The 60,948-nt window shown below is 32.5% G+C and overlaps 8 protein-coding genes and 1 long non-coding RNA gene across 9 annotated transcripts; 4 read left to right on the top strand and 5 right to left on the bottom strand.

The window, feature by feature from the left end:
- Positions 1-4,590: 4,590 nt before the first annotated feature.
- On the bottom strand, positions 4,591-7,060 carry LOC140880898 (sedoheptulose-1,7-bisphosphatase, chloroplastic). The gene is made up of 8 exons (XM_073285754.1): positions 6,808-7,060; positions 6,607-6,726; positions 6,332-6,517; positions 5,915-5,996; positions 5,608-5,829; positions 5,289-5,389; positions 5,125-5,196; positions 4,591-5,017 (listed from the first exon to the last, which is right to left on the bottom strand). The coding sequence occupies exons 1-8, from the start codon at positions 6,922-6,924 to the stop codon at positions 4,733-4,735; spliced, it is 1,185 nt and encodes a 394-aa protein (XP_073141855.1). The 5' UTR covers positions 6,925-7,060; the 3' UTR covers positions 4,591-4,732.
- Positions 7,061-7,229: 169 nt separating this feature from the next.
- On the bottom strand, positions 7,230-11,548 carry LOC140880897 (uncharacterized protein At2g39910). Its single transcript, XM_073285753.1, has 9 exons — positions 11,481-11,548; positions 10,821-11,340; positions 10,624-10,710; positions 9,838-10,028; positions 9,394-9,589; positions 9,081-9,145; positions 8,417-8,518; positions 8,221-8,320; positions 7,230-7,519 (listed from the first exon to the last, which is right to left on the bottom strand). Exons 1-9 carry the CDS (start codon positions 11,522-11,524, stop codon positions 7,511-7,513), a joined length of 1,314 nt encoding a protein of 437 aa, XP_073141854.1. The 5' UTR covers positions 11,525-11,548; the 3' UTR covers positions 7,230-7,510.
- Positions 11,549-11,962: 414 nt separating this feature from the next.
- On the bottom strand, positions 11,963-14,905 carry LOC140880861 (probable sugar phosphate/phosphate translocator At3g11320). Its single transcript, XM_073285703.1, has 4 exons — positions 14,178-14,905; positions 13,605-13,708; positions 13,267-13,495; positions 11,963-12,412 (listed from the first exon to the last, which is right to left on the bottom strand). Exons 1-4 carry the CDS (start codon positions 14,625-14,627, stop codon positions 12,266-12,268), a joined length of 930 nt encoding a protein of 309 aa, XP_073141804.1. The 5' UTR covers positions 14,628-14,905; the 3' UTR covers positions 11,963-12,265.
- A 13,978-nt stretch (positions 14,906-28,883) lies between these two features.
- On the bottom strand, positions 28,884-31,671 carry LOC140885296 (uncharacterized). Its single transcript, XR_012150863.1, has 5 exons — positions 31,582-31,671; positions 30,243-30,779; positions 29,949-30,174; positions 29,477-29,862; positions 28,884-29,158 (listed from the first exon to the last, which is right to left on the bottom strand). It is a non-coding gene; the product is annotated as an uncharacterized lncRNA (long non-coding RNA).
- A 7,520-nt stretch (positions 31,672-39,191) lies between these two features.
- LOC140883871 (uncharacterized) lies at positions 39,192-40,861 on the top strand. Its single transcript, XM_073290481.1, has 2 exons — positions 39,192-39,786; positions 40,296-40,861. Exons 1-2 carry the CDS (start codon positions 39,440-39,442, stop codon positions 40,528-40,530), a joined length of 582 nt encoding a protein of 193 aa, XP_073146582.1. The 5' UTR covers positions 39,192-39,439; the 3' UTR covers positions 40,531-40,861.
- A 1,380-nt stretch (positions 40,862-42,241) lies between these two features.
- Positions 42,242-42,967, top strand: LOC140880696 (17.3 kDa class I heat shock protein-like). The gene has a single exon (XM_073285354.1). The coding sequence runs from the start codon at positions 42,336-42,338 to the stop codon at positions 42,816-42,818; it is 483 nt and encodes a 160-aa protein (XP_073141455.1). The 5' UTR covers positions 42,242-42,335; the 3' UTR covers positions 42,819-42,967.
- A 6,303-nt stretch (positions 42,968-49,270) lies between these two features.
- Positions 49,271-50,034, top strand: LOC140881016 (17.8 kDa class I heat shock protein-like). The gene has a single exon (XM_073285964.1). The coding sequence runs from the start codon at positions 49,350-49,352 to the stop codon at positions 49,830-49,832; it is 483 nt and encodes a 160-aa protein (XP_073142065.1). The 5' UTR covers positions 49,271-49,349; the 3' UTR covers positions 49,833-50,034.
- A 2,090-nt stretch (positions 50,035-52,124) lies between these two features.
- Positions 52,125-52,451, bottom strand: LOC140878041 (uncharacterized). Its single transcript, XM_073281642.1, has one exon. The coding sequence runs from the start codon at positions 52,449-52,451 to the stop codon at positions 52,125-52,127; it is 327 nt and encodes a 108-aa protein (XP_073137743.1).
- A 1,038-nt stretch (positions 52,452-53,489) lies between these two features.
- Positions 53,490-54,468, top strand: LOC140878040 (uncharacterized). The gene is made up of 4 exons (XM_073281641.1): positions 53,490-53,551; positions 53,642-53,783; positions 53,851-54,040; positions 54,332-54,468. Exons 1-4 carry the CDS (start codon positions 53,490-53,492, stop codon positions 54,466-54,468), a joined length of 531 nt encoding a protein of 176 aa, XP_073137742.1.
- Positions 54,469-60,948: the final 6,480 nt, after the last annotated feature.

The following is a 60,948-nucleotide window of genomic DNA, read 5'->3' as shown; positions in this document are numbered from 1 at the left end:
CCTCGTAATTAGTAGTGTCTTTGTATCTAAAATAAGTGTTTGTATTAAGCTCAATGTAACGCTGTAAAAAAAAAAAAGGGAAAATTAGCGTTTTAGTTCTGTATGTTGGCTTTTTTTTTGTTTTGGTCCTGTATGTTGGCTTGTTTTGGAAAAGATCCTGTAACTCGGTTTTTGTTTTGGATTTAGTCCTATATGTTGGCTTATTTTGGTTTTGGTCCTGTAAGTTGGTTTGTTTTTTGGTTTTTGTCCTGTAAGTTATCATGTTTTGGAATTTAAAATTTGATCTCTAATTATTTTTATAAAAAAATATTTTTTATTCTTTCATGTTTTATTTGTTTATTGGTTTGAGATAATTACAACTAACTAATAAAAAATATATTTTTTACGCTTAAATTTTATTTAATCTAAATAATTTAATAAAATCTAAAATATGTTAATTTAATGTATTAAATGTAACATACTTTTGTTCATTTAAAAAGTAACAAACAAATATTCATTTGTATCGTTCTCACTGTAACTTCAATTTTTTTATTTATTTGGCAATAAGTGTCGCCCACTTAGCACCTATTAATGATCATATGACATAAATAAGTTCCAACCTAAATTAACAAAATTAGCTAAAAAACTAAAAATATATTTAAAACATACTTTCGTTATTTTAAAAAGTAACACACTAATATTTTTTTATCGTTTCAACTATGGTTGACTGTTTTTGTTCCGCTTTTCTCGAAAGCAAAGCTTTTTAGGTATGTTTCACGTTTATCACGCTTAATCGTCGTTTAAGCGTGCTTTTTAGAACACTGCAAATAAATAAAATCTTGTTGCTCCCTCTAGGCGACGGAGGAAAAATACAAAAAAAAAAAAAAAACCAAGTTATTGTACCTTTTAGAAAATAATTATTATGTTAAAAAATAATTAGAAGGTCAACATCTAAATTTTAAACTTAATTAATTAATTTATAAAATCATAAAAAAATATTTATTATAAAAACTTAAGCGGTGAAGTTGGAAAGTCAACATTTAAATTCTAAATTTAATTTATTATTTTAAAATAAAAAACATAGACGCTTATTCTAACTTAACCGGACTTAATTTGGTCAAAATCGTATCTTTTCAATGACCAAAATAAAAAAAACAAGTCAACTATTAGAACCAAATTAAAAAAATCCAAATTAATGTGTTTTTTTTTCAAAACATGACTTTGTATAGGACCAAAACCAAAAAAATAAGCCAACTTATAGGACCAAAACCAAAACAATCAACATAAAGGACTAAATCCAAAGAAAAAACAGAGTTACAGGATCTTTTCCAAAACAAGCCAATATACAGGACCAAAACCAAAAGAAAGCCAAGATACAGGACTAAAACGCTAATTTCCCAAAAAAAAAACCTCAATGTAATTTGTGTATTTGACATTTATTTTTATATAAATTTTAATTTTGATGGAGTAATTAGTAAGTGTCGAAGACATTGAAAGTTGAAACCATTCCATAAGAGATTTATTTAAAAAAAATGGAAGATGATAGGGGTGATTATTATGAATTTAAAGCCATGGTCCTAATCAGGTTTATTCTAAATTTTTTTTTTATAGATTTTAAAAGCAAATATTTATCGAGATGAGGCAACAGATTCAAGATAATTTCATCGTCTCCTTTATGTAACTTTCAAATTTAAATTCAAACTCGACTGAAAATTCAAAACCTAACCTTATCTCTAGACTATCGGTAGGTTCGAAATTTGGATAGGCTGATTTAGAGTGTACTCGAAATCTTGAAATTTCTTAAAAAGTAATCCACCATTTGAAATTTTGAATACAATTAATATATATTTGAGATAAATAGATAAAGAAATTCAACACATCTAGGTATTAAATTCAAAACATATATCTAGGTGTTAAATTCACAATTTATCTTCTTAAAATATTTAAATGTTCCAAAATTTTGGATTAAAAGCGAATAATTTCATTTTCGAATCGCTTTAAACACAGATTCATTATTCACAAAATATGTAATTTTGATTTCCAATTATTAAAATATGACCATTCTAGAATTGGGCTTCTTTTTCTGGTACCGAAATTCGAATCACGCTTTATTTTCTCAATTACAATCAAGCTCATGAATTGGGTTTTCATTTAAGCCCAAAATCCGTTGAACTCCAATGATAAAGCCCACATTTCAAAACGTGAGTCATTTTGTTAAATGGGCTCGGAATTTTTTTTTCTTTTTTTTTCCTTTTTCTTTTTTTTTCCCCTTCAAATTTGTCCTTTCCCATTGTATTTGATTCATTTAATCTTATCTCTTGATGCTCAACAACTTGCTTCTCACTTTCAAGAAATTCCACTTGATTCTCATGTGTTTGATCCGGCGGGGCGGATCCCGGATGCAGATATCTTCCGACTTTGTGACTCGAGAGATTTCAATTTAGCTTGTACATGAATTATTTGTCTCATTGTGGTTCACATGGCATTACTAGAAACACAACTCAACTAATGGCCTAAATGCCAAACCAAAACGGAAAAAGATGGTTGTGGAGCAATTTTCTTTGGAATGTTTAACCTTTACTAAAAATTATGAAGAGTGAATTATCATAACTTAATTGAAAAATTAATTAATCTTTTGTGATAGTGAAAACTAAAACTAAAATACTAAATAAATTTTCCGACTACTTAAGGTGAAATGACCGATGGATTGTTTGTAGCAACCACACATTAAAATTGGGGAGTATTAAACTTTCTGGTTTTATGCATACTTTGCAAAATAAAGAAAGAAAAATTTCTTACATGTGCTTTCAGGTTTAGGGTCTAACTTAAAATTTTGGGCCCTTTTTTTTTTTTTTTTTTTACTGGTAAAATTTTGGGCTCTTAAACAATAGTGTGTATTTTATTTTTATTTTTTTGGGTGAGGACAATGTATTTAAAGGTAGATATTTATTAATATTGATGAGGTCTACTGAAAAAATAATTGATCTCACATATATTGATAAATCTCAACTGTGTCTGAACAAGTAAGATCTTATTTGCCTTACAGAAGACTGAGGCGATTGACTCGTTTTGACTGATATAAGATGTGGGTTTAATTTTAGATATTGTTTGACGATCTAAACGACAACTTGGACAAATTCTTCAAAAAAAAATTTGTTGAGAGCAATATTTCACGTCCTTTTTTTTATAGATAAACGAAAGAATGTCTTTACTTTCACATTTCGATAAAATTTATTATTTATTATGACTTATCATCTTTCACATTTATTTTTTTCTCAATTTAAAAAAATAATTAATTTATTTTGAATAATAATTTACATAAAAAAATAAATATTAACATAAATTAAAGGGAAATGCTACATGTACACATTGAGTTACACATTGGGTTACACACAACACATGAAATTACAAAATTATTTCTCCACTTGATTTGGAAAAAAAAATTTCAAAATACATTAGAAATATTTATGTAATTTCAAATGCAACGTGTAACCCAACGTGTAAAAAAAAAAAAGAAAAAAGAAAAGACGACAAATTTATGCAAAAGTGGTATCTTTCGTAAAAGTATTTCCTTTCCTGAAAACTCTTCGATACCATCCAATAAACAATTACCATATCAAGAGTTCTATAACAAAAAGGAAAAAGATTTTGTTAGATTTTGTTTTTTTGACCCCTTTTTGATTTTGATAAAAAGAGTCAAATTAATTCAAGAGAAGTATAAATACAAAGAAAGAAGAAACAAAACCTCAAACACATGGTTCCGCTACCAATGGCACCGATCTGCAGAGAAGATGAACTCGATGATTCCGATGAACCGCTCACCAATGTTCTGACGAATTCGGATTTCCGCAGGATTTGCAACGGGAAAGAGAAGGTGAGCGGGGAAAGCACTCGATTCAGGATTTGCTACGTTCTCGAACTTTTCGTCCAGAAAGCGACTAACATCGACAATTCCAACGGCGCCTTCTTGCCGACGAAAAGGATGATGAGAGGGTTGTACAGAGTGATCTTGAGTAACCCGACTGGATCAGAGTGTAGAACTAGGGTTACGGTTGGCGATTTCGAGCCCGTTTGGGACCAAGTATTCTGCATGCTGCTCGATGAATCCACGATTTCCGGGTTTGTCAATTTGGAACTCATCGATGAAAACCACGGCGAGGACGCCAGGACGTCGCAGGGCCGTGTGGTGGTGGGCCGCGCGCGGATACGGCTGCCGGAGGATTTCGGAAGGCTGGAGAAGAGAAAAGTAGAGCTTGTCAAGGATCAGGCGGGATTGGGAAACACCGTGGTGGGCTACATTCACTTGAATTTGCAGTTGTATCGAACACATGCACGAAATTTTGCTCGTTTCCGTTGAAAGAGAAACTGGGATTTCCTTCTTCTAATCTGCCAATTTTGTATAGAATTTGGGTTTTGGATTCCAAAAGAGAATGTTTGTTTTTGGGTAAGAATTCTTCAGGCCAATGTTAAATAGTCTATTTTTATATTTCTTATAACCAACTTTGAAAATATATTACATTTTGCGCTGCTAAAGCTATAAAATATTATTTTTGCATCTTTTGTCATATGCTTTTGTATTGATTATGATTGTTAGATTTCTTCACTCTACTGTTCATGAATTTCTTTATATTTCACTTTTTTTTTTACCACACGGGCCATGAAGATCCATCAATTTGTGTACAATTCAAATGCATGAAACTATAATATTAAAAAAAGGAGATGTGAAAAATTTTCCCCAAGGCATGATCAGGGATCAAGCCGTGGCTCCAACTGGTTGAGCAGCGGCCTTCAGTCTTGAAGATCCGTACAAGGTTTCTTCGAATCGGATGATTTCGTTTTTTGATCCGTAGGCTACTTGGGTCCTCTCGTCTAGATTACCGACCACCTTGTCTAAGACGGACTGTTTGCCGTCGCTGCTGTATCCACCGGCCTTTTCGATCAAGAATCCCAGAGGTGCCACTTCGAATAGCAACCTTAGCTTGGCCTTTGCAGATGGAGATATCACGTTTGTGAAGATCCCCTTCTCTTTCACAATGATCTACAAAAATCAATGAAACCAATAAGAAACTTGTGATACCAAGTTTCACTCGATTGGTTTTTCTGTGTATTTTTTTGGTTACAGTAACAAGAGGTAGAAAGTAGTACCTGGTTAACATCAGGCACCATTCCTCCGGTGTATCGCAAAGTGTATTTCTCCCGGACATAGTAATCGATCAGCTGAATGTGAGTAAGCAACACCACCCTATCTTTAGTAAATATTCTTATGATCATATATTTTATATCGAAATTTAATTTTACGACCAAGATACCTTGGCATAATCAGGGTTGTCAGTAGTAGCCCTCAAATTTCCAGGGGAAAACATTTTCCCTTCTCCAATTGATGTTGTATCTTTCACATGTTGCCATTTCCCTGGCCATAGAAAGAGAAAACATGAGAGCATGATAAACGAAATAGATATTGATTTCGAGTTTAAATGAGCCGATTTTCATGGGTGATTATGGTCCAGTAAACTAGGTTGAAGTAGTGGTTGTATTCAATGTATACTCAATCGGCCATGTAATTTAATCCTTTCAAATAGTCAAATGTCACAATGGTGTTCCACTGAAAACTTAAAAAATGAAGCAAACCTTCATCGAGTAGAAGGAATTCATGTGTTCCAGGAGAATCCTTGAGAGCAAGAACATAAGTGGTTCGGGGACCGAAAATCCCCATTGCAGCAGCAACTTGATCAGCTCCGGTTACTCCAGTAAGCTTGTCTCCAGGCCACACTCCGAAGATGGTGCCCACTGTGAAATTTGTGTCGACAATGCTAGAGCCATCGAGCGGATCAAATGCAACGCTGAATCCTCCTGTTTGTGATGCGTAAACGATTGTGATGATCTTGAAAAGGGGTGTGATAGTTCAATGCAAAATGATATGAAAAGATAAAAAGACCTTCCACTGGTCCTCCCATGTCTTGGAGCTCGGGCACCTCCTCAGAGCAAGCGTATTTGCAGAAGTGGGAGTATTGCAAGGCCTATAAGCATAAATAACCAATAATAACATTGTTACTTCTTCAAAGAATCTTCACCGCTCAATGATGGAAGAATGCATGTGCATACAACTAAACTGTAAATAGTAAAACATACTCACAAAGCTAGAACATGAGCAAGAAACAACAACAGATTAACATTTAAAATTCCAAAATTTCACAGATAATTTGTCAAGGGTTGATTGTGAATCCCCAAAAAAACGCATACAAAGCGATGATCGATTGGGGATGTACGATAAACACGAAGGGCCATTTCATCATATAGAGATAGAAAGAACACCAAAAAAATGGCTCGTCTTTCTTTTTCTTTCAATTCTGACCTCAAAAAGAAGCTTGTTAGCGAGCATATCAACTGCTAGTTGCTCATCTCCAAATGAGTTGACACAAGCTGTTCCTCCACAAGAAGCTGTTCTCACTTTGAAGGCGATGGTACGCAGAGCTTCTCCCATGCACATCATCAGCCTAATCAGTCCCTTATCCGGTGTCGCCTTCGTGAGAAATTCTTCCTGCAATCAATCAATCACCAATATAAACAACCACCAAGAATCCGTCAGCAGTCATCAAACTTTTTTTCCCATTACAGCAATCAACTCACCAGACTATCGCCAATCTCGCACTTGGTCACAAGCGAAGGATTCTTGGCCTTTGAAAGCTTGATTGATGACTTTGGCGCAAAACGCAAAGAGTCTCCAAACAATGAGCTTGCTTTTGAGCTCTGAAGCACAGTTCCAACACAAAGTCTTCAATATATATAAATAAATAAACACATAAAAAGAAAAGCGATGAAAACACACACCTTGGAACTAAACGACTGTGAAACAGAACGTGGAGATGCAAGAGAAGGGGAATATTGCTGCGACGAGATGCCGGGGAGGAGTGTTCTATGAGCACAGCTTGTGATGCTAGTCTCCATGTTTGATCGATTCAAGAATTTGGATTCTTCTTGCTTTTCTTATCTAAATTCTTGCAAGCTGCTCTTACAAGAAGAAGGGAATGGGTGTTGCAGCCACTTGACTGATATTATTTGTGTGCATGGACAATGGAGTGAGTGAGTGAGTGAAGAGGGAAGCTATAAGATAAGCAATTCACTATGGAATGCCACGTGGCGTTTGCTTTATAGATAGAGTGATTAATTTTTGTGGCTTAGAAATTTGTGGACGAGACCTTATAGTAAACGGCAGGGCTCCCAAATGGCCCCCATCACTTGAAAAATAATAATAAAGTACAAAGAACAATTGTATATATAAAATTTTTATGCCATTAGTTCGTTGAAATATATCAATAATCAAATACACGAATCGATTACTACAAGTCTCTGCAAAGGCAATTCCAAGTTAACAGAGTACAATTTCCCCGTTAATTTAGATATTGGGCAAAACACATTCCACAGACCAGTCTATACAATTTAAAATCTCTCCGTCGGGCTCAAGTTCTTCGGGACTAGTTGAGAATGATGAAGGTGTCATCGCAACGTTTCCTTCTTCAAACACTCGCCATCTTCAAGCAACCTAAAACCAGGAAACCACATAAGCAAGTTATTCAATGAAGAACACAGAATGTTTGCGAAATCTGGACCGCTAACGTAAAGAAAGTGTATCATTAACCCAAACGAACACATTCTCATAAGACAAGTTAATTATGCTTTGGTTTCACTCTGTTTCTTTCTGTCAATCCTTTTGGTTTCCCTACTTTATCAAAATTTGCTGCTTTATGGTCTTAGTTACCCGTGCCTTCTGAGCCACTACAGTATGTGACTGGCAAAATCATTTAGAAAGCGTGTGCAGACTCATTTGTTCCGAGGTATTTCAAATTGTACCAGTTTTCGATTTCAAATTATAGTCCTAGTAATTTTGGGCAGTATTAGCCTATTTCTAAGCTGCATAAAGTGTGCATGAGTCACCTTTGGATGTTGCAGGACATCCACAAGAATCACATATTCCAAACGTCATAAAACTAATGCATGTGGTTGTATATCACGAACAGAACGATAGATATCTATCGAATACCATAAAGATAGAAGAATCAACAAGTTTGCAAATATTCATAGATTTCATTATATCTTTCAATATTGTCTCAAAATATGACGTGTTGGATGCAAAAAAGAATTAACAGAGAGAGAGATAGAGGAGTGTGACATAATTAAAGCATTAGGGGCCATTAGATAATATTGCCAAGTAGTTTTCAAGGGATGAAGAATAGAAATCTGCACCGCTGAAGCATCTCCTTCAGTTAGGGATGGCTGGAGGGCTGTCAAGTTTGGATCATCCTTGTACTTGACCCAACTTGTGTTGAATTGTGAACTTTTGGATCTTCAATAAATTCAATATATGGGTCAGGCTCTAGGCAAAAATTTCCAAGCTCATATGCATCAACTAGGATTACAACAGAAATAGAAATGTACTTACTGCCTTATCATGGTTAGTACTTGTAAAATGTGTGATCTGATATCTTCGCGAGAAACTTTCATTGCTGCGTCTTTATACAAGGTGACAAGCTCATCCACCAACCTGAGAGCCATCATAAACATCAACGAAGGCCGGGAAATGATAAGAAGAAAACCTGATGTCATTAAGATGATGACCGAATAATTGATGGTTTGGTTCAATCACTAACAATTTCCTATCAATCCAACTATTATCTCTTTTGTGAACACCCGATAAAAAATTGACAGCTGATAAAAGGATAGAGTTGATCACACACATAATTATTAACAAGAGAACAAAACAAATCACATCACAGAACCAGAAATGTTTTATTTCCTGTAAGATGATAACAATACCAATATTGACATTTTAATACTTAGGTAGTGTTTGGAAGAGTTTCTAAGAAGCACTTCTCAGCTTTTTCTTCACAAAATTTTAAAATTCCTTCACAAAATTTCACAAATTTTAAAATTTTGTGAAGAAAAAGCTGAGAAGTGCTTCCTAGTTGCTCTCCCAAACACTACCTTAGTATATCTTTCATTCTTTCTGTTTATAGATCAACAAATTTATTTTGACCCTGGAAGTAATGCTGATGTTAGAGTGCTCCAAACATCTCGAGAAGTGTAAAAATTCCCAATACATTTACCTTTCAACATGTGGTGTATTACGCAGCCAAGTAAGTCTTAAAATGGTTGTGATCCTTTCCAGAACCTGAAATATACAATAAAATGACCAAGAGTTCACATTCTTAGGGTGCAATCCATTTTATAATTAAAAAATAAGCATCATGCAGACCTGTAAATTGAAAAGGCTATGAAATAATATGGTTTCATTTGGAGTGCTGGCAAATCATTAAGATATATAAGGTTAGGCTCTCAATTTGTTAGCATATCTACAATTAACATTACTGTTGAAAACAGTAGTCACTGAAAATGCCTAGACGCTTAATATTGTTTTACCATTAAAATTGTATCATCATCATCTGCATGCATCCACTTAAAGAACAGGGGGAAAAGACGTCTGAAATGAGCAACCAATATGAGACCCAGAGCACTGAACATTGGCTCAATATGGGCCAACCATGCAGTACGGCGCTGCTTGTTTCTAGGTTGCCTTTCTAGGTGGTTTAGCATTTCACTAAGCAGCTTTTCGAACCTGTGTGGATAGGATTACAATTAAAGAACAGCGAGAAAATGAATCCACTAATGATAGCAGGACAAGGGTTTCCAATCAATAAAGAGAGACACTCAGAATCATATCTCATAAACAAAAGTCAATAAAACTTATGGTCCACAAGACTCGGGGTTATAAAAATATTTACAGAAGATAATTAACATGACTTAATGTCGAGCATATCTGCATGCACCGATAGTTATAAACATTTTAATTACAAAAATCAATACCATAAACTACGAGGATTACTTCGCTGTGTTGAAGTAACGAGAAGCACTGACATCTCTACCAGATAGTGCCATATCTCATCATCACAAGCAACATTTTGGCAGCAAGCATCAAGAACTACATCTGTGTACCCACCAATCTCAGCAGCATTTACATTTTTTGCAAGATGTATAAAGCTGATCATACCCTGGCCCTGAGCAGAGAAACCAGATAATAAGGCTGCATCATACAGCACGGTGAACATAATCACAAACTGCATTTCTAGCTAGCAGGTTCACACATGAAACAAAAATAGTGAAGTGTAATAAATCAGTAACACGTCACGTCAGATAACCTTCACGAGCCAGAGAAAAATCTCCAAGACAAGTCAACTTGCAACAAGTTAGGCAAACAAAAAAGGTTATAACTTTAAAAGTTCATATTTCAAAAATTCTAATACATCATCCTAACAACTAATCCTCGACTGGGCATTAAAATGGATTCGCTTACACCACCAAATTCCACGTCTAGAGCTAAAGAAATAAAACGATATGTGTCAATACGTAAAGGATTTGTAAATTAAACAAGTTTATGCAAAAACAACTTCGCAAAGAACAAAATTCGCAGTTCTACAGAATGGGGAAAAGATAGGACCTAGCTGAATTAGAGGATTACTAGAATCCATAACTACATACTCAATCCAAAGTTCGTAATACAACTGTATTTGATGACAGCAAAGTGCTGGCATCAACAATTCAATAAAATAAATTTAGTTGATCCAAGAAAATGAGTATTGACACGCTACTCACTTTTACTTCAGGAGACCAGTGATCAAGAGCTGTGAGAGCACATGGAATCACCGAAGGAGTCAACTTCCCTAAGTGAGGAGAATCCACCTATATAATAACGTGATATCATTATCTTCAATCAAATTTAATGCAACAAAACAAACAGTTTTTTTTAATAATTTACACTAACAAAGCCACCACGCAGCAAGCACCCTAACCTGAGTAACAAACCATCTAAACTGATACGCTGCCACAATAGCATAAGCAACCGGAACACTTGCACTCGCAGCCGAAATCCCATCGTCCTCGTTACTCGTATCGATTGCACTTTCCTTGATTTTACCTTTGAGAAAAGGCAAAACTTCCGGAATCAACATAATCACCAACTTTTTCTCATTGTTCAAACCTCTACAATCCAACTCCTGCCCACCAACTTCCAACGAACAATTATCATTACCATGACAGTAAGTGTCGGAAAATTCTTGAAATACGGATAGAGCCAAAGTCGAAAGCGAATTGGGAACCCACGACAAATGCTTGGTCGTGGATTCAAATGCAGAAGCTAAAGCAGCGCAACATAAGGCGAAACCCCTGATTTCAAGGTTCAGGATTTGAGGATTCAGAGTGTCGAGGTTAGGTAGTAGAGATTGTAGTTCTGATTTGATGGAGATTTTGGCGTTGGATTCCGGTGGATCGTAAGGGGCTTTAGCGAGCGCTCCATTTAGGGTTTCACACAATCTGCAAGTGAAAAATAATCATACAACAAATTTCACACGCAATATCATATGCACACAGCTTTAAAACACATGTAATAAATAATAAGCATGCACATGTAAGATACACGCATACGCAGAGAGGGCTTGAGACTGAGAATTTACCGGACGAGATTTTGCGGGAAAGTGGTGGCAGGAGAATTCGCCATTGGAGCTTGATTGGAAGAGCTTCTGATTATATAATGATTTTAAAGTTTTATGGAGTATAATGGCTTTATTTAGTTAATTTTTTTGCTTTTGATTGCTTTTTTTTTTAAAAAAAAACCGTGAACCATTTATATTTTATACATCAATGGTGAGAATGATTCATAATTAAATTAAAATATAAATCCGTGACATAACTTTTTTTTTTTTTTTTTTTTTGAGGAATGTCATAACTTATATTTGCACTATTTATTTTGGCATACATGAAAGAATAGTAATATGTAATAGTAATGAAATTGCTCTCAAGCTAATATAAAAATTTCAAAATAAAAAACAATCAATTCAAACGACCATAGAAATTAGGAAGTACTCCAAGAAATTTATCCTTAACAGAGATGCACAATTGCTCAACTTTCGTTACATCGTCCATGTAAAAAAAGAAATAATAATAATAAAAACACGTATAAAGATTTAAATAGTATTCTGGTACAATGTAAGGTAAAAAATAAATAAAGAAAACATTTTTTGGTCACTCTTATTGAACCTACTTTCTTAACTAGGTGTTTCGTTTACCAGTACAGGTTGAAGCCGCTGTCCCCGGCTTCCGGGGGGAAAAAATATAGGTTGGAGGGCAAAATGGATGCACGAACCATGCAGTCGTCAAGCAAATTTGCCTTGATAACGGGGTGGAGAACATTCGATACTACAAATAGATAGAAGTTGCAATTGTTGTTCTTGGTGTTCTTTCATTTAGTACGCTTCTTAGCTTCGCTGTATAGGATAACACCAAACACTGTCAGTGTATACCCGAGCATCCCGGTCACGGAGACAGGATTCCTAAATATCAAAATGGAGACTACCACTGCCACTGCTCCTTTAGCATTTCCTAGGACCTGAAAAGAAACAAGACAATTAGCAAAGCAAAAATTCTACTTCAATGTAAAGTGAAATCAAGCATAACTTGTTGTGTTGTTTAGATAGTTCTGGCTATGTGCACTATACTAAACTTTCAAGCTAAGATATTTTCATAAAACTATGATGGTTTACAAGGCGTTAAGACAACATGTTTCAAGCTCCCCAATCAAGATCAGCAACCCATGTGCATCAACCAATGTGAAAGGAACTAAATGACCAGTAAAATCAGTACAAGGACATTATTATAGATGAAGCATTAACTCTAAGCAGAACAAACAACAGATTTTGGGTGAACCAAAGAATGAAACATGGTTGATCAGCACCTTTTTCACCAACAAATATCATATATATCTTTCAAAACAATCACATGCGACTTAAAGCTACCTCATATTTGGCTCAAATTACTGATATTGATGCCAACATATTTTTATGTGGCTCGTGGACATGAGGATTCCTTTCAGCAATATGTTCAAGACTTCTTTCTAAAATGATGCTTTAGATGGCTTCTCTTTAACTAGTAGTGCAGATTTAAGTTGAGGCACGCAAAAGGGAAAAAAAAAACATGGTTTTACGCTTCAGAATGTAATTCTCAGAAACCACGGTCACATCTTCCCAAGGAAAAAAAAGCAGCTCATAAGTATTGCATTAAAGCTAAATTGTTGTGTCCTGTTTATAAACCAGCACAAATATAATGCAACCTCATTCTTGAGGTGAAGCGGAGCACTTACTTTGGTTGCTAAACATTTCCGCTCAATGGAAGTATTCATTCAAGTTCAAATTCAATGAATCATTAAAAAAAATTATTTGAATTGGACGAAGAAGCATCAAATACCTGAAGAGTTAGAGCACTAGTGTGCTTTGTGACCAAAAAATTGGTCAAATTTACAAAATATGCCAGCGCTGAGTTGAATAAAAGTAACCAAATAATTCTTCTATCCTCTCTTGCAAGTGCCAATGTGATACCAACAACGTTTTCTTCCATAAAGAGTGTTGCAGGAAGTAGAAGCACGACAGCTATAGGAGCCATGTAGAGGAGCAAATTCATAGAATTCAGCTTCTCCCTTCAACATTTAAAAACTTTCAGCATACATATCGAATATTCCATGGGGAAAAAAGCATAACACTCCAGTAATTGTCAGAAGAATATATGCATATTAAAATAAAGATTACCCTTCCGACGAAAGTAAAATCCCCTGAACCACAGATTTTAGTGCCCTTGCAGCTGTTGCACCAATGCACATGATAAACCCAAACATATGAAAACTCGGCTCACCCTAAAACGAATAAAATTGGCAGAGAGCATCAACACCAATTTTTTCAAAAATCCCATAGAAACAGAAACTCAGCTGTAACAGCAAAAGCATAACTGAGAATATGAACAAATATGATGTGCTGCATACATATTTGCCATGACTTAAAGTGCTCATCTCGAAAATCAACATTGTCCATGAAATTCCAATATAGAAAAAATAAAATAAATTGATGATTGCTACTCCCCATATTTTCTAAAAACAGCACCAAATTCTTTTCACAGCAAAACAAAAACATGGCGATCAAAACATTCTTAAAGCCACATAAACTAAAATGCATATAAATACAAATCAAACCAAAACCCGTGAGAGATAAAAGCATGATACTTGGATCAATGTAAGTGAAAAAGCATCACCGTAATGTAGCTACTAAATCAGTAAATCCACACCAATCAATTATCGATTACAATCAAATAAAAGAATGAACACATACCCCACTAGCAATAATAACCCCTGTAACAACTGGAATCAACGTGACGTAAGTCAACCACGCCTCTCGCTTCAGAATCATTACATACGCAAACACCGCCGTGAAGAAAGGCGTGGTAGCCCCAATTGCCTGATTGAAGCTAACAGGTAAATACTTGAGGGAAACATTCCCACTGACAACCGACGCACAGAAAATCAAGCTCAAAGCTGAAATCTTCATGAACTGAACCCTAGATCTTATCGACTGCATCGGCACCATCTTCATCCACGTGATGGCGATGTAGCTAAGCAATGAGCAAGCAGTCATGTGACACATGGTCAAGAAAATCGGGTACCTGAATCCGTAATTGCTCAACAAATACTTGTTCAACAGCAAAACCCCAATGTTCGATGAGTACCATGCTGCCACCAACCCGATCGTGAAATATCGGCCGGAGGATTTCGTCCCCGACATCTCTCCGGATCTACCAAATACACTTGAACAAATCGAAAAAAAGGGTTAAATCACATCAAAATAAACAAAACTTTTACAACGAATTCTGGGTGGATCGATCTATTAGGGTTAGAAGAGAGTGCGTGGGAATGGGACGAAGAAAAGGTTGGATCTTTGATGCATTTGTGAAGAGAATGAGAAAAGGCAAGTTTGTGTTGAATTGGAAATGCAACTGTTCATGTCGACTGGAGCATTAGCCTCTCTTGCGCTTAATAATGAAGATTAACATGGGAATTATGACTAATTGGTTAGTTAATTAACATAATTAAACGATATTGCTTTCAAAGTCAAAAACAAAAATAATATAGTAATAAATGAGTAAATGAATATATTTTCAATTCAATGACAGAAACAGGGGGGGTCTGTATTCAGCAAGGATATTCGTTATTATGTATTATTTTGACAATCATTATTCTTCAAAAATAAAGGCGACAATAATTAAATATCGTACAGAGTGTTCGTGTTTCGTATTAATATAATTAAAATAATTATTTAAATATGATTTTTTTATTTTTTTATTGATAATTTTTTCATATGTTTTTGTTAAAAGTGTATAGTAATCTAAAAATTTAAAACATTAAAAAAAATGGCATTGAATTTTTTTAAAAAAAATGTTGGTAGCAAACTTACTATTATGTCAAATTGTCAACATAGTCCCGATTTGATCCACTCCTGTAGCATGCATTGGTATCGATTTTTTTTTTTTTTTTTCATTTTATCCCTTATATTTGTAGTTTTTAGCGTTTACATCTTATAATTTTATTTTATTATGTTGAAAACTTGAAATATTGATGGAATAGAAATAGATTCTGGATTTCTTTTTATTATCCAAAAGTAATTAAAAAGTGAAGTATATTATTCAATTTTGTATCTGTATTAAATTTGTGTAGAGGCCAGTCTTATAATGTGTTTTCAATGTTAGACATGGAATCAGAATTACAAGGCTATGCATGTTTGAACAAATATTTTCATAAAAATATTTTATAAAATGATTTAAAATTTATTTTAAAAATAAATACGTATTTTACTTACTAGACCTGCTAAACTAAAATTGATTTGTTATGTACTTATATTATTTTTTTTTTGGTTACTTATTCGCTTGTAAATATGATTAAAATATTACTCCAGTGATGATGTGTTAGATTTATGTTGCCCTCATATCATTAAATTTCACATGTAAAATCGTGTCATGATTAGCAAATTCGGTATATAAAGAAGGAAGCGTACATTTCAAGTAATCAATCATTCAATATCGTTTAATTGGCTGAAGAAATTTCTGATCTGGTCCAGCCAATTTATGCTTCATTATTATTTTATGATTTTTTTTTCCAAGGCTTTACACAATGCTAGAGTCAGATGTCAAATTCACTCTTGTTATAATTTTTTAACCAGAAATAAATAATGCATAACAATTAAAATAATAAGTAAAATACTTGTTCGTAGTAGTTTTAAAAAACTTTTCAATAACAAGTTCTTCAATCATTTTTTTATGGAACTTCTAAGATTTGAAAACCTTCGGATAAAACTTTGATTAGAAATATATATATATATTTTCAACACAACATCATGCAAAATATACTAAAAAAAGAAACTTGAACGAAACAAATAATTAAATTTTTTTACGGAATCGATCATTGTAGCTCTAAAAAAATCATCTCGTTGCAAATATAATCACATTTAAAACAAACAATATCACAAATAAAAAAAAATCACGAGAACAGATCTACCCTGTTAGAGTGAAATATTTTGAAAAAATCTGAGATTGATAGTGAAGAAAGTGATATTCAATCAAATCTCGTCAGAAGACCAAGGAGAAAGGCTTTGTTTTGAGATATGTGAGCTACTTAATTTTTTTAAAATTTAACTACACAAACTAGTATTACATTGGTCCAAAAATAACAAAATAAAGTTATTTAAAAAAATATATATGACACGTAAATTTAAAAAAAAAAAATCAAAAAACAATTAGGTCACCGGAGGTTCGGCCTAAATGGCCCGAGAGGTGCCTCCACCCTTGGTTCCACATGAAAACTTGATTGGATAAAACTGTGACACGTATTTTTCAATTGAATTGAATATGAAAATTAAGTTTAACTAGAGTATATTAGTATGAATGAGGGCATCTCCAGTCATGAGCCTCTATAAAAGGTTTATGTTATGTCAAATCATGAGCCTCTATAAAAGGTTTATGATATGTCACGTCACTGTCATATCAAAATTTAAAAACCTCATATCATTTAAAATCTTTTTTCGTTATCATAAACATCTTCAACAATCTTTTTTATGACCCCATTTTCAAATTTCAATTCTCTTATTTTTATTCCAAATTTCATTTTTTATTTATTTATAATTTAATTTACCATATATTCTTAATTCATATTTTCAATTAAAAAAAATTAATAGTATTTAAATTTTATCACATTGATTTTTATGATATTAATAATTTGACAAAAATAAACTAAAAAACTATAAAAATTAGTATGTACGGGCCATTTTGGATCATTTGAAATTTATTTTAATGAAAATTAAATTACATAAATTAAGAAAATAACATTACATAAAATGGTTAAATGAAATCAATATACAAAAACCAGAAAAATAAAAGTACAAGTACAAATCTAAATACAAATACAACTATAAATACAAAAAGAGGTGTCAAAACGGGCTAGTGGAATGGAGCGGCCCACAACCCGTCGCAACCCACCATTAGGCAGGACGGGCCGACCCACTTTTTAATCGGGTTGAGAAAACACTAACCTAACCTATCTATTTTAGGTGGCGGGGCGGGCCAACCCGCAACCCACCACTAGGCGGGGCGAGACGGGCCCACCCACCTTATATATGGATTGAGAAATTGACAACCTAACCCACCTATTTTATATAGAAGGTTGAGCCAATTCGACGAGTCTAGACCATTTTGACACATCTAAATACAAACAAAAACACAAATACAAACAAAAGTACATCTACAAATTCAAATATACTACATACCCCATTTTTTTAATCATTTCACAAGCATGAAAATGCACACGAAGTTGTTCCTCTGTCATTTTTGTGGTAACTTTCATGAGGATGTCATACTCATGTTGGAAGACATCAGATTTTTTGTTTTCATTAGCAGCATCTAAACCCTCCAATTTATCCAGTTTTCGGTTAAAGAACGCTGTAAATTTTTTCAATACCTTAGCCATGATTTCTTTGATCACCTCTTCCAACATTGTAAATTTTGCTTTACCCTTCTTCTTAGCTGTCTTTTGGCCAATTGGACGAGTGCGGACTTCATATTCATCCATATCAACACTCGTGTCCGGATTAGAAGATAATGTGTGTGCTCTTGATTCAGATGTCCTTGACTTCTTCTTGAAGTGATGATCTCCTGATTGTGGAGCGTACTCCTCATTCTCTGAGAATTCTCTAAAGATGTTCGTACTTAAAAGACTTGTTCTTTTTATTACTCATCAACTCTTCATGTGCTTTGGTTAGTATATCATCGTCACTCCAACAGCTTGCACGGTTGCTATGCCACTTGTTATAAATTTCACTAAACTCACTCACCAACATTTGAAAGTTAATGAAATGTGATTTTACATGCTTCAATTGTCTCTTTGCAGTTTCAACAAAACGATGTCCGTTGTACTCCATTGTAATACGCTTTCGGAGAGCTTTCTCTTTTTGTGCATTTCCAATCACTGGATCGGTGCTTACAGAAATCTATGACCTCGCGATCACCTTATCTTCTTCCAGTGACCAAGCAGTCTTCTTCTTTTTTCAATCATATTCTTCGTAGCCCATTTCTGTATTCCTATCGAGGGCAATGTTATCAAGCCTAAATTAAGACAAATGTGGCGGAAAGTGAGACTCCGGTACATAAGTTGGTGTTGCAGTCTTTAAACTAGTCCTTCTTGATTCTTCTGAAGGAAATGTGGATGTTGTTGGCTTATGAAATCCATAAGGAGGAGGAAGCCCCATGTAAAGTGAGTTGCTCATCATCGAAAAATACTCATGAGGATACATATTATTTGGAGCCCAGTGGACATTATTCAGATTAATTGGAAAATTTGGAGAAATCTGAAAATTATGAGGATGTTGTGGTACGTATGGAATGTTTGAGAAATTTTGATAGTATTGAGTAGGACGAACATTGGAATTTTGAGAAGATGGATTTTTTTTAGTATTTGAAGAGTTCAAGTAATTCATAAAATCTCTGTTATAATTTCATCCATATTGGATAAATTACGAAAATATGGTAAAAATGAAGAAATATGTAAAGAGGGATATTATGAATGGGATAAAAAAATGAAGAATTGAGAGGGGTCTTTATAGGAGAAAAAAAAATAGATGTTGTAATTTAAATTTAAAGTTGCAGGCAGAATTCAGAATGGGCTGAAAAGAACGGTCACAACTTTGTGCAGAAACTGATACAAAAAAACAAAAAAAAAAAGGAAAAACTGCAACAGACAATAAGATTGCTGCTGACGCGCGCATCGTCCCAAGAGGGGAGTACATGCAATTGAAACATTCCTTTTTTAAAAAATATATATATAATACGAATCTTGGGCCGTTTTTTTTTTAAAAATAAAAAAAACCCCACCCCTACAGTGGGTGTGTGGTTTTTAGTGGGAGCTATGGATGCCCTGATTCATAAATTTAGCATATGATAAAAATAATAAACAAAACCAAATGTGAACTTTTTAAAGCCCTGATCATGTCCGAGTTGGTGACCTATTGACCAGTAGTCATTAATTTGTTTTCTCCTAAGTTCTATCAAAATCTTCTCGAATGAGTATGTCAAATAAGGTTTACTCAATACGATTTACTTAATTAACATTATTTTTAAGTTATTGTGTTTGTCCGAAAGTGTACCTGTTATACACATTAGGTTAGTCGTCACGGGTTTCATCGACATAAAATAACATGTCAACCTTTTGTATTTATTATATATGTATTAGACTCAAAATCATAATAAAAAAGTTAAATTCTATCACGTTACACAAGTTTCATTTCATTTCATTTTTTTTTAACTTTATTTCAAATCCACCGTTGAACCTAGTCATCATGGAATTTGAAATCCTTGTATTCGAACACTACATTAGTCAATTTGTAATTCACCTACGATGTGTATAGCCCATTTTATTTATTTTGATTTAATGATGAAAATTAGGTAATCCTAATTAGGTAAAAAGAGAAAAAAAAATCAATTGTAACATTTATTTCTCAAAGGTCATAATCGATCATTTTAGCTTTCCAAAGGTCTTTTTTGCATTTTGACCATTCAACTCTCTGTAGTATTCTCTCCAAAAGAAAATTAACTTTTAATTCAAAAAATTAGATATCTACTTTTGATTATTTCACGAGTTGATCGCTGACTCGAACATCGAATAGTTTTTGCCAGATGAACACTCAATGCCTCTAACGTCTGTTCGTGAAACAGACGACTGCCCCAGGGAGATCAAGAATTGGATTTCGAATCATTTATATGCAATATTAGAATAGGAAAACGATCGAATTTTGGACCTCCTGATTTGATTGACCACGGGAATCCCACTAATTCAGATAGTCAATTTATTGTCTGCATCAACCTACAACTCGCACAAACCACTATTTTTCAAAACTTTTAAAATTATCAATATTTTTTATATTTTTAAATTAAATAAATATATCACACATGGCATATTAAAAAACACGAGTGCTGCTGCGACCAAACCAAAAGGCGAAAACCAATCAGTCCGCAAACGAAAAGATTATTGGGCCACATGTCACAAAATATAGGCCCATTTTGTCAATAAGTAGACTCAAAACTATCACAGCTAATTTGGCTGCCCATAAATAAGCCCACTAGCCACTATGTCAAGTAATTGTTATTCAAAATGTAAAGCCCACTATATTTTTTAAATTATTATTATTATATTATAATAATAAAAAAGGTGTTAAACAAATTATATTGTTCCATGCAACATCAACGCACATATACAGTAACTAACAGTAGCATTGCTTACTTTTCAGGTTTTTTTAATGTTACATGATGATTATGCCCATCCACAATTGACTTTTCAATTTCACATGCTTTTGCATGTATAACTTGTTATACATATACAAACGCATGTATTGTAATCGGTATTTCGAACCCGTCAAGGACTAGGATCGAGGTGTTTATCGCCGTCGTGTAGCGATTTTTGGAAAATGTTACTAGATGTTACATAATATAGATTATAGAGTTGGAAATTAGGGTGGAAATGGGATTATTTGAAAGTGAGGGGTAAAAGGTAGTGGGGAGTAAAAGGTTGAAGAAATGGGGGTGGGAAAAAGGGTTAGAAATTTATATAGTTGCATATATAGTAGGTCTAGTAGGGCCATATTATCCTGCCTATGTTTGAATAAATAACAATATATTCGACACTTTTCTTTGTCCTATACAACATAAAGTGTAGTCCACGTGGGAGACATGTGGCCTACTTATTTTCCCGAATTTATAGACACACCTGTCCAAAATTCTTCTACTGACAACACACAACTCATACACAAGATTTAGCAATCTTGTTCAATTTTTTACTTTTGGATTTGTTGAATTTTAGGCACTGACCATCATCTATATATATATATATATTCTCCCTAACAATAAAGACATGGAATCTATAGAGTCAATGTGTAAAAGCTTCATCGTGAAATCTAGTAGATAAATTAAAAAAAAAAAAAGAAAATCAGAACATTTATAAAGGGGAAAATTCAAGAAATATTTTCTAAAATTTGTTCGAGTTAGATTGAATATCGCTTTGACGACAGTAGAATGAAAGATGTTAGTTGTGTTTGGATAAAATGATTTGAAGAAAAATGATTTGAATGAAAATTGTTCCGCTCAATCCAAATTCACGACCTAAATCAAAATTTGCGAAGGGTACTTTCAAGATTAGGGCAATGTTTTAAAGAATAACTTTGAATAAGGTCTCACCACATGTAATATGATTCCTTTGCCTTTGGGACACTCAAAGTAGGATAAAAGACACCCTTAATTATATTTTCTTTTTTTTCCCCCTCCCTACCTTGGATTCCAATTAAATAAAGTCTCAACTCTCAACCCATGTGCTCTTGACAATTGGAGTGAAAATCTTATTTCCATTCTATGGTACATCTTCTATTTTATAATCAATTCTTTCATTTTCACGTCATTTATTTCGCAAATGTTGATGTGTTATGAGTAATTTTCACTCATTAATCCACGAGCATCAAATTATAGTCGATGTATATTTGGAGTGGAAGAAATATATAAAGTTTCAAAGGTAAGCTTCTACATTAATTAGAATTAGATGATAATTCCTATTTTATTTATCTTTACTTTATTTTATATAATATTATATATATATCCATATGTTCTACATAATGTAGTATTAAACACACACGAAACGTGAAGGCCTTACACGTACTTCGAATCCAAGTGCAATAGCAAATTGAAATAGGGTACGTTCCAATACAAAATTAATATATATATATTTAGAATATGCAACACAATTAACTTAATGTTACACTTAAAATCCAAGACACGGATTCTTGAAATTTACCAAGAAAAATACAAGTGTTACACTTATACTGGCAAGTGCGAATGTACGTAAATCTTTTCTGGAAATTAAGGTTTCCACAAAACAATGAACATAATCCAATAAATTAAGAGAAATTAACTAATTTTCTATCAATACCATAAATTTATTTAATTAAACTGGTGACTATTTTACATATTTTCAGCAGTTGAAACATTGTTGGGGTTGGAGAATATTATACAATAACATCAAAGAGTGTCAATTTGCAAACCGAAAAACAAAAAAAACAACAGTGAGCATGGAAGTGTGTAGATTTGCAATCATTCTATGCACTATATGCGTGCGAAATGAAAACATCATTGCCAATTAAAAGATTTAAATCCCAAACCGTAAAAAAAAAATAAAAATAAAATCAAAACAAATCGATAGCCCACTTAAGATTTAAGATAAGATAAGAAATATGCCCTAAATATTTCATGTGCAAGAAATAATACTAGCTAGTGTGTTATCAATCATGCACCGATACACTAATTCACTCGACGAATTAATAAAATAAAAATAAAAATAAATTTTTTTTCTTCATCAAATCGGCGTGAAACTGGTTAATTAATGCACACAATTAATAATTCCAACTCATTGATATATTATATTAACAATAATTCTCTTGAAAGTAAAACCTTATCTCTTCTCATCCACGAAAATACATCAATTTGGGAAATAAAAACCATTTTTCCATTTTAAAAAATCCATCAAAAGCGCACACATGAGCAATGAAATCATATAAATTAAGAAGATATGAACTTACTTGCAAAGTTAAATATTAATCCATTTGTGGAGCTAGCTTTGCATGAACTTTCAAGATCTTTCAGCAGATCTTCATATATGTCGTAGGATTGAAGCTACCAAAGGAAGAATCCGAAGGGATAGCATGATCCAAAAAATCAATACATAGATAGTGAAAATGTAAGCATGTAAATAATTCATATTGAAATGGGATCAATGCGATCCCTTTGGACTCCTCCTTTAGATACTGTGAATATCAAGAAAATATTATAACCTCTCGCTGTGTGTGAGTGAGGGGGGGAAGAGAGAAAGAAGTTATCTAAGAGCTTTTCAATATATAAAACAAACTGCTCCAATGAAAGAAATCCAGGCCTTAAATTTAGTCTTTTTTAAAAAAAAAAAAAATTGATTTTTATTTAAAATCTTTAGCTTTTTTATTTAATCTAAGCAAAAGGGCATCATTCTTTATTTTATTTTATTTTTGTGTGTGGGTATTATGGTAATATAATTATTTATTTCTATTATAAAGCAGACACATGGGGGGGAAGGTGGGTCAACCATTCTTTCTTCGAAATTCCAAACAAGTTGGGTTGAGATATTAATATTTTAAAATAATTTTAATGATTGTTTTACTTAAACTAATTAGATTTAATGATGTTCATGGTCCCATCCACGTTGATGCTACAATTTTGAATATTGTGCAAGCGTTTATTTCTCCAGAAATCCATTCTTTTGCTAGCGTGACATCATGAAATATTAAGAATAATCTTATACAATCACATGTTTATTTATTTTTTGAGGGCTCGTATTAACTCATAAAGCCTATCCGTAGTTATCTAATTTAAACTTTAAACCTTGATAATTTATCACAAATAAATAGTGTAATAAATAATCATTAACTTTTTAATAAAAAAAATTACACTAATATCCTTAATTTACTTCCCAAAAATATAATATATAAAAATCTCATTAAAAAAATTATATAACATGAATAAAAATTTCAAATACTTTAAGATATATTAATACAATTCATTTGATTTAAATATACGAAAGATCAATTTAAAAATTATATTAAAAAAATTCTAATAATTTAATATGTGATTAATACATTTCATTAGATTTTATCCTTATTCATGGAGAAATTATATTTAACTCAATTTATTAATTTTTGTTTTAAAAGTAAATAATATTTATACTCAATAATTTTAGTCAATTAAAATAATTTATATGTGGATTAATAATAATTTACATTAAAAATCATAATCACAATTTTACAAATAAAAACTAAAAATAAGATTATATAATATACACAAAGGGCAAAATTATATCTCGTCATTTAATCATAGTATCAATCACAAAATTGATCTATTAAAGTAAACATGTGATTGTTTATGCATCATTATTCAACATCTTATAAAATTAGTTTAATAGTTTTGATATTATTTATCTATATATAATTAATCTCAGTAAGTAAACACTAGTGTATCGATGAAAGTGTTGTTTGATAAGGTATTAAAAACTCAAAATTCGTTCGCACGATAACTTATTAATGGTTAATAGATTTTAGGGTTGGGGTGTTATCCCAAATCATTGGTCCTAAATATGTAAGTTTTATGTTTGATTTAGCATAATTTGTTTTTTTTTCCTTCTATATAAGGTCAATAGATCTATTCTTAGACGGAATTTCCGAGAAGAGTTCAGTACCGTATCTGTATAAACACTGACATATTAATGCATCTAAGGGTGATATTTGATAAATTTAAACAAACATTTATATTAATGTCAATGTGGTAAAGCGTGTCAAATACAATTATGATTGTAATCAAGTGAGAATAGGCAAGGACGACTAGCTTCCAGATAATATAATTAATTTTTACTGTACGCGCGTCTTAAAATCAAATTAAAGTTCTAAAAAGCGTGAAGTGTGTGCCGAAGCGTGCATGAGAGCTAAGCTTCAAGTTTTTTAGCTTAAGCGTGATTATTACGATCTTAAACGTATGCTTAAGCGTAAAAAAGTTTTTAATTTAAACTATAATTATAATCATTTCACGGAGTAAATAATGAATAAATATAATAAGTTCAAGTGTAATGCATTAATTCTTTATGAGATTTTAATTCAATTTATTTCATCATTCAATATTTTATATCCTCTGTCATCGAACATAAACTAAATTAATTGATCTAATTTAAAACATTAGTTGTAAAATCCCTCAATATGTGCTGCATTCACATCATCCCTACACTTAACCATACAATATTATATATTTTTAACATTGCTAACAATCACTCACTAATAAAATCGCTAATTTATGATCTATTTTCGTCTTATTAATCAATTTTGGTTTTTAGAAAAGTAAATTATGTCTGATCGTTTTTGGCCGAAGCGAAGCGTTTGGTGAAATTTCAAGCTTAAGCGATATTAAGTGAAGGTTAAACAAGCTTTTTAGAACACTGTTTAAAATATATGTATATACATGTATAATATTTGGTGTGATATCTTAGTTTTTGGCGGTGAAAAATAGATAGTTGATTAATATCTAAAAAGCTGAGATAAAACCTTATCTTCAAAAAAGAAAGAAAGAAACATAAAACCTATTTGTTGTATGGTTTTTATACATGTCCAATATATTTTAATGGTCAAAGATACGTGAAATTAATAATGTGGCTTATCTTGTTTCCATGTGATAATCAGGCTACATATCTGGACAAGTGCCCGTAAATCGGGTAAAAATAACAGTTCCTCAGCCAATGCTTATCAAACTATCATTAATGTTGGTTCTATATACATATTATAACAAAACTTCGAATTAAATTAGAAATACACACAGAGAACTTTTGAGTCCGTGTTGTTTGCTTGTACAATCTTTATTTTGTCTCTAATTTATTTTCTTTTATTATCAATTTTTGTAATTAGGTTGTAGAGTAATCATGATTTTGATCATAGGCCAATATGAGAAGGTCATACACGGATTAATTTATGTATAATATATATATACACACACTAATAATCGGATGTATATGTTATGTGTTTGTATAATCAATTTTTTAACAAAACACTTTTTTAAGTAATAAAATTCAAAAATTACGTTTTTGGATATAAATATCCAGCAAATAGAAAAAAAAAAAAGCAAAAAAAGAATTAAAAAAAAAGGCAAAAATGAAATTTCCCATGTAAGTAAATTTTATCGATCGAGTAAATGAATTCTAAAATGATCATTTATTTATTTAATTAATATGTTTTAATTTTTCCTAATAAATTTTGTTTTCTTTTTCTTTTGTGTTTTAAATATATATATATATATGTTGTGTGTATATATATTGTAAAAATAATTGGGGAAATCTCTAAAAGCCTCATATATTTAGTAAAAATTATTATGCATATTCAAGTGTTGATATATAATGAATGTTTATGAGTTGGATACTCGATCATTAGACTTATAATTGACGTTGGTGAAGGTAATTAATTAGGGGTAATTAATCTTGATTAAAGTGGGATAAAGCAAGTAGCGCAATCAGCCAGTCTGCCATCCAATATAATTCCTCTCATTAAATTGAAGGCTGGCCCGACATTCCAATATTGACAAGAGCAAGGTTTTATTGCCTGAAAAAAACATTATAGTGGGGGACCTTTAGGACATTGTCTGTCATAATTTTTCATTAATTATAATTTTTTTACCTTAATTACACATTACAACTACTCGAGATCTACTACTTTATAATTATAAATATATATTTAACAAAAACCCTTTTTCAAAAATCGATCCTTTCAATTAAATTGAAGTCACAAGATTAGAGGAAAGTAGGTAGATATAAACTTGTAGCCGTTGATGACTTTTATAGCAAAACTTATTCAAAATTATTTCCTTTAAAATCGTTAAAATTCATCTAAAAAGACACTAAATGAGTATCTTAAGGCACCGTTTGGTACAAATGATAGAATAAGTGTATGATATATAATACAAAGACAACTAATGGATAATTAAGATGGTTGGATAGAGTATTGAATGTTTGGTATGATTTTGACATGGGTGATTAAATTTGTGTATTTGATTAAAATGACAAAATTGCCCTTATCATAACAAATCATTATTTTTGTGTTGTTTAGATTGTTATAAATACTTGTAAATTTTAGAAATCTTTTTTTCCTCACACGCGCACATAATTTATTTATTTACACTAGTCCTTATTATAAGTTAATTAATTTATATTTTTTTAATTGATGCTCGTATTTAAAAATATACTCAAATATTTACACTTGTAATTATTTCTCAATGTTTAATTTTTTTCGAAAATCAAACAAAATATATTATTATTTTTTAAACTAAAATAGAGAATAACACAACAAAGAGACAACAATTTTCAAACCAAATAGTAACATTCTTCTGGTGAGTCAAACAACCAAGATAAAAATTCAATAGTCAATAGCATTAGATTTTAAAAACCAAAGCAATGAACATATCTAGGAATCCCACTGTCAAAAACAATAAACCATAGTTTTCAACCACAAACCTCATAAGATAACTACTAGTAAGGTGCAAAACATCACAACATAGTCTAGCGAATATATATCGAACTTAATCTTTTTTCAAAAGTTGTTTGACCATTGAGTTTCGGCCCTCGTCAGGTAAACTAAAGAAAAGTGCCAATTTCTTCGGATTCTCCACTAGCTTGTCAGCTACAAACACTTTCTCATCCACTGTCATTGCTGAAATTTTTTCCAAATCACCGAACACATTTTTAGTTGCATCATGATCATATCCAAGTTTCTTTGAGAGGTCTTCAATGCACACCTTGGTCATCTCACTGAAGCTGTTCATGGCATCCACAATACGATCTTCTACTTCAGCCACTCTTTTGCGTTTTTTGCCCAATAATTTCTTACCTGATATTGCCTCAGCTGAGATTGAATCTGCTGCAAACATTGAATCACCATTGTCTACAGACCCACCAATAATCTTTTCCAATCCAATTTCAATCACAGCACCATAATCTTTCCCCAAGTTTAAGACATCCTCATGTACTGCATCAGCAAAGGTCTCGACGTGTTCCCCAGTTGCACGATCACGTCCAAAAATATCACACCAGTCATTATAATATGGCCAAGACCTGTACCTCATCCCACAGATATTGTTGTCGATCTGTGCAGTAGAAAAATGAGTGAAACTACTCTGCACCTTTAAAAATAATCTGCACCTTACAAAAAACAGTTGTTTCTATTCGAAGTACACAATTTTTCATTCAGATACTCCTGAGTACACACATAATACAATGCTCTAAAAACTTTGCTTCTTGAATTCAAAATTAGTCAAAAGTGAGCAAGAGGAAACCGGCAAAGCGTTGCTAATGAAACTGAAGCAGCTATCAAATTTGCTAGTTACGAGGTTATTCATCAGAATGAATTAGCCAAAAAAAATACACACACATGCACACACATTTACAAATTGAAAAAACATCAAAATATTTTTATTATTATTTTCTGTCCTACATATTGTCATATGTGCCAAATCTCTCCGTAGTTTTTTTTCCCCCCCACTGAACAGCATGTAATTAAATCGATCTCTCTAAACAAACATAAAATTTTTAGAGATCACTGTTGATTTATTTTGCCATGAACTCTGTTAATGAGATCTGGCAATTATGTAGTAACTTGGATGATCAAGACTTGTCTAATAAGTAGAAGAAAAGACAAAAGAAAGAAGAAAACAATATCATATCAAATAAAAAAAAATATAGTGCATCAGTAATTTTAAAAGCAATCTGCCAATAACAACAATAATATGGAATTAACTCATATATGGCATAACATGATAACGGTAATATTTGTTACATTCTCAACAGATTTCCACGCTTCATTTGTTGTGTCGATCGTTTTTTCAGTTTCATTCCAACCTATTCCACTCTTGCTTAACAGTGTCATCAATGTCTCATGTATCTTTTTCCAAACATGTATTTTTGAATTTATATGCGGATTGCCTCGCAAATCGGTATTTGGAAAAACTTTCTTCACAGCATCCTCAAGAAAACCCAAATAACCAATACGAAACCCATTCTCGCTCTTCCAGCCATGACTGATGGCTTTCTTCAGTGCTTGAATAAGAATTTCTTCCTCTCGTAGTGTCCACACACGCCTAGTCTTCTCCAATTTCTTTTCTCTGTTGCTACTTGATCCAAACTCCATCTCTACCACAAAAAGAAAATGATTAGCACCTAAGAAAGAGGTTGAACCCAAAAATTAAAATAATCAAATCGATTAAGAAAATGACATAAATTGAAACTACCAGAAAATTAAATACACTCATGAAACAAAAAAATGGAACCACACATCCACTTTGAATTTCAGGAAAAAAAATGGAACCACACATCCACTTGAGAAGTTCAGGAAAAAAAATGAAAACATCGAAGTATTCATAATGATATGTTTAATGACATATACATATGACAGTTTCATGAACGATTATACATAGACATCGCTAAATTATCTCTCCATATATCCCATACCGGAGAGGAATCGATATTGTCGATGAAAGCATCTTCAGTTTCATTATTGGGACCAGCACATGCATCCTCAGCTTCCTGGAGAGGATCATCTGGCATCTCTGACCGTATGAAATTATGTATTAAAATGCATGACATTATAATTCGGTTATGAACTTTCAGTGGGTAAAATGATGGACTTCGTAGGATGGCTCATCTCCTTTTCAATAATCCAAATGCCCTTTCAATCACATTTCGAGCAGAGCAGTGTTTTGCGTTGTAGAACTCCTTGTAATTTTGTGGACCGGTGGCACCATTTCTCCAAGCATCCCTGTGGTATCGCACTTTCCTATATGGCGTCAGAAAACCTTCTACATTACCATATCCATTGTCGCATAGGTAGAATTGACCTGTATTTTCGTTACAAGATGAACAGTATTATTAAATAAAACATATTATTTGAACAAAAATAAAGAGTAAGAAAAGTACAGCTGACCTCGTGGAACTTTTAACCCATTTTGTCGATGAATTGCATCTCGAAGTACCCTAGCATCTGCGGCTGACCCTTCCCAATCAGTCAAAGCATAAATGAATCTCATTTCTCGATCACAAACTCCCAAGATATTCACTGCTATGGAACCTTTTCTTGTTCTGTATCTGGCCTTTTGGTGATTAGACACGTGGACATTTATATATGTTCCATCCAAGGCCCCGAGACAGCCCTACATGGAAAAAAATGTGTTTGTTATCATATTTTCACAACGATGTTACAAAATGTAAATAATCGTACCTTAAACCATTTCCACGTTTCGCTAGTGCAATTTTCATCAACAGGAACAGGCTTCGCGAGAAGTATTGGATGTAGCTTTAGGATTGATTTAAGAACTTGATGAAAATGAGTGCTAACTGTGTGACCACTACGTATATAGTTATGACTTATGATTCTATTTTTTTATGATGAGCTAATATGGACAAAAACATAGCCACCTTCTCCTCAACCCTGACATGTCTTGATTCTACAAGCCCTCCAACATGTATCAACAAGTAACATAATCTTGCAAACGCATAACGATTCATCCTCAAATTGACGATACATTGTGTATCTCCCATTTCAACAATCATATGCAAATGATTCATTTGAGAATGAATTCTTCCTATCATGTTATATGAGGCATTTTCTGAACGAAGCCTAGGATTCCTATGTAGTACATGCTTTGTATATACTCGTATTAAAACAGTAAAAAACACGAATGCACGAATAAGTATTTGGTGTAACACTAGAACTACTTGGATGTCCCGATCTTGATTGTTCATGGCATAACAACTTCTGCCAAATGATAATAAAGAATGTACACAGTTAGTATTTCTATCACATAACTCAAAATTAATATTGTTCAATCAATATTCTTTCTTATATGAGAAATCTTTAAAAACTAATAAACTATTGAATGTTTAAACAATATGCAATAAACAAGATCGAAAACAAAATGGTTCTTGAAATTCTCATTTGAGAAATTTTTAAAAACTAATAACCTATTAATTAGAAAATACAAACATGACTTCATATAATTAGAACATATAATCATCGACAAAACCGTTTTCACAAGGTGTGATTGAGTAAAGAACATGGACACTCCAACACATGGTGCAGATCAGAACCTCAGCCCACACTATTTGTAGCTTCAGTAAACCGAGCAACAACACTGTAATAAATTAGTTGTAGCACACAGAGAGCACCATCGGGCAATATACCTGAGCCACAGATCCACGAAATACCCAAAATAGAAAAAAAAAACCAAAATAAAGGAAAAATAGCATATAGAAACATCATAATCGATTTGAAGACTAAAAATAATTAGAATCATAGTACAAACTAGAAGCAACCAAGTTTCCACTGACACAATTCTAGGAAAACCAAACAAATTCATCAGGAAAACAAAACGTGTTCATAACACAAAATAGTATAAAAATAACTTCAAACAACCACGGAAAAACATGTATCATGTTCGATCCAGTCACCAAAAGAAAAAATAACACAAAATCATATAAAAATTACCAAAATATTCACGAAAAAACCCAAAAAAACAACTAAAAAAGAAAGAGAAATGTCATGGCGAAGCAAATCTCACCTCCCCGAGTCAAGTTCTCAAGGTTTTTTCGCGCCTATTGAATCCTGGTTCTTTGCGTGGTTTCTCTCTAGCGCCGCCGAGAGAAGAAATAAAGTTTCTGAGATGTGAGAAATGAGCGTTAGGGTTTCAACGGATGGAGGTCATTTGGGGGCAATAGTGTCATTTTACATAATTATAATTTTATCCACCATTTATCTCTCTAACTTGTAGGGATGTCTTCTCCTTGGTGAACCAATATTATCACGGGCCCAATCAATTTTTGTGGGCTTTTAAAAAATGAACCAAGCATGGGTTGAACAGTGATAACTCATTAATCCTTTATTTATCAAATGTAGCAAACAGTACCTAAATGTAGTATTTTATACAATAATAATCAACTTGCTCTTTGAGATAATAACTATAACCGAACATAATGTTATAAATTTGAAATAGGTATACCTTCCATGAAAAGATTTTCTCGCGCAATTTTGAAAACTTTTATGAAAACTGAGTTACTGCAACTCTTTTTAACCGGCGGTACTTCAAGATCAGTAGGTCTTTTGTGAGACGGTCTCACGGATCTTTATTCATAAGACAAGCCAACTCAGCTCATATTTACAATAAAAATTAATACTTTTGACATAAAAAAATATTTCTTCTCATGTGTGACCCAAATAAAAGATCCGTCTCACGAAATTGAGTCATTAGACCGTTTCACAGGAATTTTTATGGTAATTTAAAGTGTGATTGATTGGTCAAAATTTTACCAATGATTTATTACCACCAGGTTGATAGCTATGAATAATAACAACAACGACAATAATAATAATGTTATTTATAATGATGCAGAGAAAAGAAAAATTAATGGTGTGTTGTAGTTGTACTATAGAGAAAGATTAATGTATTCACATGGGAGGCAAGTATAATGCCTTGAATGCTTTTGAACATGTACTCCCAGCTACTCAGCATGATGCATAAGTTGTTCCACAAATTGTGGTACATCATTTGTCACACCCCGCAATTCTCCCCGTGCAATTTCCAGCTAGCTAGATATGACATATTGTATCGCAACACATACGTATACCCCAATTCATTCACACCGTAACAAAACTATTATCAAAATGAGTCTACCATGCTCTTTAATATTGTTAAGTCGGCTCGCGATTAAAAGTATGGCTATAGACAGATAAAAAATGATCAAAATTTTATTTTATTTTTTTAAAAAAATCAACTCGATATCATGTTTAACTACGAGCTCGAAAGCCTGGTGAAGTTATGCCACAAGAACATTGATATTGTGTTAGGGAACCTAGCTAGCTACTTAAGTAGGTATAATAAAAAGTTTAAAGCGCAAATAATAATTCTCACCATAATTGTGCAAAGTTTTCAACGCGAGACAACTTGGTCCTGATCCCAATGTTGTTGGCATTGTAAAAATTCAAGAATTTGTCCTTTTATGCATCAAATTACATCAGGGAATCATTTTTTTTATAAAAAAAAAAATTTCTAACATTATTGCATGTGTATATAATTATAACATTAATATTCCAAGATCTAAATTGCAAAATATGTCTTGAATTGTTAGAATATAATAGACGTATATATAATAATTGTACGTAGATTATGTTTTTGCACTAGTGAAACATGAATGGACCACTCAATATAGTGAATGCAGGCTTAGTATGATACTGAGTAGGCACCCACCGCACATTAACTCTTGGGGGGACAAAAATTAATTAAAAACATGCAATATAAAAATTATATAAAAAAATGTGAAATGAAATAAAAAAGTAGAATTTGTTTTTATCAGCTTGTTTAGATTTAGATATGAGGGTTTTTGGAGATCACAGTTGAAGGTACATTTGTCTCTTCTTTATTGTGCATGAATATGATACCCACACTGCCATTGTTGCCCATATGGTAGAGCATTTCTTGGAAGAAGCTGCTGTCATTTGTTTTGGCCTCTTTTTTTTTCTTTTTCTTTTTTTTTTAATTTCAATTTTAATTAATCAATCTCATTTTGATTCATTGCCAGCTTCCACTAACAGTTCTTCTTTTGTCATCCTGCAATTCAATGGGGGATTATTTTGGTTCCTATATATCTCTCTTTTTGTTTTATTGTTATGGTAATTAATGCTTGTAATATTAATTAATAAATATATATATTAAAAAAACAATTTAAATTTGATCGTTTTAGGGTAAAAAGAGATTAGTTTGAGTTTTTTTTTTTAATTTCCTAGTTACAGAGATGGTTCACTCAGTTAAATCTCAGTCGGCACAATGATATAAGGGACGACATTCCTTTTCTAGTTTAACATCATCGGCCCCAGGAAATGCTTAAAATCGGGAAATTTAATTATAAAGAGATTGCTTATCATTGTCTCATTAAAATAAACAGAATCATATATATTTGTAACAGTAAAATTAAATAGTGGATCGAGTATAATGTCGACTTTCAGCTGCCACAATTTTCTGTTTCTTTTTTTTAAAAAAAATGTTTCTCCATTAGTTTTGACATTAACTGTGGCAACAACAGCTAGCAACTTGTTAAACAAATGTCACAAAATCAAAACAATCTCAACAAAGACTTATAACGTAGTTGATATAATTTTGTAATTCCAAAAGTAACACGTGAATGTGCGTAACATTCATTGTATATATAACGTAACTCTAATTAATTAGCGTTGAACTTCGACGTTTAAACCAATTATAACTTGCTCGAATCATATCACAAGTAAATATTTTGATGCAGGACATGGGATCTGCTGTTTCTAGCTAGAGTTTTGAAACCTTTTAGAATCAAGATTTAATTTTTTTTTTTTTTTTTTTTTTTTGGTTTCGAAAAAAGAAGGAGGTCGGACCACATGAGTTGGGGTAAGAGATGTAATTTCTTCGTTTGTGTGTCAGTAGGGGCTCTCATGTGTCTCCAAAATTAAATTTGGATTTTAAAAAAATTAGCATATATCGCTGCCATGTGACTTCTCACAGTGGGAGCTGATGGAGTAGGCGCTTTTTCTCCATCTCTCATATACTTTTTTCAACTGGTACAAGACTAGGTTTTGCATCTTCTTCAGCATCCAATCAATTATATCTACCTATACATACTGTGTGCTCCAATCATTGTTTTGCTGCAAAGTTGAGCTCTCCAATTTTAAATTTTTTTTAATAATTTTTTGAGAAATTTCAACGATGTTGTGTAATTAAGACAATGTTTACAACTTCTAAAATCCAAATAAGATAGAGATCCCTCTAATGTGTTCTTCCCACAGCATTTGGTGCTGTGGGAGTTATTTATGGATCTTTTTTATTTTATTTTAGCCATTTAGGAAATTAATTATGTTAAATTCTTGTTAAATAGCTTCTAAAAAAATTCTTGTTAAATTCAAATGTTAAATAATAGTTATATATATTTTTCTTCGAAACTTGTGTTAATTAATGGATACAGTTTTTAAATAATTATATATACTAATGATCCGAAGCACACGTTGCGTGCTTTTACATTATTTTTTTAATAAAATTTATTTTTTATTTCTGGTTTGGGAGAAAATAACGTTTTTTGGGAGATATATGAGAGATGTGAGATGAAATTAGAATTATAGAAGTTGTCAAAATGTTATTTTGCCATTTTGCCTTTAAAAAAAAAGAAAAAAGCTGTGCAGAAAACTCTCAATGAATAGGGGTAAAGTGGAGAAGAAAATTGGTGTCATCTTGACACACCAAAAGTAGTTATTAAAGGGTGCCCAAGTTTTATATAATAGTATAGAATAGTACATATATATATATATATATAAAATTATTTTTAAATTTATTTAATATGAAATAATATATACAATTTAATTCTATTAAGTTAAATTAATGATTTTATAATTAATATTATTACATTAATTTTTTACCCGTTAAAAAAATTACTTTGCATCATTTTTCCAAATTTGATGAGTATTGTTAAAAAAAAATTGGCAATGAATAAATTTTTTAACAATAAAATACTATTAATATGTTAACACTTAAATTAAAATTTAGAACATTTCCATCATGCAGTATCATAAAATAAAATTCGGTATCACATTTCCATTAAAAATAAATAATTCATACGTTTTGAGATTTTATTTTAATGAACACTGTTAATCTGTTATTCTTTCATGAATAAAAAGAACTACTCAAGAATATATATTGGATAAATATCCATTGAGATCCATCAAGAGAATGTTGAGGATGATCAAATTATGCCTACATTAAATAAAAATAAATATTATAAAAACATTTTTACAATATAAGAATTAATTTTTTTTTTTGGATTGAGATTTTTACACACCAGATTTTTTTTAGATATAATTAAAAGTTCATATATATCATCAATAAATCGGTGAATTTGAATTGACTTCCAGTTGCACCGGAGGTGCTGAACAAGATACGAATAGTTTATTGTGTGTTCCAATGTCCTACAATAATTGTAAAAATTAATTGATATAATAATATTGATTGTAAAATCATTAATTTAACTTAATAGAATTAAATTGTATATATTATTTCAAATTAAATAAATTTTAAAATAATTTGATACATATATATAATTTTTAAAAACTCTACCCATTAATTAACACAAATTTCGAAGAAGAATATATATAACTATTATTTAGCATTTGAATTTAACAAAAGTTTAAAATTACTTAAGTTAACATAATTAATTTTCTAAATTGCTAAAATCAAGAAATGTCCTTAAATAACTCCCGCAAGTTGCAACATCAAATGATGTGGGAGGAGCTCAGTAGATGATCTTTATCCTTAAAAATAAGTTATTATAAATTTTTTTTAACAAATTTATTAAAAGAATATTCATAATCATTTATTTTTAGAGGTTGCAAACACTACCTAAATACGAAATATCGACAATATTGGATTTGAATCATAAGGTAATGTTATTTTCTTAGATAAGGTGGGAATATGCTCTTACGCTAATCGCATTTAATTTAATTACCTTGCAATCGGATTTTATTTAGTGTAATCAACGTAAAATGATTTAATTTTTAACTCACTTTTTATGTTGTTTATTTCTTAATTTTGATTGAATGTTGATTAATTTTGATTAAGATAACGGGTTCCCACATTTGTCGGTCGCTATCTTTCGATGTACATTGTGTAGACTCTTGAACTAATGTAATAGTCTGTAAATCACGCTAGCCAAATAAACCCAATGGCTGACATAAAAATAATGCGTTTAGGAGGAATCTAACACATGATTATTAACCAAGACCATCGTACCCTACCAACCGCGATCACTTTTATCTAGACACTGTTGTTTCTCGAATCCTTTTCATTCGATTTAGCACAAGATATTATTGATTAAACCGTTGTGGCCCATTGGCAACAGTAATAGATTGACATTAAAAATAAATTTTAACAACAATCGAGGCCTAATTATATAAAACAGGCCCATTTATTTAAATAAAACAGGCCCAATTCTCAAATAAACTGGGCCAAGAGATTGGGCTAACGAGTTCTGTTGTTTTTAATAGAACAGGAATCCAACTCGATACAATTGGGTCTTTAATTTTAACGTTGTTCTCATATTGGTGCTTCAAAGTAAGTAAAATTATATCTCGAATTTTATTTCAGTGGAACGAGATAAATAATATTGATGCCCCAAAAAAATATTTGGGTTTGGTCCGACCCGAACCCGATAATCCGAGTCCAAGAAGGATAATCCAAAAATCACCAAATTCCATCATAGGTCAAGGCCCAAGCCGGATAAAAGCCCAACCAACACAAAAGGTGGTATTTGTGGTTCAAGCCCTAACTGCTGAGCCCATTGGGCCGAGCCATGACTGGGTAACCTAGAGGCCCGACCCGGGCCCAATATATGAGAGTTTTGGTAATCGAAAATATTTGAGGATCTTTAACAGATAAAGATAAACTACAACAAATTCGAGATTGGATCAGATATTAAGTCGGCTCAAGAGTCTTAGCCGCAATGGTAATTGAGAGTCCTACCTACTTCTCCTACCTTGGGTAGAATTTTGTCATAACAAGAATTCTACTGCGACAAGGTAACTCGCCCTTCCAATCTCTATAAATATCAGGTATTTCTTATGGTTTGACAGATTCACTTTTGCTCACGTATCCACTCACTTTTATTCTCGCTTTATTACGCATTTCATCTTCTGAGCACTGACTTAGGCATCGGATGGGTCACGCCAAAAACACCTTCGGCACCCCTAACCTAGCTTCTGTCTGTACAAAAATATGTCACGCCCGACCGACCCATATTTTGCAAGATTCGAAGATCCGCTCTACCAAACTAATCCGAAGTAAAATTTTGATATCATCAAATATAGTTGAGATTTAAAACAAATATTAATAAAAAGTAGAGTAAGACTTTAGTACAATATAATGAAACCATTGCTTAAGGGCCCAATAATGAGAGGGAGCGCCCCAAAATTTATATCTATTATATGTAGATATAGAATGTGTTGTTAAGTTTCCTAGGCTAGGAAAAACAAAATTAAACAACTCAAAACCAGATCTGTGCAATAGCAAATGCTTGTGTTTCAAGGCCGGGACTAGGATTTGGGCTTAGTGCAGTCAACAAAATATTATAATTAATAAAGGAAAAAAAATTATATTGGTTAATCAATAGCTAAAAATAATATGTCCTACGTTGCGAACATAAGATATGCATAGCTAGTAGCACATGTTAATTAATGGAAAAATATCGGAACAATGACGAAAAATAGTACCTACAGAATCCGAAGTCAAAACAAAATTGATAGAAACTATAAACTCTACTTTCCAAAAATAAAAATGATATCATTTTCGATTGCAAAAAGGGTACAAAATTTTTAAACAATTGAATAATCGTTGAACATTGAAAGAAAAAATGAACTTAAAATTTGGTAAAATTTCGGATTTTTTAGAGAATATTTAACATGAAACAGTAAGTAAAATGAATTAAAATGATTGTTTAATCAAAATGTATTTATTTCGTGACTCGTGAGGAGAAAATACTGTACAAAACTCATAAAAAGTTATAAAATGTATATACCTAGCTATATATAGTAATTACATGTAAAAATTTGAGCCTAAAATTTCGAGGTAAAAATTATAAAAAGAAAAAAAAAATTTTGGGTCTAATATAGACAACTAAATATTTAACAATAAACAGAAAAAAAATTTAAATTTTGGGTATAAAAATTAAAAACTATATGTATATATATATATATATTTAATATATACTCTTTTTTTTTGTTTTTGTTTTTTGGCCTGACGTCCACAATTGGCGTATGCTGACCCGTCCGTATTTGAAATAACTTCTATAAACAATTTTAAGTTTTTATTTCACAAATCTCAAACATTACCTAAATATGTATTCAACTATGAAAATCTCAAATTTGTCGCGATTGTAAATTTATAAAGTCGGATATTAAAAATCATTCCCAAAAATTACCTTATGTTTTTGCCGACTTCTTGTTTTAAAAGTGGGGATGTTAATCCTATTCAGAACTCGATAGTTTATTTATTATGTGAGAAAAGACAGGGGAATGGATAATGTTTTTGTTTTGTTTTGTTTCGTGATGGTTCTTAGCAGACACATGCAGCAGTGTGTCACTGTGTGTAATTACGTGTACAAACGGAAAACGTATGATCACCTTTCCCATCGTCACATGTCTCACTCCATTTTTTGTTTGTTTTTAGAGATCACATCCGCAAGAAACTCTATCAATAAGTAGTTAAAACTAAAAAGTTACTTTAGAATTTGCTAAAAACCCTGAAAGGATTGCTCTGTTCCCCGGCGTCTGCGTGACCCATCTGACGCGTTCTTTCTTCGGTTAGCACGGATTTTTATTTTTTTTTCCCCACAAATCTTTTTCGGGTTTTTGTAAAGATGGGAACTTCACAACAATCCCATGTGGTGGATTTGGAATCAGCTGATTCAAACGCCGGCGGGCTTTCCGCCACGAGTGGTGGTGGTGGTGGTGGTGGTGGTCGACCGCTCTCCTCTGATGTGTCCGGTGAAGCTGCGGTTGAGCTTGCGGATCTGGAAGGTGGGGCAGCCGAAAATAAGCAGAGTTTGGGGAAAAACGTGAGGGATTGCAGAATCTGCCATTTGAATACGGATTCGGCCAATCAAGATTCTGGACTACTTTTTGAGCTGGGTTGTTCTTGTAGAGATGATTTGGCGGTTGCCCATAAACAGTGTGCCGAGGCTTGGTTCAAGATTAAGGGCAACAAGTAAGTATGTAGATTCTTTTTGAAAGATTCATTGGTCTGGTTGGGATTCTTGGGTTGGATTCCTAGTTGCCTTCTGCCTAGTCTAAATCTAATTTTTTTTTTATAGACCGTAGTATCATGAATTTGGTTTCATTGAAGTTTGATATACCTGCGATGGTTTCTGAGTATAGTCTCTTAAGAATTTGCTGGTTTTAGACATGGCAACATTCGACAGAATAGATGCAAAGACTATATTCAAATATTCTACCAGACAAAAAGATGAACATTTTAGCTAGAGACATGTGTTAGTTCTATTGACCCTGTTTGGTATAAGTTAAAGGTGTTTTAACTTCAAACACGATGATGACATTAACTTCTTGAATCTCGCCACACATTCATAAAAAGGAAATGTTTTATTGTTGATTTCCATAAATATATCCCGCAGAATTTCATCTTTGAACTGTAGTGTGTATATGATCAATTACATATCATGCTACGAATTAGATTTTGTTACATGTTTCGAAATGCAGAATCTGTGAGATATGCGGATCAGTGGCACAAAATGTTTCTGGTGGTGCGGATGAGGCGGAGTTAGCACAACCGCGCAACGCAATAAACAGCTCTTCTACCACCGCGCCTACAGCGGCGGCGGCGGCAGAGTCTCGAAACATCTGGCAAAGTCACCGAGTTCTCAACTTTCTGTTAGCGTGTATGGTGTTTGCATTCGCCATCTCTTGGCTCTTTCACTTCAACATGCGCTCATAACCTGAACAAAAGATCAGATCCAACTCCAAGGATATATAACCCCAATGATCCGCTGAATTTGTTGTATTTCTTCGGTTTCGGATCGTTTTTTCCACCATCTTTCGGGTTTGTGACGCTGAGATCTGTGAACTAGGGACGGATTCAAAAGATTTGTGTGTTGTTGCAGTGAGTGTGATTGTTGTCTAGTCATAGAAAAGTGAGAAAAAAAAATTAGAATATATCTTCTTGATATATTCTTGTTGATACAGCACCTAATAGTTTGTTTTTTTTTTTTTTTGGTTGTCTGAGTTTATGTAATTCATTGCTTTACATGAATACTCACTTTGGTTGCTCTGTTTCGATTTGTTGTTTTTATTTTCAAAATTAAAATGTCCAGCGCAATTTTTATGAGTAGGTTATCCGTTATTCTTTCGCATTTAAAAACCAAACATATAATGTGATAAAATATTGAGTTAAATAAAATTAAAAGAATAAATTTATTGAAGAATATGAAATTATTATAAGGAAAAAATATATATATATTTTTATTATTTTTAGTGAGATACTGTGGGTTTTTTTTTCTTTTTTCGGTATAATGAGCACACAAGTCCATTAGAAAATGCGAAAATACACTTTAATATATTTTTGGTAATAATTTTTTTAGGTTATTACCTAGCGATATATAATATTAGAGTTCTTATGGCTTAGAACATGTTCAACAATGTGATAAAGTTGGTGTGGTGAAGTTGATAACTTAATCGAATGATGTGTCAGTGTTTATAATTTCATTATATATTTCCAATAGTGTGGTGATGTTGTAGTATGTTGTTGAAATATTATTATTTTTATTATATTTACCTAATTTTCAAAAAAACATAAAAATTGAACATAATTATAACAAATTTAAAAAACACATAATTAAAATTTAAAATTACACATAAGTTTAAAAACATAACATAATTATAACAAATTTAAAAAACACATAATTAGAATGCATCTGTTTCTTCTTGATATATAATTCTTGATATAGCCCCTGCTACCTGCTACCTGCTACCTGCTACCTGCTTATTTTTTTTTTTTTTTTTTTGTTGTGTGAGTTTATGTAATTCATTGGTTTACATGAATAAACTCTGAACACTTTGGCTGCTCTGTTTCGGATTATTGTTTTTATTTTAAAAAAAAATTTCCAGCTCAATCTTTATGAGTAGCCATTAGGTTATTCTTTCCCATTTTAAAATCTATAATGTGATAAAATATTGAATTAAATAAAATTAAAATTCCATTATGAGTAGGTTTTATTTTTTTCAGTATAATGAGAACACAACTACACAAGTCCATTAGAAAATACAAAAATACACTAATATTTTTAGGTTATTTCCTAGCGATATATAATATGAGAGTCTTTATGGCTTTAGATTATAAATTGCTTAAAATGATTTAAGTATAAGATGTAAGAAATTTTATATAAAATTATTTTTTAATGATGATTTAAGAACTTTATTCAAAAGACAAATTTATTCATCTAATTTAACATAATTCTACAATTTTAAATTGGGGCCTCGAAGAATTTTGTCAATGGAGTGGGCCTCAAAATCTTTTAATGCACAAGCCCAATGAACGTTCTCGAAAGAACCAGCGAAACCTCGAAAATGTTCAAAATGGCGTTTTTTTGAGAAGTTTGCCGAATGTGCTAGAATCATCTTCTTCTCCGCTATATACTTGCGATTCATATTTCATATCTCCACAGAGAAAAATTCCCAAAATAAAAAATCTATTGCAGAAGCTTTTAATCTTCACAACCTACGTTCGATCCAGCAAAGATAAAAATGTCTCTGATTCCGACTTTATTTGGCAACCGTAGGAGCAACATCTGCGACCAATTTTCGACGGACATTTGGGCTCCCTTCCACGGTTTCCCATTTTCAGGCTCACTGAACAATTCGAACGGAGCCTCCGCCGGGGAGGTGTCTGCGTTCGCCGGTGCACGCATCGACTGGAAAGAGACGCCGGAGGCACACGTGTTCAAGGCGGATCTTCCAGGATTGAAGAAGGCGGAGGTGAAAGTTGAGGTGGAAGAAGGCGGTGTTCTTCAGATCAGCGGCGAGAGAAGCAGAGAGCAAGAGGAGAAGAACGACAAGTGGCACCGTGTGGAGAGGAGCAGTGGGAAGTTCCTCCGCCGGTTCAGGCTGCCGGAGGGCGCGAAGTTAGAAGAAATCAAGGCGGCGATGGAGAATGGAGTGCTGACGGTGACCGTACCTAAGCAAGAAGTGAAGAAACCTGAAGTCAAGGCGATTGACATCTCCGGTTAAAAGGGATTCATGGCTTCCTAGCTAGTTTCTTTAAAAAAAAATTATAATATACATGATTTTGTTTCAGAATAAGAATTATAATTGAACTTATTTTTTTTTAAAAAAAATGTTACTGTAATAATTATCATTCAATAATTCTGAATTTTGGATGTTGTTGGGGTTCTATTTTATTTTTTTTTTTTTTAAATTTCAGCAAGCCAACCGTCGTCGATTTCCTGTTATATATTAATTATTCACACATCATGATGACAAAACAAAATATAAATAAATATTTCAAGTTTGGTTAATAATGAATTTTAGTGTCCTAAGTATTATTTTGTAAAACCATGGTAAAACGGCATAAAAATGGTAAGAGATGATATGACCTCCATCAGGAGTTTTAGGGGTGATCACGCTGCGATTTTGTGGTTATTTTAAAAAAAATTAAATCGAATTACCACTTGGGGATGATGTTTTGCATGGAAAATCAGTTTCGTGGTTTTGGGCGGTATTAAGAGGTGGTGGTCAGTGCACGGTTTTTTTTTTTGGATAATAAGTAATTTGGAAAAAAAAATATAACTATTCAAATTATCTAGAACAATGAATGAAATTGTTGGATTTGGATCAAGTGTCAATCAAGTGGATTTATTCTTTGGGCCTATTATTGAATTTAGTCATGGGCCAAAAGTTCAAAAGGGGTTTCTCGTGGCCAAGGGAATGCTCATCAGAACTTAGGTTTTGGACTTGATAATTCAAGAAAGCCCATTCTATAAAGAAAGTCGTTGGAACTACTTTTAGCATTGATGATATATATATAGCTCAGATGTGAGAAATGAGATGAACGGAATAACTTCTGAAAGACACAAAACAATCAAGAGAGATCGAAGAGAGAAGAACAGGAAATTGGGGAATCCACATCAGAGAAAGGTAGTCACACAGAGTAGAAGGATTGAGGAGGAATTATTATTGAAGCTCTGTAATCTTTCTTATCAAAAACTGTGATTGATTATCTGTAGGATTCGATTCACTGTAAACTTTGATCGAGAGTTCAATATATAAGAGAAGTGATTATCCTCCCCGTAGATGTAGGCTATGCAAATAGCTGAACCACGAATATATTGTGTATTGTTCTTATTTGATTTCTAATTCTGCCGTGAGTGTTTTTGAATGAGTTTGAATCTATCGTGAGTTGTTTTCTTCTGTGAGCTGGTTAAAAGACCTGATAAATTGATAGTTGAAGAAATCGTCAAAGTTGAATTGAGTTGGTTCTTGGATTGGTTTGATTACCAGAATCTTGGTGTGTTTCTGTTGAATTGATTGAAGTCTCATAACATAAATTTATAATAAACAAAATAAAACTATATAAAATAACAATCAAACAACAAAATAACAAAAGACAAATAGGTAAGAAAAATTAAAGGAGAATTGAGAGAGTGGATGTTGTACAAGTAAGAAATCTATTATGTGTATAGTGTTAGTTAATAAATACAAACCTAATTAAATAAAATTTTGTGCAGGGCGGTGCGGTTTTGGCCAAATATTATAACCGCATCGTGGGGCGGTGAGATTTATTTATTTTTTCTTAACCACGGTTATTTTAAAAAAATGAGATACAACGGTACGATACTGTACGATCGATTCGAACGGTTTTTGAAAAATTTTGATTAGCCCTAAAGAGCATCAATTTATCGAACGAAACAAAGTCTACATGACTTGCAAAACAAAATAAAAACAGGTAGCAAAATAATTCCGTGCAATCGAAAGCTAAAAGTTACATGCCAAATAATTTTTACGTTCTATAGGAATGAAACAGCAAGCACTTCATGATTTATTTAGTCACGTTCATTTACAATTTTTTGTATATTACTAAATATTGTTAGTGCGATATATGACTATATGAATTCTTTCATGTTGAAAAAGAAATAAGAAATTGCTCGACTCACATGGAGTTGAATTTATGTGGTGGTTAGTGTGGAGAGAGATCTCCAATAAAATGCACTTTGGTCACCAAATCAGAATTACCTAATTATTAACTCGGATTTATTCTAAAAATAAAACTAAATCGGATTTATTATATATAAATATTAACTCGGATTTTTTCTAAGAAAACTAAAATCGGATTTATTATATATTAGTTAAAAGTGCTCATCTTGAAGGCAATTTTTATGTTTTAGGTAGAGTTTGTATATATTTAAAAAAGTTATTATTAACTTCTCTTCCTAAAGAAAAGTTTATAATCATTTTTCTCAAACATTTCTAAACATTACTATAGAATGAGCAAGGGGATGGATCCATAAAAGACGTCAGTCTATTGAGCCATATGTTAGCCCAAACGTTGTTTATGCATCATGGGCCTGCTAGATACGTCATGGGATTGAAACTGAAGAAATATATGAGTGGTAAATAATTGATATCTAATATACGAGGTAAAAATATTGTGTTTTTTTTTGGGTTCGTTTTTTGTGATGGAGATAATATTATGAACCGATTTTTATCATGACCAAAATATCTCTTTATGACCTAAATTTATGCCTCAATCACTTTGGGATTATTCATCTCATCTCTATCAACGCAACATCTGCTTATTCTCATTTCAAACTATTCGACGCATTCGTCATTAAAAAAATACCAACGCTCTGTATTTTCGTAATACAAATTGAAAGTATCAAATTTTCTACGTATTACAAGAACCAACACTGCAATTTAGTGACGGAGCCAGGATCTCGGATGAGTGTAGGCAATAACATGACTTTATTTATTAATAAAGCAAAAAAACAAAAAAATAATCGGTTAATCGATATGTAGAAATAATATGTCGTAAGATTTGAATACAAGCTACACTCAACCAGAAACACTTGTTAGTTTATAAAAAAATATATATTAAAAAAATGACTAAGAACAACAAGTACAGAACCCGCAACTAAACAAAACTTGATAGAAAATAAAAACTATACGACCGAAAATAAGATTGAACTGATTCCCGATCATAAAAGGGCACAAAATGTAAAAAGAAATTGAATGATCAACAAACATTAATGGAAAAAATAAACATAAAATTTGGTGACATTCTGGATTCTTCAGAGAATAGAAGATAAAACAATATATTATATGAATTGAAATAATTTTTAATCGAATTATATATCTATTGCTTATGAATCATGAGGAAAAAAAAACATTGTACAAAATTTATAGACGGTCTATCTAGATAGTAATAACACACAAAAATAAATTTTTGAGCCTAAAATTTGGTATAAACAGGGGCGGCCCTAAGGTAGAGCGGGCCGGATGACCGCCCAGGGCCCCGTCTTGAGACGGGCCCCCGATTATTTTTAAAAATTAGTATTTAAATTAATATTGAAATAAATTTAATTAATCAATAGTGATATAAAAAATAAATAAATCGTGAATAGGTTTTTATGACAAAAATCTTGCTCCAAATGAGTTAAATCATCACAAACTCTCATGGTTTAAAATTTTTTTCGCAGACCTCCGCTGCATCATAGGTAGACATACCATCAATTTTTTCTTACTTATTATTCAATTAAACCATGTTGATTACTCAGATATCAGGTTATGAAATTGAGTAATTTTACAAAATATAGATTTTTTTTTCCATTTTTTTCATTTACTAATGGATTGTTGCATTATTATTTTATTAATTTATATTACATTAATTTATTATCTCTCTTCTATATATATGTAAATTTTTTGTTCGTATTTGACTTCATTATTTAGTACTAGTTTATATTGTTTACGAATTTAGTTAAATAATTTCATTCTTGAACAAATATTCATCATAAAAAATGTCAAAAAATGATGACTTTGTTTTAAAAAAAATGCAATAAGAGTGAATTTTAAATAATATTGGTTGTCGAATAATTTATTTTGAGAAACTATGTGTAAATTATTTATAATATGTATGTTCTTTATTAATATTATACGTATATATATACATTATTAATGAAAGAGGATCATATTTTTAACTTTCGCCTCGGGCCATATTTTCAACAGGTGTGCTCACCATATTAAAACTCTCTCTATATATATTAATATTTTGGGCTCAGTGTGAGCAGCAGCGCACATTGGACCCATGCTAGCTCCGCCCATGACTGCAAAGCCAAAATTAGTAAATAGATTTGTTCATGTACTTTGATAAAGAGAAGTTTTGGGAACGGAATTGAAGAAGAGAAATGATATCATAGCTTCATCTGTTTCGTTTGAAAATTTGACAAACCATTTCTCTCAAGAATTCGACGCTGAAGAATTACCAACATTAGTGAAGAAGCAGGATCACCGACATACACTGTTACACATATGTGATATGCCTCACACAAAGTTGCTCTGAAGGACAATGAAATTACGATCAAAACAAGATCTCAAATTGGAACTTCATCTAACATAATCATGTTAAAAAAACATGAATCGCAAGATATATTTATTACTATTTATGCATGGCGCAATAATTAACTTTAATAGGAAAGCAACCGAATGCAAAGTTTGATTTGTTATACTGTTTGAAAATCTTAAAAATAAATAATTACTAGGCATGTCATATTATTAAAAAATAAATAAAATATAATACATAATTTATATATTGGAAACTATAAAAAAATTTGATATAATCTTAAAGCTAATATCACAATTTAAGCTCAATTAGATAGTGTTTGGGAGAACTTTTAGGAAGTAGGCTAGAGTCCAGGTTTAAGTGGTAAGATTGGCCCATAAAGATAAGTGGTAGAGGCGAAGGTTGGAATTGGAGTTGGAGCCATAGCTAAGGGAGGTGAGTTAAAAAGTGGCTAAGGAGTTAGAGATGAGTTTGAGAATTTGGAAGCCAAGATGAGTCTAGGAGTTGAGGATGACACTGGAGGAGGAGAGTAGTCAGAGTAGAACATATCTGAGGTGAGTGAGCTCTTAGCCTAAATTTTGTCGAGAGGACGAGACCCCTTAGCTTCAACCTCGCTTCAAGGACGAGGTAACACTTTTTTTTTTTTTTTGAATCTTCAATTTGGAACTTTATCTAACATAATCATGTAACAAAAACATGAATCGCAAGATATATGTATTACTATTTATGTATGGCACAATAATTATCCCTTATAGGAAAACAGCCGAATGCAATGTTTGATTCGTTATACTGTTTCAAAATCTTAAAAATAAATAATTACTAGACATGTCATATTATAATTATAAATAAAATATAATACATAAATATATATTGGAACCAATACAGAATATGATATAATCTTAAAGCACATATCACAATTTATTTATTTTTTTCTCCCAAAAGCCGTCTATTGTGGCGGGGTTAGGCGGACCCCTATCCGTTTATTAGAAGAACATATCATAATTTATATTATGTTATAAGATGTTTAAATTTTTAAGTAGTATTAAAAAGCTCACACAAATCCATTAGATTAGAATATACAAAAAAATATATTTTAACATATTTTTCCCAGTGATATTTTTAGTTTATTACCTAGCTATAAAATTAGAGCCTTTATAGCTAAGCTTACAAATTGCTTAAAACGTCTCACAAAATGTTTAGGTATTTATAAGATGCAAGAAAGTTTTTGAAAAAATATTTTTATGATATCTAATTATAAGCTAATAATATCGTAAAATTATTTTATTCTAATGATATAAAATTTATTAATTAATTAAAAATAAAAAAATATAAATGATAAAGATATTTATCTAATTTATCTTAGATTCTACCATTTAAATTTGGGCCTCCGAATGGGCCATAGCATACTACTCACTCGGTCATCTTTTAATGAACAAACCCAATATAAACATAAAAAGGGAACGTTCTCGAAGCTTCACGACAGAACCAGCAAAACCTTGAAAATGTTCCACTGTTTGTAGGGATGTAAATGAAACGAACAGTTCGCGAACTGTTCGGATCTCGACTCGTTAAAAGCTCGTTCGAGCTCGTTTAATGAGGCTCGTTAAGGCAAACGAACCAAGCTCGAGCTTTACAATATTCGGCTCGTTAGCTCGTGAACATGCTCGTTAACAGGCTCGTTAACAAGCTCGTAAGTCATCTCTTAGACGAAAAAATAATAGTATTGATATTTAATTTATAAATTTATACTTTACTTATGAAAAATATTGAAAAATCTATAAAAATTAATTTATTAGAATAAAATTACAAATTTTAATAATAATATTATATTTTTTCAAATATATAATTTAGTTTTTAATTAATTTAATAAATATTTAAATTTATCGTTTAAATGTATTAAGCTCGTTTAGGCTCGATAAAAATTCGAATAAGCTCGTGAGCTATAAATATATTCGTTAAATAAAATCGAGCTCGACACGTTCCTAAATGAATCGAGCTTGAACATTCAAAAGCTCGGACTCGTTTACTTTCATGAGTGTTGGGAACGGCGGTGCTTTGAGAAGTTGTACGAATGTGCTAGAATCGTCTTCTTCGCATTATATACGTTCGATTCCCAATAAATTTCTCCTCAGAAAAAGATTACTGAACAAGTTTCGATTGCAGAAGCTTTTGATCTACACAATCTACGTTCGTTCAAGCAGAAAAAAATGTCTCTGATTCCGACTTTATTTGGCGACCGCCGGAGCAAAATCTGCCATCCATTTCCAACGGATATCTGGGCTCCCTTCAATGTTTTCCCTTCTTCAAGCACACTGAACAAAGCCCACGGCACCGCGGCCGGGGAGGTCTCTGCATTTGCCGGTGCATGCGTCGATTGGAAAGAGACGCCGGAGGCACACGTGTTCAAGGCGGATCTGCCGGGGTTGAATAAGGAGGAGGTGAAAGTTGAGGTGGAAGAAGGCGGTGTTCTTCAGATCAGCGGGGAGAGAAGCAGAGAGCAGGAGGAGAAGAACGACAAGTGGCACCGTGTGGAGAGGAGCAGTGGGAAGTTCCTCCGCCGGTTCAGGCTGCCGGAGGGCGCGAAGGTGGAAGAAATCAAGGCGGCGATGGAGAATGGAGTGCTGACGGTGACCGTACCTAAGCAAGAAGTGAAGAAACCTGAAGTCAAGGCGATTGACATCTCCGGTTAAAAGGGATCCATGGCTTTCTAGCTAGTTTCTTTGATGAATATTAAATAATAGTTGTTTTTCTCTTCAAAAAATAGAATAATTATAATAATGGTTGTTTTTGTTTCATAATATATTGTTCTTGTTCTCTGAAAAGGGCAAAAAAATTAAAAGTTATTGTAATTATTGTTATTCAATATTTTTGAAATCCGAATGTTGTGTTAGATGAACTATTGTCGTTGAGGTTCCATTTTATGCAAATATCAGCGACACCCGTCGATTTCCTGTTTAAATCTTAATTATTTCCGTGTGATGATGAAACAAAATATAAACTATATGAATTGTTTCATGTGAGAAAGAAATACTACGAGATCGCACGTTTTGGGAGTTGGATTTGTGTGGTGATTAAACATTAAATCGGATTTATTTTTAAATTTTTAATAATAAATTGTAGTAATTAAATTAAATTAAACTAATAAACTGTGATAACAGTTTGAATGAGAAAAAGACAAATTTAAGGTAATGTTTGAAAATACACATATATAAAATATGGACTTTTCTTTAAAAATTTTGTTAAGAAAAATTCATTCTTGAGCATTATTTGTGAACATTATCTTAGGATGCGTAATTGTCTATCCATAAAAAGGTTAAGTCGATGTCATTAATAGAGTATTGTGGGGCTCACTAATTTTAATCAATCATGGGAATAATATTCTGCGAGCGACATGTATAAAACCCCATAAAAGATGTCAATCAACTTAAAGAGCCACGTTTTTGCCCAAAACTTGTTTTATGCATTATAACTTTATAAGTGTAAATAGCTTTTCCTAATAATTTTACCATCGATTTTCAATTTCTCTTATTTGTATTTTTCTTCATGATAATGCTTGTTCTCTAACCTATTTTGAGCTAGTTTATAGATTTGTTAAATAAATCATCGACATAATTTATCATAAATAATAAATAAAATATAAAATGTTTAGTTTTTTAAGCGGTCTAAAAATGTTTGTGCGAATTCTTATACGATTACTTTATAATGTTTTAAAAGCAAAATAATAACAATATCTTTTAATATTTTCTAAAAATTAATTTAGATCAATCTTTCAATATTGTACATCAATTTGTACACCCACCTCTAAAATGACTAAATTATCCTATAAAAATTAAAAAATTACAATTCAATTCTCCAACCCTGCGCACCATTTTGGTGCAAGTTTTGCACTAAAATAGTGCAATTTCTGCACCAAACATAACATCAATCTCCAACCTATTTACACCAAATCTTACACCAAAAAGAATATTCTCAAAACATTCCTTTTATTTCACATATATTAATTAATTTTATTCAACATATTTTTACAAATTATATAATTAATATTTTTTAAAAAATAAATATTTTAACGTTAATAAATATTTTTACAAATTATATAATTAATATTTTTATTAATTAAAATTTATTTTATTGTTAATACATATAAATATTAATATTAATTTTATGATTTAACTATTATTATATAAATTAATTATAGATAATACAAATTAATATATGAAATGATTAAAATTGATAAATATGGGTACGATTTCAAACATAAGACAACCACAAAATGGATACAACTTCAAACATACCACGAATACAAAACGAATACAGCATCAAACATAACACATACAAATTATAAGCATAATACAAATATAATTTCAAATATAAATGCTTAGACCATTCGAGTACAACTGTCAAACATTTGAACTACTATATTCATCCCAAAAATTCTCAATTAAAGCATTTCGCAGTGCGTAGTGAGCATCTTTGTCTTTTATTTTTTTTATATCGATTGAGAAATTCTTGGAACTTCATATTCTCATCGACAATCATTTCTACTTCTGGAGCAGGTGTTTCTCTCGCATCTTGAATGGGTGCACTGAGGTCGCGTTCATCTTCGATAATCATGTTGTGCATTATGATACATGATGACATTATGTCATGTAAATGACATTTCTTCCAACCACGTGCTGGGGATGCCACAATAGCAAATCGTGATTGAAGAACTCCAAATGCACGCTCAACGTCTTTTCTACAGGATTCTTGCCTCATTGCGAAATATTTCTTTTTTGGTTCGCGTGGATCATGAATGCTTTGCACAATAGTTGACCATTTCGATAAATACCATCAGTTAAGTAATATCCTATATCATATTTTTTTTCCTTCAATTTTGTAATAAGCAGTAGGAGAGCAATACCTTGTGCAAGTTTGGAGAATAAACCAGACGCCTCCAAAACATTTATATCATTATTTGTTCCGGTCATTCCAAAATATGCATGTCATATCCAAAGATCGTAATCAGCTACTGCTTCTAAAATGATTTTCGGAGAACCACTACGACCTGCATATTGGCCTGCCCAAGCCGTTGGACAATTTTTCCACTTCCAGTACATACAGTCGATACTTCCCAACATCCATGGGAATCCTCGTTGTTCACCTATGTAGAGTAGTCTGGCAACATCATCGGAAGTAGGTGATCTCAAGTATCGTTCTGCAAAAACTTTCACTACAGGACGACAAAACCGTTGCATACACACAATTGCAGTAGATTCTCCAATTTTGATATATTCATCAGTAGCATCTGCGGGTAAAGCATATGCTAGCATTCACAATGCGGCTGTTATTTTTTGCAGAGTTGATAGACCAAGCCGCCCCACACTATCTGCTCGTTGAACGAAATAAGAATCATGATTCTCTTTACCTTATCTACGATACGAATGAACAAGTTTCGAGACATTCAAAATCGTCTTCGAAACATTGCTTCATTATATCTTGGAATTTCAGCAAAGTAATCATTGAATAGATTACGATCGGCGACTTCTCGATCACGATGGATGACTACATGACCTGGAATCAAACCTCTGTGTGTGTGGATTCTTCATCATTTTGAATCACGTACGCAACAACCAACTCTTGCTCTTGAGTTATCACTTCTATGACTGCTTTTCTTTTATTTTTAACACTCTCAACAACATTCAACCACTCATTCTGTGTTTCATCTTCTTTGCCCGACAACGAAGATGAGCTAGTGGAAGATAATTGTAATTCGGATTGAGAATTCATTTTCTAGATAATGAGAATGTAAAATGAGTGTTGTGAGAAAATAGGATTATTACATCACACTATATAATAGTTGTGAAGAATGTAACCGTTGGAGAGATCTAAACCACAACCATTGGATGGATTCTACATGGATCAAAATCCTGACCGTTGGATGTGTGTTTTCAGATCTAAATCACAACCGTTGGATGGATTTTACACGGATCAATATCCTGACCGTTGGATGTGTGTTTTCAGAGCTAAATCACAACCGTTGGATGGATTCTACACGGATCAAGATCCTGACCGTTGGATGTGTGCTTTCAGAGCTAAATCACAACCGTTGGATGGATTTTACGCGGATCAAGATCCTGACCGTTAGATGTGTGTTTTTCATCTACACGGATCAAGATCCTGACAGTTAAATGTGTGTTTTTAGAGCTAAATCACAACCGTTGCATGGATTCTACACGGATCAAGATCCTGACCGTTGGATGTGTGTTTCCATAGCTAAATCACAACCGTCGGATGGATTGAATTTCAGTATAAATTGGGTACATTAGTCTTATACAAACTCAATATTATCATATTTTTCAAGCAACACAATGGCATCCAATGCTAGAACTGCTTCTTACACCATTGAAGAAGATAAGATTCTATGTCATATGTACCTTGACATAACACAAAATCCTATTAACGGTATCAATCAACCCAAAAATCAGTTCTGGGATCGTGTTGAATAAGCTTACAATAGTAGCAAACCAAACACCCTACAATTACGTAACAAAAGATCACTGCAGTGTCACGTGAAAACTATACTCCGTCAAGTTGGAAGATTAAGAGAATGCATTCGCCAAATCGAAATTCTCAAACCAAGTGGTGCATCTGACGAGGACATTGTGAGTATTATTTATATATATCTATAGTTTGCTATAAAGACTCTAATATGATTTGGTTTTTTCGCAGTTACACAGAGCAAAAGATCTGTTCATGCAAGATCCTATTTACAACAAAGGATTCAAGTTTGATCATGTATGGCCAATTTTGAAAGATCTTGAAAAATTTTCTAGTGACATCCATCCATCGAGCTTCGCACCTCAAACCAATGTCACGAACTTGGATTCATCACAGTCAGAAACTCAGACACCAGAATCAGGTTCTCAAGGAATAAATTATTTTACTATTAATTTAAGTAGTGATGAAAATGTAGGTGACACTTCATCCGGCCGACCTCTTGGAGTTAAAAAGGCAAAATTGAAGAAAAAAAAGGATGACAACATTGCAGAATTGTTATCGACGATTAAACAAGGGCATCGTGAAATTATTGATGTCCTACAAAAGGGATCTACTGAACTCCAACAAACTTATGATATTAAAATGCTTGAGCAGCACAATATCACATTAAAATTAGAAAATCAGAAAAATAAAATCGAAGCTCTAAAATAACAATTGGCGTTGGCTGAACTTCAAGAGGAAAATAGAGTTCTGTACATGGATTTGAGCACAATTGGTGATCCAGAAATGCGTGAAATTGTGCGAATTGAACGGGCAAAATTAAGGGAAAAAAAAAAAACAAGCATCTGAACAACAATATCGTGACATGTATGACCAATATTTGGGTGATATTGGAGGATCTGGATCTAATTTACCACCGTATTGATTATTTGTTTTAATGATGTCGTTCTAATTGTATTTTGAATTATGTGTTCTAATTTGCATGTGTGTTTCCATCATGTATTTCAATTACGTATTTCTAGATTGATTATGTATTTCAGTTTGTATTTGTATTTCAATTTTCAACTAGTAGTATTTCTTTATGTATTCGAATTTGATATTTGTAGTCCAATTTATATTTGTAGTTTAATTATTTGCACTTGTATTACAAAATAAATTAATTATAAAATAATTATTTAAATGTTAAAAATTAAATTAAATATAATTAAAAATACTTATTTATTTATTATATTAAATTATTGTATATTATTTTTTCTCTAATATTTAGTTATTAAAATAATACCAAAAATATTTAATTAATATTTAAATATTTAAAATAACAAATAAAAGATAATTAAAAAAATTAAAAAAATAAAAAGAATGCACCAAATTGGCCTGCGCCAAATTTGGTGCAAACAAGGTGGGGGCGCCAAAATGGCGCAGAATTTGGCGCCCCCATTGGAGCAATTTCCCTGCGCTAAAATGATGTTTTGCACCATTTTAATGCAGGGTTGGATATGGCCTAAAATGAAATGGTGTGGTTGTTAGAACCTAATGGGGGGGGGGGGGGGGGGGATTTAGGTTCTATTGACAACTTTAGCAATTTAAAGTGATTATGCAAATATGCAAGCGGAAGACTTAAAGCAATCAAAAATAAATGCGGTAAATAAATGCGTAAAAGAAATAAAGCGATAAAGAGATAGGATATGTTTATGGAAGTTCGACGATAAATCGTCTACGTCTTCCCTTCTTGCTTAAGATTGATTAACCAAGGATCCACTAGCACTTCAACTCTTGGCCTTGATGGCTGCAAGGTTAGCCGTACAACTCAACACGATCACCGCGCCGATACAACTCGAACACTTGGCCTTAAGGGCTCCAAGGATAGCCTCAACACAACACTTGGATTCACACTCAAGTGCTTAAAACGATAGCACAACACACTTGGCTTCACACTCAAGTGTTTACAATAATAGCACAACCAACTCACAGATTATTTTTACAAACACTCTCAAATATATCACACAAACACTTTGATAGTGAGAAATTGCTTGCAAAGGAGAGAAGAGATGAGTTGGGATGTCTCCAAATGAACTTGGATGACCTCTATTTATAGTTGGCAAAGATTTGAATCTGATTTGAGTGCTTGGAGCGTGTGTTAAGAAGTCAAGGAGAGACAAAAAGTGTTCGGCGCCGCTGCCTTCTTTTTCCCAGCACTGAGCGGATTTTGTGGAAAAATCATATCTTCCCATCTAACCGTTGGATTGATCTGAAATTTGAACTGAAGCTTTAAAACATACAGATATTCATTCTGAACGGTGAAGATTTTATTTAAAAGGGTCAAACATTTCCAGTAAATTTCGGAAGTCGCTTCATCATGTTTTCGAACCTGTTCTGTGCAACAAATTTGAAAAATTCATATCTCTTAATCCATCCGTTGGATTGACCTGAAATGTGGAAAGAAGCTTTATAACATCATAATACTGAATAAGATCGGTGGAGATTTGATTTGAATTTCTCAAACATTCCCAGTTATTTTTTGAAGTCGAATCTTCATGGTTTCGTTTCTTGCAGAAGTGGGTACTGTGCAGCATATATGGAAAAATTCATATCTCTCATTCTAGCCGTTGGATTGCTCTCAAATTTGGACAGTATTTGTAAAACTTCTTTATATAGATTATGACTGGTGGAGATCCGATTTGAAGTCATAGAACATTTCCAGTAATTTTTGGAAGTTGCTGCTCCATACTTTGGCTTCTTCTTGTCTTTTTCTTCATATCTCTTAACAATGTTCCATCCATTCAATGAGCAATACAAGACTTTATAAATACATGTATAGCTTCAAAATAACTTCCAATAATTTATTTTTTAATAAATCTAATCTGCAAAATCTCACTTTAAATGGTTAGTAACAATTAACCGAGTTTTGTAATCATCAAAACATAATATTATGAGACTTGTTAATGCATTAAAAACATTAATCTCATAACACGAGATTTATATGCGTTTAAGGCGTAACAATCTCCCCCTTTTTGATGATCACAAAACTTGGTTAAATAGGAGAAATAAATGTACAATATTAAATAAATAATTTAAATTTGCACAATATAATTGCATGAATAAAACTCCCCCTAAATTAAACAATTAGTGAAGAAGAGTTTGTTTATCAAATAACCGATTTTATTCTTCATGCATTTAACCATACTAACTCTCCCCTTTAGTTAAAGTATTTAACCAAACTAATTCTCTCCCTTTTTGTGATAATCAAAAAGACTGGAAAAGTATGCAAAAACATGAGAATTGAAATATGATTTCTAAAATGCAACACATAAATTTCACATAAATAACAAAATATTAGCGTATAATATTGAATAAATACAATTAATTTGTATTATCCAAAATTAAGTTGCTCGAATTTTATATTAAGGTCCCCCTTAATATGTCATTATATTTAGAATATGTCAACAATTGATTACAACTCAATCATGCCAAGTTCACCACGCAAACGAATAAAAGTATTTTCATCTAGTGATTTTGTAAAAATATCGGCAATTTGATTTGTCGTGTCAACATATTGAAGTTCAACTTCATTTCGTTCGATGTGGTCACGAATAAAATGATGACGAATGTCAATATGTTTGGTGCGCGAATGTTGAATCGGATTCTTTGTTAGACATATGGCGCTAGTGTTGTCACAGAAAATAGGGATTTTTGAAAAAGAGACGCCATAGTCGAGCAATTGATGCTTCATCCAAAGAATTTGCGCACAACAACTACCAGCAGCCATATATTCGGCTTCGTTCGTTGACAACGCAACACAATTTTGTTTCTTTGAAAACCAAGAAACTAAACAGTTTCCTAAAAAGAAACAAGTTCCACTAGTGCTTTTACGGTCCATCTTATATCCACCAAAGTCGGCATCACAATATGCTTTTAAATCAAAGAAAGAATTTTTCGAATACCACAAGCTGAGATTTGAAGTATTTGAAAGATATTTTAAAATGCGTTTTAAGGCGAACAAATGTGATTCTTTTGGACATGATTAAAATCGTGCACACAGGCAAACACTAAACATAATGTCCGGTCTACTAGCAGTAGCATATGATAAGGAGCCAATCATACTACGAAAGGAAGATTGATCTACAGTTTTACCATTTTCATCCTTGTCGAGTCTGATTGCTGTGCTCATCGGTGTAGATGATGATTTTGTGTTCTCCATTCCAAACTTCTTTAGAATCTCCTTGATGTATTTGCTTTGGTTCAAAAAGAACCCATCCTTGCACTGTTTGATTTGTAATCCGAGGAAATAGTTAAGTTCCCCCATCATACTCATCTCGAAGTGTTCCTGCATCAACTTAGAGAATTCTTGACAAAGAGTTTCATTAGTAGAACAAAAAATTATGTCATCAACATAAATTTGCACAATTAATAAATCATCTTTGTCATGTTTGGTAAACAAAGTAATATCAATCTTTCCTCTTGAAAAATCATTTGAAATAAGGAAAGTTGATAGTTTTTCATACCAAGCTCGAGGAGCTTGTTTCAAACAATACAAATCTTTGTTTAGTCTATACACATGATCAGGCAATAATGCATCAACAAAGCCATCAGGTTGTTCAATGTACACCTCCTCTTTCAATTCACCATTAAGAAAAGCACTTTTGACATCTATTTGAAATAACTTAAAATTTCTAGAGCAAGCAAAAGCAAGTAGCATGCGAATAGATTCTAGTCTAGCAACAGGCGCATAAGTTTCATCATAATCTATGCCTTCTTCTTGACTATATCCTTTCGCTACAAGTCTAGCTTTATTTCTAGTGATAGTACCATGCTCGTCAAGTTTATTTCTAAACACCCATTTAGTTCCTATGATAGATCTATCGTGCGGCCTAGGAACAAGATTCCAAACATTATTGCGTTTAAACTCATTCAACTCATCTTGCATAGCAATAATCCAAGAATCATCTAATAAAGCATCATCAATACACTTAGGTTCAACATGCGAAACAAAAGCAAGATGATTGCAAATATTATTAAGAGAAGAACGAGTGGCTACTCCCTTCGAAGGACTTCCGATGATAAGATCCATTGGGTGATCTTTGTGAAGCGTCCAATCCTTCGGAAGTGCTGTTTCCTCAACGGAAACATCTATATCATTTAGGCTTGAGGAAGCCAACTCTTCTTCGAGTAATTCTACATCATCAATGTTAGTGCGAACAATAGTAGACTTAGATTCATCAAAATAACATGCATAGATTCTTCAACAAGTAAAGTGAGTTTTTTAAAAATTCTAAAGGCCTTACTTGAGGTAGAATATCCGAGAAAGATACCTTTGTCGGATTTGACATCAAATTTGCCAAAGTTGTCCTTACCATTGTTATGTATGTAGCATTTGGAACCGAAAGCTCGAAAGTAAGAAATGTTAGGCTTTCTCCCTCTCCATAATTCATATGGAGTTTTCTTGAGAATTGGCCTTATTGATACGCGATTGATAATGTAATATGCAGTGTTCATTGCTTCAGCCCAAAAATATTTTGGTAGAGAATGCTCACATATCATGGTCCTCGCAATCTCCACAAGTGTCCTATTTTTCCTCTCAACGACCCCGTTTTGTTGAGGAGTCCTAGGACAAGAAAAATTATGACCGATGCCTTTCTCTTCACAAAAGTTTGAAAAACTCTCATTTTGAAATTCAGTTCCGTGGTCACTACGGATCTGCTTTATTGAAAGATTTTTCTCATTCTCAACACGTTTCACAAAAAGTTTTAAAATAATCAAAGGCATCATTTTTGTGGGCTAAAAACAATGTCCACGTGAATCGTGAGAAATCATCCACAATGACAAATGCATAAAGCTTTCCTCCTAGGCTAGCGTTCCTCAAGGGACCACATAGATCTAGGTGAAAAAGTTCAAGGGGCATAGAAGTTGATATAAAATTTTTGCTTTTAAAAGATTCCCTTGTATGTTTGCCAAATTGACATGCATCACAAATAAAATCTAATTTTAAATTGAGTTTTGGCATACCAACAACTAAATCAAGTTTAAAAAGTTTTTCTATGGTACTAGAACCAACATGACCTAGTCGTCTATGCCAAAGAATGTTGTCATCAACATTCAAGGATACAAGGATTTTAATATTTGATAAAGATAAATTGTTTAAAGAAACCTTGTAAACATTTTCACTTCTATACCCTTTGAAATTTATGGATTTCTCAGTCGTGAGTGATATAGTGCAGTGTTGGGGAGTGAATTTGACTTCATAACCTCTATCGCACAATTGACTTATGCTTAGTAGATTATGCTTAAGCCCTTTCACTAGGAGTACATCATCAATCAAGCAAGATTTAGATATACTTATTGAGCCGATTCCTTCAATGATTCCTTTGCTGTTGTCTCCAAAGGTTACAGTTCCTTTCTCCTTTGGTTTGATTGATTGAAGTAGCCCCTTGTTCCCCGTCATATGTCTAGAACATCCACTGTCTAGATACCATATGCTAGGGAGAACAATTTTCCTATTTCCCTACAAGAAAAGATTTTGGTACCCTTTAGTTCTTTTGGGTTCACAGTATTAGAAAAGAAAAATACAAAACAGATTTTCAAGAGTTCAGTCTCTCATAGCGACATCATCGCCACTTTCTAAGAGTGCTCCCAGTAGTAGGTAGGGCTATGCCTCTTTAAAACCTATTTTCTTGGACATAGCAGCGTTCATCAGGAAGACCAGTCGCATCAAGGCAATTTAAACCAGTCTATGATGAACTCCCTAAGATCATGATCTCATAATGCCAACTGATGAGTTGTTAAGTACTCTTAGGCCTCCATTTCATATACCTCTTTTTATCATATTGATATTTTAAGGATCTACACTTATGTCTAGCATGTCCTATTTTACAACAGTAAGAACATGCAGGGGGTGATCTCATTTTTGCTTTAGCAATTAGACTAGTGAAATCTATAGATTTCTTACCATACCCTATTCCACCCTTATCAAAACTACATTTTTGCATGCTTAGTAAATTATTCAAGTTATTACTACTTACATTGAATTTATCAAAAGATTTCTCTAAGTGAGCTATGTCATCCTTTAATCTTAGGTTTTCATGCTCCTTAGTTTCTAATTCATGTTTGAGCTTTCTATTTTCTTTTATAAGAGATTTAGCCATATCAAACATGTTTTTATATGCATGTAGTAGTTCGTCATAGGAAGGTACCTCATCATCTTCGTCGGTGACGATGTCATCACTTTTAGCCATGAGGCAGATGTTGGCTTCATCCTCGTCATCGTCGCTATCGCTCCAAGTGGCTAGAAGTGCTTTCTTCTTTCCCTTGTCAACTTTCTTCTTGAGAGGACAC

Source organism: Henckelia pumila, chromosome 2 (genome assembly GCF_033568475.1).
Source record: "Henckelia pumila isolate YLH828 chromosome 2, ASM3356847v2, whole genome shotgun sequence".
Taxonomy (NCBI): Eukaryota; Viridiplantae; Streptophyta; class Magnoliopsida; order Lamiales; family Gesneriaceae; genus Henckelia; species Henckelia pumila.
This window is presented reverse-complemented; position numbering and strand designations above follow the sequence as displayed.

Coding starts and splice junctions, on each gene's coding strand:
- LOC140883871 (XM_073290481.1), top strand. CDS start 39,440: ATGGGAACTTCACAACAATCCCATGTGGTGGATTTGGAATCAGCTGAT. Junction 39,787..40,295: donor TTCAAGATTAAGGGCAACAA/GTAAGTATGTAG, acceptor TTCGAAATGCAG/AATCTGTGAGATATGCGGAT.
- LOC140880897 (XM_073285753.1), bottom strand. CDS start 11,524: ATGGCGAATTCTCCTGCCACCACTTTCCCGCAAAATCTCGTCCG. Junction 10,711..10,820: donor TTAGATGGTTTGTTACTCAG/GTTAGGGTGCTT, acceptor GTTATTATATAG/GTGGATTCTCCTCACTTAGG. Junction 8,519..9,080: donor AATACACCACATGTTGAAAG/GTAAATGTATTG, acceptor GATGGCTCTCAG/GTTGGTGGATGAGCTTGTCA.
- LOC140880898 (XM_073285754.1), bottom strand. CDS start 6,924: ATGGAGACTAGCATCACAAGCTGTGCTCATAGAACACTCCTCCCCGGC. Junction 5,830..5,914: donor CATGGGAGGACCAGTGGAAG/GTCTTTTTATCT, acceptor CATCACAAACAG/GAGGATTCAGCGTTGCATTT. Junction 5,197..5,288: donor ACAACCCTGATTATGCCAAG/GTATCTTGGTCG, acceptor ACTCACATTCAG/CTGATCGATTACTATGTCCG.
- LOC140880696 (XM_073285354.1), top strand. CDS start 42,336: ATGTCTCTGATTCCGACTTTATTTGGCAACCGTAGGAGCAACATCTGC.
- LOC140880861 (XM_073285703.1), bottom strand. CDS start 14,627: ATGTCGGGGACGAAATCCTCCGGCCGATATTTCACGATCGGGTTGGTG. Junction 13,709..14,177: donor GGGTTATTATTGCTAGTGGG/GTATGTGTTCAT, acceptor TATTCGTTTTAG/GGTGAGCCGAGTTTTCATAT. Junction 12,413..13,266: donor CTAGTGCTCTAACTCTTCAG/GTATTTGATGCT, acceptor GTTTCTTTTCAG/GTCCTAGGAAATGCTAAAGG.
- LOC140878040 (XM_073281641.1), top strand. CDS start 53,490: ATGGCATCCAATGCTAGAACTGCTTCTTACACCATTGAAGAAGATAAG. Junction 53,552..53,641: donor GATAAGATTCTATGTCATAT/GTACCTTGACAT, acceptor TTACAATAGTAG/CAAACCAAACACCCTACAAT. Junction 53,784..53,850: donor GTGCATCTGACGAGGACATT/GTGAGTATTATT, acceptor GTTTTTTCGCAG/TTACACAGAGCAAAAGATCT.
- LOC140881016 (XM_073285964.1), top strand. CDS start 49,350: ATGTCTCTGATTCCGACTTTATTTGGCGACCGCCGGAGCAAAATCTGC.
- LOC140878041 (XM_073281642.1), bottom strand. CDS start 52,451: ATGCTAGCATATGCTTTACCCGCAGATGCTACTGATGAATATATCAAA.